The 72,089-nt window shown below is 36.9% G+C and overlaps 2 protein-coding genes and 2 pseudogenes across 2 annotated transcripts; all 4 read right to left on the bottom strand.

Moving 5' to 3' along the window:
* Positions 1–4,858: 4,858 nt before the first annotated feature.
* Positions 4,859–10,607, bottom strand: LOC125820193 (putative late blight resistance protein homolog R1A-3). Its single transcript, XM_049499658.1, has 3 exons — positions 10,557–10,607; positions 9,024–10,215; positions 4,859–7,428 (listed from the first exon to the last, which is right to left on the bottom strand). Exons 1-3 carry the CDS (start codon positions 10,605–10,607, stop codon positions 4,859–4,861), a joined length of 3,813 nt encoding a protein of 1,270 aa, XP_049355615.1.
* A 25,310-nt stretch (positions 10,608–35,917) lies between these two features.
* On the bottom strand, positions 35,918–42,048 carry LOC125819895 (putative late blight resistance protein homolog R1A-3; annotated as a pseudogene).
* On the bottom strand, positions 41,931–45,069 carry LOC125820382 (protein OBERON 3-like; annotated as a pseudogene).
* Positions 45,070–45,939: 870 nt separating this feature from the next.
* LOC125820287 (probable xyloglucan endotransglucosylase/hydrolase protein 28) lies at positions 45,940–48,960 on the bottom strand. Its single transcript, XM_049499758.1, has 4 exons — positions 48,745–48,960; positions 48,037–48,137; positions 47,513–47,721; positions 45,940–46,690 (listed from the first exon to the last, which is right to left on the bottom strand). Exons 1-4 carry the CDS (start codon positions 48,923–48,925, stop codon positions 46,285–46,287), a joined length of 897 nt encoding a protein of 298 aa, XP_049355715.1. The 5' UTR covers positions 48,926–48,960; the 3' UTR covers positions 45,940–46,284.
* Between the last annotated feature and the right edge of the window lie 23,129 nt (positions 48,961–72,089).

Below are 72,089 nucleotides of genomic sequence, written 5' to 3'. Positions count from 1 at the left end.
AACACGCGACACTCATATCAAGAGATTAATAATTAGTGAAAAAGAAAGTAAAAGAACTTAAGAATTAATTATGGTGAATAGGATTCAATTTGAATTAATAAAAAATACTAGTAAATAAATAAGAATGAATGGAAGGGAGAAAAATAAAACCTTCACACATTAATAAAAATGACAAAAAAGAAAAAAAAAAATCTTTCAAAAATTAATAAAAATGACAAAAAAGAAAAAAGAAAAAAACAGAAAGAAAGAAAAAAGCTTTCAAAAATTAATGCTGCAGACGAGGTTCGAAACCTGCGCGCTGCCCGTGAAGCAAATTGCCTGGTTTGCCAATTGGACTGTTCACCATATTGTTTAGTGGGTGGCAAAGAAAATATATATTAATTTTCTTATATATATATATATATATATGTATAAAGTTTTTTCCGAGATCAGCGGGTGTCGTGGCACCCCCACAGGTACCCATAGATCCGCCCATGTGTGTCTATTTGTTCAACCTTATACAAATTTAAATGTCTACTTGTGCACACCAAAAGTTGAAGGGCATAAATGTGATTTGAAGCCAAGTTAAAAGACATATTTATGTATTATGCCAATGAAGAATGAAGTAGGAGGGGGGGGAGGGGGGGGAGAGAGAAAATTGCATTTTTTATTTTTTAATATTATTTATTTTAAAATTTAATTTTTGATGTGTCATTGGAAAAATAATAATAATAATGACCTGTCATTAAAAAATGACGTGGTATTTTATGTGTAAAATGAGTGTATTACACGCACACATATCAGATGAGAAAGAGGTTTAAAATATTGTGTTTGAATGAGTTTGAGGGTCCATTTGGTAAAGTCATAAGTACAAGGGTCTAACTTACAAACAGAGTCAAGTACAAGGGTCTCCAGGTCATTCCGCCTTAATTTAATTTTAAAAGTTAATGAAAAAATATATTTTTATCCCCAATTTTTTTTTTTGTTTTTTGTTTTTTAGCAGTTGTCATTTGAGGAAGAAAGAAGAAGAATCAACAATCTTATTGATGATTTTGTGAATCGCTTGAAGAAAATACAGAATGAAGAAGAAGAATTCATTGTTTCAAAATTGGATGACGTTGAAAAGCTAACAACGGATTTGAGATTCCTAAGAACATTTGTCCTGTTTGGGGATTCGAGTTTGGATGACTTTTATGACAAGATGTCCCTGAATATTTTGATGTTCGAAAGTCTGGCTGGGTCAGTTTTCAATGAAGATGTTGGTTTATTATATATATGTATATGTATCAATGATTGTATTTGTATATCCACTAGAGAATTGTAAAGGAACATTTTTCCGATTTGTGTTACATATATCACATTTACATAATTTGATATACAAGTACAATAAAACTTAAGTTCTAATTAAGGCTATCTTGAGTTTATATGGCTAAAACAACGAGAGAAAAATGACACAAGGTTAAATTGGTCAATAGCTCACTATACCATGTTCTTACAATTTTATATTTATATTTAATTTTTTGAAATAGTCAAATTTTTTTCTATTCAGTTTAAGTGATAATAAGAATTGATTTCTTCATAAATCCCACTTTCTAATAGTTATTTCTATCAAGAAATTTTTAATAAAAATTGGCCACGTTCCTAAGAAGGATCTCTCCATTAGTCAACTAAACAAACAATGGATCTGCAAATAAAATAAAGGATCCATTTAGTAATAAAAAATATTTATTTATTTTGAAATAATATTTTTATTTTATTTAAATATTAATGTAAATCTATGATGAAACGCCTCCTCAATTAACCTGGAAATGTCAACTGACAAATGCTTAATTCACTTGCAAATTTATTTAAATTATTATTTTTTAATTTTTTTTAGTATGTCACTAGGATTTGATCGACTTATCATTAGTTATTTTTAAAACTAGTTATTGGGTGTTAAGCGAGTTGCCATTAATTTTTATTTTTTTTTGTTCAAGGGATTCACAGAGAAAAGAATCTAAATACTTGCCTGCGAGTTGCCATTAATTTTTATTTTTTTTTGTTCAAGGGATTCACAAAGAAAAGAATCTAAATACTTGCCTTTTTAATAATCCCGCCAACATTTTGAAAGATTTTCTGATTAATTAGGTCAAAGAATCATGTGGATTTTATTTTATTTTTCCTGAAAAAGTAAAAAAAAATTCTCTTCTAAATAGTGTTGAGCTAAAAGATACAAGCTGATATAACCAGAGTTAGTTAACTATGGTTAACAATAATAACATACTCAATGAAATTGTTACACTCACTCAGGGAACTCTGTCTGTATCTTATTACTTTTCTAGGATGAGAAATCTCTGGGATGAGTTTGATGTAGTGCCGGCAAAATGAGCCCATATTTTGATAACCCGCCCAATCCGCCCATATTTTAATGGGTTGGGTGAGTGACTTTTTACATGGGTAAAATATGGGTTGATACCCATATTCAATCCATAAAAATATGGGTAGAATATGGGTAAACTATGGGTAAAATATGGATTAGTCAAATGAGTTAAGCTTCTAACTTTTATTCACTCAAAATTCATTATATCACTAAAAAAAATGTTCTTCTATAGAACTAATTATTTTTCTCTATACTTGAAAAGATGAAGTCTTTTGCCCTCCAAAAATATATATTTTAAGTGTACATTTCTTTTGTTAATTATAATTATATTTTTTATTTGTTTAACTTTATATTGGATAATAAATAATAGTGTAAAATAAGCAAATCATGTATTAATATTGACATTGCTTAAAGTGCATTAAGCATGTATTTAGTCCTAAAATGCAACTATTCATTTACTTTGAAATTAAAAATAGTTTCCCCTTGTTATTACATAAATTTTTTATTTTATTTTTTTGACTTTGATGATACAATAAAACTAAATGAAGCTTTTTCAACATTTTTCATCTAAAAAAGGAGTAAAATATTTTCTCCATGTTGAATTTTTAAGTAGAGTACTATTTACTCATGAAAATATGAGTAAATATGGATAAACTAGTATTTTACCCAACCCATTTGTTATCCAATTCATTTTTACCCATGTCAAATATGGGCGGGTTGAATTATGACCCATTTTATGTTGACCTATTTTCAACCCGCCCAAATTTGACCCAATTCGTTAATTTCAATTGTTCATGTGATAATGCTTAAGACCATGGGATTAAGCGACATTTTGGTATATTCTACACATTTTTAGTTAAAAACTTCAAAATTTTAAAATCTTTTTTACTTTCTTGAACTCTTCGTCAAGTCAAAATCAGACAAATAAATTGAAACCAGACTATGACATTATACCAGGTTTACCCTATATTTGTGTATAAGCATGCACCTTTTATATACTAGTATTACACAAGATTGACACATTATGTATAGTACTATAATTTTCTATGATATTGCATATATTAAGTTACATGGTATAATTTTTGTTGTAGTAGGTTGGATTAATAAAATGGTTATAATGGGTTTGGCTTGAAAAAACATTGCCAAGTCAAGTAAGGTGGACAAAAATATCATCTAGTAAACTGCTAATGATCTTTGAAAGGACCATAAAACTGTTTTAACAATAGAGTGATGTACTGATGTCCTAATTTATTAAATAAAAGACTACATTTAACAAAAAAAAAAACCAAAGAGTAAGTGGATATTATCCCAACATCAACTATAACATTGTAGACAAAATAAAAAAGTAAATGAGAAAGAAGAGTGCTCAATCATGCCAAAAGATATAGCTGATAGCAAAAACATAATTTTATTTCTTAACTAACTCCACCAAGCAAGGGCCACTCCAGCCTCTCGTGGCCTTGCCATAAGCAGGATGTTGGCATTGCCCAATAATCTCCTTCGATCTCTAAACCAAGTTCAAATCAGCTACTATATCACCCCGCCTTGCGTACCGTCTCACTGTCCTACTAGCAATCTGCATTGTCTAAATTTCCAAGGCTTTACTGCAAATAAAGGGATAATACATATATTTGACCTTAAACTTGGCTTCAAATTTTAACTTTGACCTCCAATTTTCATAGTGCACAAACAAGCACTTTAACTATCCAACCTTTTAATAAATAAACACGCGATTTTTGGAGCCAAGAGCGTGAAGTGCAACGCGGCCACGTGTATTAGTGAGCCACTCAATGGCTGCCAACTAATTAAACACTTTACACGTCCATTTTAGAACTAAAAATAAAATAAAATTAATTAAGGGTAGAGTTGTCATTTCAGCATTTTTTTCACTGTTGTGTGCCTAAAAATTACTTCTCACTCGCGCAAAATGCGTGCACGTCATGCATTTTGCCAGGTAAGACACGCGTGTTTATTTATTAAAAGGTTGGATAGTTAAAGTGTTTATTTGTGCACTTTGAAAGTTGGAGGTCAAAGTTAAAATTTGAAGCCAAGTTTAAGGTCCAATATATGTATTATGCCGCAAATAAAACAAATTACTAATGAGGGGCGAAGCAATACACAGTTTACATGAAAGAAAACACTCAAAATATTAATTTAAAACATCTCCAGAACCACAAAATGAGAAAAACTAGTAATCAGATGAACTGAGACTGCAAATGCATTAATACTCACATCTATGCCATGTAGACACCACAAATGATGCAACATAGAAAACACGTGTCTACTTGTTCAATCAAAGTTGGAGGGCATAGATGCCAATTGAGGCCCTTTTTCTATTTCAGAAAACAGAGGCTACGACAGGCTTGTATTGCCATCCAACAGAAAGTGCTTATACCGTTTAGTTAAAATTGAACTCAAAGATGTATACATGATGATGATATGAAAACAAACACATGATTAAATAAATTAAATGAACTAGGCAGGGGTGAAGATGTATGAAATTAATTACGTAAAAATGCACTATGATATATGGACATGAAGTCTGTCCTCTCCTGTGTAAGCTGCCACATCTTTCTTAATTTCCATGGCTGAATCTCCAACCTCACGCTTACTTTGAACCACTTGAATAGACTTTAAAGTGTCCATATCCCCAAATACAGAAGGGATCTCTGTAAGCATATAACAACGTTCTAGTATTAATTCCTCAAGCTTGGGAAAAGTTTCCTTATCAGCTTCCCATTCTGAAAGATTGACCATTCGCAATGTCAAAGTCTTAAGACTTTGATACATGTCCTCACTTGCATCCCACTTATACTCCAAGAAATCAGAAGCGGCAATCTCCCGAATTATAAGCTGAGGCAATTCCGTGATTGCTGACAACAAAGCAGTTGTCAGGGAAAAACCAAGCAACCGTAACTCTTTCAAGCTGCTAGGGAAGTGATATTCATTGGGATAAACATAACCTTTCCATGGGTATTCTACAATGAGTGATTCAAGTTTGTTAAGGACATCAAACTTGGGAAACCAATCGCCATGTGTAGGAGGATCCTCGGGTATCCTGATGGTGCACTCAAGGTGTTGAAGATTTGGGAACTTCTTCAGAGCATCATTCGTGCCTTCAGAATATGAGATATCAACATGGGATAAAGTTGTCAGCTTTGAATTCTCACCTTCCAATATTCTACATGGATCCGCGTCCTCTTTAAAGAAAGAACTCTGGTCAATGCTCACATGTTTCAGCTTTGACAGTTTCAATATTCTGGGCAGTAATACCATGGTGGAATATTGCGTATTGATCAACAGAGTTTCCAGATTCTGGAGGTTCAACCACGGCACTGGGATAGCTTTTATATATAGAATCCAAATGCTTAAGAACCTCAAATGAAATAGGGAGCCTATTTCTTCCATTAAAGGATCGGCAAGAGGAATGCCATCCAGTTGCAACACTCTAACAAGTCTCAAGTGTCTTGTGTGACTGATATACCTCGAGTCATCATGATAACCGCTCACTGTCAAAGATATGAGATGCTTACTACCAAATGAACATTTATTAAAATTTAACAAAACACATCTTTTGTGGAGTTGGCTGTAGTCGTCAGTATGAACGGCTAGACGACGGTGTAGGTAATCAGAAGCATGAAGTGGATCACCTGAATTGATTAACTTGAAAAGTTTTTCCTTTTTCGCTTTTACTAAACAAAAATCGTGCACAACATCATGCACATAGCAAACCTTGATCTTTTTAGAGATCCAACTACTCCCGGTGGTGATATGATCCATCATTATCAGACTACTGGAAATTAAAGCATCCAAGTAACTTTGAATTACTTCCTCTAAACTATCATGATCCACCAACCCTTCGGCCAGCCACAACCGCATCAATGGAGAGACTGGGGTTCGTTCGCTCTTTTGAGATCTTGCAAAGTAAAGCAGCAACGGCTTCAGGTGGCATGGTAAATGGTCATAACTTAATTGCATAACCTTCATCATCTGCAAATTGATGTTGGTAGAAATAAAGGAATCCAGATTATGTTGAATCTTAAGCCACAAATCCTTTTCCTTTTTCTTTCCTCTAACAATTACTCCAGCAATCAAAACAATAGCCAAAGGAAGCCCTTGACATTTCTCAACTATTTGGTGTCCAACTTCTGACAGTTCAGCAGGGAAGCTTCCTTCATCTCCAAATACCTTTTTTACAAATAAATCCCAACTTTTTTCAGGTGTTAAAAGTTGAAGGTGGAGAGGATCACTATGGCATTTGACTTGCAAACCTACCTTACTACTTCGGCTAGTTAAGATAATTCTATTTCCTCTCTTAACCTTTGGAAAACATGCTATTAACATCTCCCCTGTTGCAGTATCCCACACATCATCCAAAACGATGAGGTACCTTTTATCAAGCAGTGCTCTTCGTAGTTTATCAGCAGGGTCATCCTCACTTTCGTTTCCTCCAGAGACATGAGGAACTTGCTGAAGAATCTCCTGCAATACCTTTGACTTGTTATACTTTTGGGAAACAGTGCACTTAGCACGAACATTGAAATGACTAGCAACTAATGTATTGTTATACACTTTATTGGCAAGAGTAGTTTTACCGAGTCCTGGCATTCCGACAATGGAAATGACATCAAGCTCGGATTCATATTCATCAAGGAGCTGGCCAATGATCCAGGCTTCGTCTTCCTCATGACCTACTGTTTCCTCAACAAAAGATGATGAGGTTGACTCAATTGGCTCGTCGGAAGACTTTGCATCAAGGGGGTCATCCCCATTCTTATCCTCCAGCTGTAAACCGGTGACTTGTGCCACAATAAGCTTGATCTTATCAGTGACATTCGGAAGTGAGAAGATTAAATGCGAGAGAGCTTTATCTCTGACAAGAATGGAATTGATGACATGCTCTGCCTCATATGCCACATCTAAAGCATGCAACCAACAATCTTTAACTACTCCACTAGTACTGTCATCCAACGTTTTCCTGACTTTCCCGAAAGATGATGTTAGGAATTCAAGGCTTTGTTTTACCATCCCAATTTCTTTCTTTATCAGAGTAACTGAATAGACATTGGAAATGAGCAAATCATTTAAATGTCTGAGTAGAAGATTCATGAAGAGGAAACCATCATCCATAGGAAAACGAAGTTGAGATGACTCCGGGGCTTTTAAAAAAATCTGTCTGATATCTCCCTTCATTTGTTCAATTTCTTGAAAAAAGTCTGGAGCTGAAAAGTCCGCTTCATTGATATTATACTCAGAGCTCTCCTCCAACAGAATAGATATCTTCCTTGTAAGTAGTCCAACATGTGCCAACATATCATTCAATTTGTCATGATGGATAAATCGCTTTGGTATATCAGTGAGAAAGATCAATAGGAACTCCATCATGACATAAATGCTTTGAGTTGGAGCGTAATTTACAGCTACTGCACCTTCCATGCGTCGTTGGAGATGAACGAGATAATTTTGAAGAATCCTTGGAGATGCTTTTAGGATTTGCTTAACAAATCCTTCTAGTTCAGTTGACCTTGATTCTTTGATGAGCTTAGAAGTAGAAATGTATAGAACCTCCAGCTTGAGAGGGATTATGTCGATGAGTAGAGAAGTGATCTTGGAAGAGCATTGAGAGACGGCATACTCATCGTCATAGTGTTTATTATTTCCAGTCCAAAGATCAAAACAGAATTGTGTTACTCTATCAACTGTCATTTGATACGGAGCATAGAAAAATTCTGTTGTTGTACTTTTGTTGCATTCCAACTCATTGAAATCTCTGAGATGTGTGCATACTTGCCGAAGAATCTTGTATTCACTCATGAGGGGTAGAAGCAAATCAGAACGATACTTTGGTAGATCATGGAGGTGCTTGAGGAGGCTGTCCCTATATTCAAACATAAGATAATTCTATTTCCTCTCTTAACCTTTGGAAAACATGCTATTAACATCTCCCCTGTTGCAGTATCCCACACATCATCCAAAACGATGAGGTACCTTTTATCAAGCAGTGCTCTTCGTAGTTTATCAGCAGGGTCATCCTCACTTTCGTTTCCTCCAGAGACATGAGGAACTTGCTGAAGAATCTCCTGCAATACCTTTGACTTGTTATACTTTTGGGAAACAGTGCACTTAGCACGAACATTGAAATGACTAGCAACTAATGTATTGTTATACACTTTATTGGCAAGAGTAGTTTTACCGAGTCCTGGCATTCCGACAATGGAAATGACATCAAGCTCGGATTCATGTTCATCAAGGAGCTGGCCAATGATCCGGGCTTCATCTTCCTCATGACCTACTGTTACCTCAACAAAAGATGATGAGGTTAACTCAATTGGCTCGTTGGAAGACTTTGCATCAAGGGGTTCATCCCCATTCTTATCCTCCAGCTGTAAACCGGTGACTTGTGCCACAATAAGCTTGATCTTATCAGTGACATTCAGAAGTGGGAAGATTAAATGCGAGAGAGCTTTATCTCTGACAAGAATGGAATTAATGACATGTTCTGCCTCATATGCCACCTCTAAAGCATGCAACCAACAATCTTTAACTACTCCACTAGTGTCATCCAACGTTTTCGTGACTTTCCCGAAAGATGATGTTAGGAATTCAAGGCTTTCTTTCACCATCCCAATTTCTTTCTTTATCAGAGTAACTTAATAGACATTGGAAATGAGCAAATCATTTAAATGTCTGAGTAGAAGATTCATGAAGAGGAAACCATCATCCATAGGAAAACGAAGTTGAGATGACTCAGGGGCTTTTAAAAATATCTGTCTGATATCTCCCTTCATTTGTTCAATTTCTTGCAAAAAGTCTGGAGCTGAAAAGTCCGCTTCGTTGATATATTTCTCAGAGATCTCCTCCAACAGCTTGCTCACCAGAATAGATATTTTTCTTGTAAGCACTCCAGCATGTGCCAACATATCGTTCAATTTTTCACGATGGATAAACCGCTTTGGTATATCAGTGAGAAAGATCAATAGGAACTCCATCATGACATAAATGCTTTGAGTTGGAGCGTAATTTACAGCTACTGCACCTTCCATGCGTCGTTGGAGATGAATGAGATAATTTTGAAGGATCCTTGGAGATGCTTTTACGATTTGCTTAATAAATCCTTCTAGTTGAGTTGACCTTGATTCTTTGATGAGCTTAGAAGTAGAAATGTATAGAACCTCCAGCTCGAGAGGGATTATGTCGATGAGTAGAGAAGTGATCTTGGAAGAGCATTGAGAGACGTCATAATCATCGCCATATTTAGTATATTCTTTATACTTTCCAGTCCAAAGATCTAAACAGAATTGTGTTATTCTCTGAACTGTCATTTGGTACCGAGGATAGAGATATTCAGTACTTGTTCTGTTGGCCGTGAGGATAGGATAAAAATCCATCAGATGTCTGCATACTTGCCGAAGAATCTTGTAGTCACTCATCAGGGGAAGAAGGAATTTAGCACAGTACTTCGGTAGATCATGGAGGTGTCTGAAGAGATATTCAAACATTTTTTCAATCTCTGTCATCATCCCTATATTCTTCAAACTCAAATAACTCGTCATTTCATCCACCAAGAAATGCGTAAGACGAACCATGTTGTATTTGGTCATACTTTTACTCTGTATAAATTCATCTTCATAGAAAAGTGACCAAGCCAGTTCTTCGAACATGAAAATATTCAGCGACATCTTGTCATAAAAGTCATCCAAACTCGAATCCCCAAACAGGACAAATGTTCTTAGGAATCTCAAATCCATTCTTAGCTTTTCAACGATATCCAATTTTGAAGCAATGAATTCTTCTTCTTCATTCTGTATTTTCTTCAAGCGATTCAAGAAATCATCAATAAGATTCCTGATTCTCCGTCTTTCTTCCTCAAATGGCAGCTGCTAAAAAACAGAAAAAAACATCACTTACTAGACTAACATTTTAGCCCAAGATAATTCGAAAAATCTTCTGCTAGCCCAAGATCATTAACTAGGATCGGAAGATTCAACTAAAGAAAAAGAAGCTAGAAAGGAGGAGTATGGAAAGGAAATTTTTTATAGAAGAAAACTTATTGAATTACTTTGTCTTGAGTTTTGGTTGTTATGATTTTGACTATGTTAGTTGCTTCTATTGATTTGATCTGTACATTATTGTTTCATTCCGCTATTTCATATGTACTTACGTCCCTTTTGTTGGGGGCGCTGCATATCTTTTTATTGATGCAGAGGTATGTAGATACGTGATCAGGCCGCTTGTTAGTTTCCATATCTTCTGCTATTAGTGAACCCATCGCTGCTTCTAGGACTTAGTCTACATATTTTAGGAAGTTTTGTTTCTTGTCCCGATTGACACTATTCAGTTATGTTTCGAGGCTTCATAGACAGATGAATAGTTATGTTATGTTTGGACCTTAATAATATTGTTACAAAATATTTAAAACTAATAATTGCTAGAAAAATTGATAGACATACTGATGACTTGCTTGTTCCTGATTCTCCTGTTTCCATTTATGCCGAATTTAATCTCCAACCTTCAACCAGCCTTCAATGAATCATGTGCATATTTAATAAGGATAAATATGTTCTCTAATATTTTTAATCAATCAAATATGAAAAAATTGAAAAAAACAGTTTATAGTGGAAAGAAGAAAAAAGGATCAGAGGACGATCTTGATGCCTGGAAATAAATTCTTTCAACTTCTATGTATTGAAGCATACTAATCAACAAGAGAGAGTTGCTCGTATCATTATGTATATCCAACATAGTCAAAACTATAAACATTTTTCTAGTTCTTATAATTATGTATATAATCCACAAATAAACAAAAAAATAAAAACAAAAAGGAGATATTACTCTACTTAATTCCTTTGAGTCCAAATATATCTATCAAATCACTAAAATACATGTAAAATGAAATAAGAAAGTAAACTAGAGAAATATTACAGTACCTTTTTTCTTTACTTCCAAGCTAATCTCTATTCTGCTCAAATGTTTCTGAGAATAAAACTTAAAAAGCTAATAAAAGCCAGTTGATATTTTATGGCTTATCATATTTTATGAAGACTAATGGAATTAAGGTCTCGTATTATAAAACTCCCTCTCCGTCCCCTTTTAGTTGTCATGTTGCGTTTTTCGAAAGTCAATTTGATTAATTTTCAAAGTTAAATTAGATTACATTAATTCGATATTTTAAACTAAAAATTTTGATATTCAAAACTATATGAAAAGTACTATAAATTGTAATTTTTTGCATATCAATATGATGAAAAAATACATTTTAAAATGTCCGTCAAAGTTCTTATCGTTTTAACTCTAAAAACGAAAACTATGACAATTCCCCCAATACAATGTGCTATTTCATCAGTATTTATTAAAGATGAATTATGTTAAGATTCCATTAATTTTATCATTTTAAATATCAAATAACCAAAAATAAAATAATGATATCAACAGCTTGATGAAGTTAACAATTGCATTATATTAGAGTACGAATTATTCATCGATTTACGCAACCATTTAATATCAATTTCTTCAGTTGACTATTGATTATTTTGGCTTGTCATATTTTATGAAAGACTAATGGAATTGAGGTCTCGTTTTATAATTTTTAAATACCAACTCACCATAAGAAAAGCTATATAAAATTATTTCGATAGTTGGATGCAGTTCACACTTCAAAGTTGTATTATATTATTTTTGGATAAGACACAAATATTTGAAGACTAAAATCGAAATCGCAAAGACACATCTATTAAAAAGTGAAGTTTCAATTGGTTTATCAAAGTCTAGATCTGAAATAGACTAGTTTAATACATTTTTATACTCTATGTCAGGTAGGGCTATTCAAAATCGAACCGAAACCGATAATTTGAATCAAAAAAAGATATTGATTTATCGGTAATGGGCTATTGATTTAACGGCGGTTTGATAACGGTTTTAATTTATTTTATTATCCGGTTATCATTCTTAACAGTTTGAGGTTTTCTCTTAACAGGTTAAATGTTAACACGATAGTAAATTATATTTATATCATTCAGTATATAAACTTCTTGACTTAGGATTTAGTTTCATATTTTTATTTCTGGCAGTCTCAAATTTTTGGTTATTAATTCTACAATGTGTTAGTGTTGTTTTTTAGCAAGATATAATCTATCAACTCATGTGCATGATTTATTTGGTTTGTCACCATGTTTCTAAGTGATTTTAAATTATTTATTTTTTCTATCAAATCTTAACGGTTAAAGCGATAACCAAACCAATAACGATCAATAACCGATAAATCGATAAGTTAATATTTTAATGATTTTTAATGATTACAAGCTGATAACCGATAAGTCAAACCAATAAACTTTAAAATCAAACCGACCGATATGCTGCCTCGGTGAATAATAAGAATAATTCTGTCAAAAATACTTTAATCAAATTGGCCACCTTCCTAAGAATCTCTCCGTTAAATAAAGGAACTGGTAATAAAAATTATTTATTTATTTTAACATAACTTTTATTTTAATTAAATATTAGTGTTGGATAATGAAAATTTTAAATTTAATTATATTTTTAATTTGGAAAATAATGTTTTTCAATTTATTCTTCACTTTTGAAATCGTATTTAGATATATTTAAGTATGAACATTATTCCTATTATTATATGCAAAAAAAATATATAATGAAATATAACTCCATCTTTCACTCAATTCCATAAAATTTAGATAAAGAAAATATTTTAAATCTATTATTAATCGCCTCTTAAATTAACCCGGAAATATCAACTGACAAATGCTTAGCCATTTGCAAATATATTTGTCATTTCGAGTAGAAAAACTTTGGTTTTAATAATTCAAAATACTTGTAAGCTTAAACTAATAAATTTCGAATCTAGACTTTGATCAGACTAGCTAGTTGAATGTTCACATTAAGGCAGGTATATGTGATTTGCAAATTATACAAATTTGTCTTAGGTTTACCAAAAGAAATATTAATTGTCATAATCGGTTGGCCATTTCAATTCAACTTATCAAAACTCACAACAATGGTGAGTGTTTAGTTGAATCAAAACAGAGAAGCCATTAATGGCAATCGAGAGAAAACAGTTGAGAGAATTGTATTTGAGAGAGAATGAAAAACTTACATTTCAACTCATGAGTACATCATTATATACATGTGACTAAGATGATTCTAGAAGATGAAAAAATCCTAACTAACTAACTGTTATATCAACAAACTAGTTAAGAACTGAACTAGTGTTAGTTAACTAACTAACTGTAGTTAAGACTTGTATTTTACAAGATAATTAGTTGTTAATACCCCACCTCAAGTTGGTGGTGAGGATCTCACAGCCAATTTGCTCAGGACTGCATCATGTTTGACACCAGTGAGGGCCTTAGTGAGAATGTCTGCTAATTGTTCAGTGGTAGCCACATGGTGAAGGGAAATAAGACCCTCCTGAAGCTTATTCTGTACAAAGTGACAATCAACTTCAATATGTTTGGTTCTCTCATGGAAGACAGGGTTGCGAGCTATATGTATTGCAGCTTGACTATCACAATATACATCAATTGGGGAGGAATCATATATAGTTAACTCAGTGATCAACCTGTGCAGCCAAACCAATTCCCCTACTACTTTCCTGAGTGACCTGTATTCTGCCTCTGCAGAAGATAAAGATATTGTTTCTTGTTTCTTAGACTTCCAACTGATAGGGCTGTTTCCAAGTAGAACTAAATACCCACTCACTGACTTCCTGGAATCTGGACATGTAGCCCAGTCAGAATCACAGTATGCTTTTATAGTGCAATCAGGATCACTTGATAAATGAATTCCCAAAGTAGGATCCTGTTTTAAGTATCTAAGTAGATGAAAAACAGCTTGTAAGTGAGGAGCTCTGGGATCCTGCATAAACTGACTTAGTTGTTGGACACTGAAAGCAATGTCCAACCTAGTGTTGGTGAGAAAGTTTAACTTGCCAATAAGTTTCCTGTAATAAGTGGGATCAGACAATGGGACTCCTTCTTTGGCTCTGAGTTTAACATTGGGATCAAGAGGAGATGACAAATGAGTGTAATTAAAACAATCATATTCTTTCAGCAGATCCAACACAAACTTCCTTTGTGAAATAAGTACCCCTTCAGTAGTATTAAGGATTTCCATCCCTAAGAAGTAATGCAGTTTCCCAAGGTCTTTGATTTTGAAGGATTTGTCCAGGTAGGCTTTCAACTGTGTAATCTCATCTGTATTTGTGCCTGTTAGGACAATGTCATCAACATAAACTGCCACAAAAACCACCAAAGAACCAGATTTCTTGTAAAATAGTGAATAATCATGGTGTGAATGTGTATATCCTCTCAGTGATAATGCTTCAGTTAACTTAGCATACCATTGTCTGCTGGCCTGTTTAAGTCCATATAGAGATTTTTTAAGTTTACACACTAATCCTGGTTCACTCACATCAAGTCCTTGAGGTATTTTCATATACACTTCTTCATGAAGTTCACCATGTAGGAAGGCATTATTGACATCAAGTTGAAACATTTCCCAACCCTTCTTCACAGCACATGCCACCAAGGTTCTCACAGTTGTCATCTTGACAATAGGTGAATAAGTCTCAGTGTAATCTATTCCAGCCTGCTGAGTATAACCTTTCACCACTAGCCTGGCTTTGAACCTTTCTATACTACCATCAGCTTTGTGTTTTACACCCACCTACACCCAATAGCTTGTTTACCTTTAGGCAACTCTACCAGATCCCAAGTTCCATTTGCATACAAGGCATCAAACTCTTGGGTCATGGCCTTCTGCCAAGCAGGACTTAGTGCTGCTTCCTCATAAGAGGATGGTTCACTGTCATGACATATACTTTCAACCAATACTTGACTATTAGAAGCAATGACATCAGGAGAAATGTAATGGTGTTTATTGAACAATGCATGCAGTGACAGGTTAGTATGGGTGGTATTGGGATTGTGATTAATGAGAGTAGAAGGTTTGAGTGTAGGGAGAGATAGAACATAGTCTTTTAAATGGTGAGGTGTCTTGATCTCCCTACGAGATCTTCTTTGTGGTACAGGAACATGTAACTCAGTTTGGATATATGGTAAAGGTGGTGAGTGTTGTGAATGTATCTATGGGGACTGAGGATCAGATGACAAATTAGTGTGTGTATCATTTACATCTAAGTGTTTGTTTAACAATGAATCACATGGTTCAGTATAATCAGAAGAATTAGTAGACAGTATTGACTTAAGAACAGAAGGAAAAGAACATGTTTCTAAGGACACAACAAATGGAAAAACATCTTCATGAAAAACTACATCTCTAGAAATGTGTATTCTCTTTGTGGCAAGACTCATTACCTTGTATCCCTTTGTCCCAGATGGATATCCTATGAAGATATGAGGTGTGGTTCTAGGTTCTAGTTTGTCCCTATGGACTTTTGGTACTGTGGGATAACAAAGGCATCCAAAAGATCTAAGTTGATTGTATTTTCGTTTCTCTTTGTACAGCATTTCAAAAGGGCATTTGTTCATGAGAAAAGTGGAAGGAAGTCTATTTATAAGATGTGTGGCTGTAAGAATGCACTCACCACAGTATTTTATAGGCAGTTTGGATTGGAACAGAAGAGCTCTTGCTGTTTCAAGTAAGTATTTATGTTTTCTTTCCACTATACTGTTTTGTTGTGGTGTGTATGGGCAACTTTTTTGATGTGTGATACCTTTGCTCTGAAAGAATTTGGTTGTTTCAGTGTTGCTGAATTCCAATCCATTATCTGATCTAATGCATTTGATGGTGGTCTGGAACTGATTTTCTACCATGTTTATAATTTTGGAGGACTTGAAAGGCATTACTTTTGGTGCTTAGTAGGTGTGTCCATGTGGCCCTACTATAGTCATCCACAAGGGTGATAAAGTACTTGTAATTATCATATGTGGGCACATGGTATGGGCCCCATAAATCAATATGCAAGAGATCAAAAATTGCCTTAGAGTGAGTAGTGCTTTGGCTAAATAGTAATCTGGCTTGTCTTGCCATAGGACATATAGTGCACAGAAAAGGTTGTTTAGGGGAAAACTTGACTGGAATAGTGGATATATTATTCTTTACAAAAGGCACATGGCCAAGTCTATTATGCCACAGTAAGTCCACATTATTTCTAGGAGATTTAGCAGATGTAACATCAGACAACACATTTGTATTATTAGCAGAGGAACATACATGAGTATCAGGAATTTGATTAGAAGAAAAGTGAACATTTCTGGTATTGAGTACACCAGATTTTGCAATACATGGTTTATCATCAACAAAGTGATTCTTAACATTGGAATGGAAATTGTGACTACAAAATGAAGTTGAAAAGGAAAAACTCCTATGAGTCAGACAACTACACATGACAGCTGCATTAGCACCAGCAGTGTTCCTCAAGTATTTTCCACACATATAGTAGATCCCCTCTTTGCTATTACCAATTACCTGAGGCCTCTTCACTGAAGGGGCCTGTAAAATATAGGTTGCATCAGTGAACAATACCATGCATTTCATTGAACAAGACAAAGAATGAACTGAAATGAGATTATACTTGAAAGAAGGAACATGTAACACTTTGTTTAAAACAATTTTAGATGTAATAGGCACATCACCACATTCTGTCACCTTGACTCTATATCCATTAGGAAGTGAAACAAGTATGGGGTAAGATAAGGTTTGGATGTTGATTAGGGAATTTCTATTAAAGGTCATATGATTTGATGCTCCTGAGTCAATGATCCATAAGTCAGCATTTGATTTAAAGCATTTGCATGAAGCATTACCAAAATCAATAGAAGAAGTGCATACTACTGTACCTGCAAAGTTGCCAGAATCAGCATTGGCATTGGCCTTGGAATCCTATCCTGGACCATCAAGTTGAAACTGCTGCAGGAGGTTCATAATTTGACCATATTGTTCTTGTGTGATGACAGAGTTTGGATTGTTGTTACCACGTGAGCATTCTTCCCCATGAGTATCAACTGATGTACCATGTACATCGGCAACAATTCTTTTGCCCTTGAAGTTTTGATGATTGGTTTGTCTTGACTGTCCATTGTTTGGTTTGTAATTGAGAATGTTGTTCCCTGGTGGGTATCCATGCAACTTCTAACACTTCTCTTTGGTGTGTCCTTGTTTCTTACAATACTCACAAGTTATAGCATTTCTATTATTGCCATTTCCTGAGTATGAACCATTTCCTCCATAATTGTTGTTGTTGTTACCTGAGTTGCTATTTGAAAAGTTTATTCTATAGGATCTGCCTGTAGATCCCCTACCAGTGTTAATAGAATTCACATTCAAAGAGGTTGAGTCCATAGGCATACGACTAGCAGGCCTAAATTCCCTCTGCTTTTCTTCATGAATCAGTAAAGAGAAAGCTTGTGCTATAGAGGGAAGTGGACTCATCATGAGTATATTACCTCTAATCACAGTGTACACTTCATTAAGCCCCATGAGAAACTGTATCAATCGTCTGTCCTGCTCAGCTTTGTGGATGTTGTCCTTAGCACCACATATGCATATGCAAGTGCACAAGCTTTTGGTATTCAAAGTACTCAGTTCCTCCCACAACTTCTTCATCCTTGTATAGTAAACAATTATGTCTAGCACACCTTGTGTTAAGTCGTCAATTTCCTTTTGTATCTGATACAGCTTTGCACCATTGGTTTGATCATAACGATCTTCCAGTTCCTTCCAAAGTTCAGTAGAATTATTAACATACTCCACACTATCAGAGATTTCCTTACTCAGAGAATTCAGTATCCATGATGTCACCATATCATCACATCTCTGCCATTGTCGAAGCTGTAGAGAATTCTCAGCTGTCTTTGTACAACTTCCATCGATGAAACATGACTTATTCTTTACAGATAGAGCACGCAGAACACCTCTTCTCCATGATCTGTATCCAGCTCCATCAAATTGAACTGGAACAAGAAGCATACCTGGACTATCCGACGGATGAACATAGAGAGGACTGCTGGTGTCAATTCCAGCATTAACTCCGACAGTAGGGGGAATTTCAACATCTACCATGATGGAATTTTTGATTGAATTGAAGATGGAGAAGGGAACTACAGGAAGTGGAAATCACTTCAAATAAAAGGGAAACAGAGGAGATCGAATCAGATATAGCCTTGCTGGCTTTGATACCATATCAAAACTCACAACAATGGTGAGTGTTTAGTTGAATCAAAACAGAGAAGCCATTAATGGCAATCGAGAGAAAACAGTTGAGAGAATTGTATTTGAGAGAGAATGAAAAACTTACATTTCAACTCATGAGTACATCATTATATACATGTGACTAAGATGATTCTAGAAGATGAAAAAATCCTAACTAACTAACTGTTATATCAACAAACCTGTTAAGAACTGAACTAGTGTTAGTTAACTAACTAACTGTAGTTAAGACTTGTATTTTACAAGATAATTAGTTGTTAATACAACTGTAATGTGGAAATAAGTGATAATTCATATGGTTATATATTAAAGAAATAAAAGATTCTTCAAAAGGTCTCTTGTCTTACTTGTTGTTATGAAAAAATAAATATTATATCAGTTAAGGTAGGTATTGTATCTCTTGATGTTTTGAAATGTATAAAAAGGTGGATATAAACATGTCCATGTGAATTGTTCAATATTTTATGATTTTAATAAATTCATCTATATTATGATGACATGTGCATGTCATCAACTTGCAATTTGATTTCTGAAACTGTTGTTTGCTCAAATTGTTAAATTAAGACTATAATTTTAAATTATAAAATTCTGTTGAAAATGTTGATTGGTTTAACAAAAATTTTATGTCTCCGCCAATTATAGTTAAACTATTGGTTACGAAAACAAAGCTCTCGAATAGATTTTGATATGAGGTGTGTTATCTAAAATATAACAATACTTATACGCATTAAGTCAACAAAGTTTCCTTGTATTGTTGGTTCAAGATTAGAAATCAAATAGTTTTCATTTAAAAATTAAAGTGTGTGGTAGCTGATTCAATTAAGTTTGAAGGTAAACATCAGAAAATGTATTCTAATATTAGGGGAATAGATAATTTGAAGCTAAAAATACGTAGAATATATTATTTAGATCCTACTAAAAATTGTGAACTTTAAGTTCAAGAGATAATTCATTTGTTAAATATTGTAAATCAATTGCAAGATGTATTTACTGACACTATGTTATAATACATTTGCAAATGCTCCAATGAAAAATTCTTGAAGGACAAGGTCTATGTCACGCCTGAAACGTGATAGACCAATCGGTTCCAAAAGTATAACTCCTTGAAGAAGGAGATAGACAAATGATCAAGATAATCATAATATGGAGGCAAATGTTCAGATACTTGAAAATGATGAAAAATGAAGAGATGTCGATAAGTTATGTCACATTGAAATCAATGTCAAATAACCATTGATAGTGTCATTGATATAATGTAGCGCTCAACATCATAAATATTAATGAACTCTTGATTTTAGATCTATCAAATAGTGTGAACTGATAAATGATTGACCAAATGAAATACGCAATTCAAATATATGTGATTTGACTTGAAAAAGTGATATTTTAAATTTATAGTCCAAAGACCAAGATATGATGCCAAATTGCCAATGGGGTACAAATGGGCTACTGTGCAAAAGTAAAATTCTAAAATATAAAGTATGGTTTGTACCTTGGAGCATAACAACAATTTCACTAACCATAAAGAAAGATCAATGTCGATCTCATGAAATTACTTAAAAAGTACTATGTTTTAGTGCAATTGATGCACTTATATATCATGTTAATTACTACCCATTAGAAAATATTTTTTTATTAATGTGCAGACAAAATATAATTTCACCCTTATGTGAAGATATTTGAGTGAAATTACATATTTACATGAATTTATTAAGGCTGGATCTATTCCAAAGTATAGTATATATGTACTTGCTCTTTTCTTAGAGTGGATTAAGGAAGAAGTGAAACTTTCTGTACAATATTGTCAAGGGATTGTTGATTATGCAAATGCATAGAGATAAGTGATCTGCATGTATGCTTAATCGCACATAAGTTATCTATTTACATGTGAGGGATCACCAGACACTCGCTAATGAGTACCGCGTCTTCCCAGTGAAGTAGAGTCGTGTCATAAAAGACATGGGTTTTCTTGCTTCAGCATGTGAGGGAAATTCCCCAGGTACCGAATGCTGCTTGATTGAACGAACATTAGTTGAACCTTTCTAACTGACACCCCAGTCATAATGCCACCCACGTCTTTTTTTTCTTTTGAACAAGCCTTCTAAATCCAAGGAAATGGACGAGCTCAAAGGGGGTAGGGAGGCGAGAACCATGCTTTCGAAGACCTAACCCAACCCGGTCCGAATTTTATCTGAACTGCGAGAATAACTGACTAAGTCCTGCAGAAATCCTTGCTCTTAGGGCTAAGATGCTGACTTTTCCGTGGAAAGAGTAATGAGAGAAAAGCCTTGACCTTCTCTTGTTCTACCTTTCGAACTCGGATATTGTCGTAATATCATATTTGTTGAAAAAGGCTATGTGGCTATCTGTGCAAATGTTTTTTAAGTCAGGTAGTTATTTAATTAGTTGTTATAAGTTAGTTATCTAAGTCTATTAGTAGTATAAATAACTTAGTGATAGTACATGTGTGTATATATATACACCTAATGTGTAGTGAATGAACAACTTTGCATACAAGCTAAATTCATATGAGCAGTTAGGCTTCTCTTCTCTCCTCTTTACATTTCTTATTCTTTAAAGTATTATAAGGTTTATCAATGGTAGACTGATTAAGTTCATTGTATCAAAGCCTAATACGAGTGCCTAACTACATGACTCATTTCTTTCTAGCTTTGTTATCTCGATTTTTGTGATTTCTCTTCGTTTGTTGATAACATCCGCAAAATCAAGGTCACAAAACTCTGCCAATGACATCTAGAAATGCACAAAATGCTACTAGAAGTGTAATCCAGGTGACACAAACAATTGATCTCGATCATCCTCTCCATTTGCATGCTTCTGATTTAAGAGATATATCTCTGATTTCTTACTGGAACAAAGAATTACTCTATTGGAGTAGATCTATGTGCATAGCTTTGTTAGGGAGAAACAAGCTAGGATTCATAGATAGTACATGTAAGAAGTGAAATTTAGGGAAGAGTTATGGGCACAATGGGAGAGGGTTAATGTTATAGTGTTATCTTGGTTGATGAATTTTGTTGCGTTTCAGCTGCAATAGCAGTCCTTTTTAAGTCAAAAACCAGTAGCTATTTTCCCCCAACTTGAAAAATACCCATTTCTCCATTTTTAGACTTTGAGAGCTCGAAAATAGGTGATTTCAAGTGGGTTTTCGCAAGGAATTCATTGGGTAAGTTATTTCCAACTTAGATCTTTGATTTCCATCGATTATTTATGGATTTTAATATCAAAATTTGAGATCTCAACTGTAAAATTTGGGGGTTTTTGCCTAATCCGAATTTAATAGAAAATTTGAGTTTGTGAACTCATTTCAACTCCTTTTTTGAAACGGTTTTCACTATTGGATTCTAAATTTCTTGGGGAACATTTTTCACTAAAAATTTCCAGATTTCGAGAATATTTTCCGGAACGAGATTTTTTGACCATTTTACCCTTTTTCTCCAAATTTCACGATATTGGTGTTGTTAGATTCGTATTGATTGTGGGATTCCATTTATGAATAGATTGTGGTGATTTGGAGCGTGCTCGGAAGGGTAAAACTCAAATTTGAGTTACTAGTTGAAGTGTTTTGAGGCAAGTGACTTCTAAACTTTGTTAAACTCTTAGACTACACATGACTACTTTCCTAATTGTGTTGGGGAGTAATGGGGATTGAGGATGGGTTTTATTTTTTGATTGAAATTGTTGCAAATGAAAGATGGGGAATAAAACGAGCTAAGCGTGTTATATGTGACTTGAATTTGTTGAATAAGTCATGTGATAACCGATATTGAGGGGATAGAAGAGCATGAGTAAGCTATGATTGATACAGACATTGATGTTGAGACAGATGATGTGTAATACTATGATGTGGTCGTGATATGGTTGTGATTGAGACAGACGATGTGTAATACTATGATGTGGTCGTGATATGGTTGTGATTGAGACAGACGATGTGTAATACTATGATGTGGTCGTGATATGGTTGTGATTGAGACAGACGATGTGTAATACTATGATGTGGTCGTGATATGGTTGTGATTGAGACAGATAATGTGTAATACTATGATGTGATCGTGATATGATTGTGATTGATGACATGTGCATATTCATTATTCATCCCATGTGTGAACTATCTGTTGCATGAGATCTGAGACTGATATGAGGATGGATGGATATGAGACACAGTTGAGACTAGCTCCGGCTAGAGATATATGAGATGGACTAGCTCCAGCTAGCGATTTGGATGCCGATGGGATCTGGTTCCGGCGGTGATACATAGTCCATGTGTGGCCCCCATGGGTTCTGATTTGAGTATTCAGCGCGGACTGATTACGTCAACAGATGTGTATCGTAGGACAGATATGCATCATGACTACATGACATTATTATTGCAATTGCATCGCATTTGACTTCATCTTTGTCTGTGGTGTGTGGATTTTACCTATTTGCCCCTCTTCATGTGATATATGATCTATTTGCTCTTACATGAGGATATGAGGTTGATGTTGAGACACTGTTGGATATATCTGTTGATTATGAATTGTGTAGTATAGGTTGTTGGTTCGCTGTTAGAATGAAGTTTCGGTGGTTCGGTTGGGATTGAAAGAAGTTGTTTGTAGCTGCTAGTTTAGCTTAGTTTAGTGTTACTTGCGAGTACCTGTTGCTTTTGGTACTCACCATTGCTTCTACACAGTTGTGTAGGTTGACAGCTCTATCAGATCCGACTTATTACTCATCTTCAGATTAGAGCTTCCAGACTTACTTGAGAGGTAGCGGTTCATTCCAGACGTGCCCTCAAGTTATCTATATTTATTGTTTTGTTCTATTCTAGAACTTTACTATGAGACTTGTATATTTTATTCAGATTCCGTATTAGAGGTTTGTACATGTGACAACCAATTCTGGGGTTATGTTGAGTTTATTTAAAGACTTCCGCTTATCTTTCTATCTTATTCTTGTTTTATTAATTCCGTATCGTCGGGTTTTTGGATGTTAGGCTGACGTGTCCGGTGGGGTTTGGACACGTGCCATCACATCCGGTTTTGGGGTGTGGCAATGACAACTCAAAGGGAAATACCAAATCACCACTAATTACCCATTAAAAGGTTAAGTTGGTCAATAGCTCACGATACCATGTTCTTATAATTTTATGTTTATTTTATAAAGGTTTTTTAATATTTTTTGAAAGAGTCGTTTTTTCTGTTCAGTTCAAGTATAAGAATAATTTCTTCAAAAAATTCCCACTTACTAATAGTTAGTTATTTTTAAATTAAAAAAATAAAAATACTAATCTTAGTTCTGTCAACGAAAATTTAATCAAATCAGTCAATTAAACAGACAAAAACAGGCGGAAAATGTGGATCTGCCAATAAATAAAGGACCCAGTTGGTAATAAAAATTACTTATTTATTTTGAAATAATTTTTTTATTTTATTTAAATATTAATGTTTAATCATGGAAATTTTAAATTCAATTGTATTTTGAAACGTCAACTGACAAAAAAAAAAAAAACATCAACTGACAAATGCTTATTCACTTGCAAATATATTTATGGATACTTGGTTTTAATAATTCAAAATAATTATAAACTTAAACCTTTTTGCACTTTCTAAAAAATGAAAATGCCCTTTCCAATATCCAACCCGCGTTTGTTATTTTCTAGTGATTTTTCAGTTATAAAACAAACAAACAAAAAAAATAATATTTTGTGCATAATTTTCATTAGTTGAATGACAGTATAAGCAATCAACGCAAGAGTTTAGGAAACAGTCAAGAATTAACATCTCCCCTATTGCAATATCCCACAAATCATCCAACACGATAAGATACCTTTTATCATACAATGCTCTTCGTAGATTTTCAGCAAGATCATCCTCTCTACCTTCTTTTTTTTCTTCTAAGCCAGTAACTTGCTGAAGAATTTCCCGTAACACCTTTGACTTATTATACTTATGGAAACAGTGCACCAAGCACGAACATTGAAATGACTAGCAACTAATGTATTGTTAAAAACTTTGTTTGCCAAAGTAGTTTTACTGAGTCTTGGCATTCTGACAATCGAAATGACATCAAGCTCGGATTCATGTTCATCAAGGAGCTGGTCGATGATCCAGGTGTCATCTTTCTCATGACCTATCGAACTTAACACGATAGAAAGCTTAGTAATCAACACAGAAATAACAGGGAAATAAAGGAAGAAACAGAAATTGAAAACAGTTTCCATAGAAAAGTTGCTTAATATTTTATTTAATACGTTCAGTGGCCTAATATAGGCTTACAAATTTGTGGAATCATAATCTCACTTAACTATTTGCCCGAAACTCTAGGAAAACAAATCTGCACTAACTATAACTAGGAAAATATCAGGAACTAATTAAATAACAAAGTGACAACTAACAACTAGAAAATAGCTACTGCATTTATTGCGATATAATAACCCCCTAATCTCATATAACTTTGGATTTCCATCAACAGGTCTTGCCTAAGACTACCCATGCCATATATAGCTTGGATTACTTCATATTTATCTTGATCAAAAAGTGACTTTTTTTATATTGAGGGACATCCTGGTATTAAAGTCATCCAAAGTCAATATTATATTTTTTTAATTTTAATTTGTTTGTTTTTTTTCCTTTTTAATTTGTTTTTAAAATAATTTTTTTTGACAATTCTTTAATTTAAATTGTTCACGTGATAATTGTAACATCCGGCAATGTGAAATAATTGAAGAGGCTTAGAATTGGAAATTTTCATTTTTGGAAAGGATTTGAAAATCTGGAAATTTTTTGGCTAAGTATGGAAAAGGTGAGTTTTTGGCCAACTTTGATCAGTCGTAACTTCTAGCTCATGATGAGTTAGAAGTATTTCCAGTTATGGTTGCATATCCCTCGGAACGATCTTTCCAACGCCGCCGAGTTTGCTCAATTCCGAGTTCGTATGAGCGAGTTATGGCCTTTGAAAGTTGGGCAGTTGACAAGGAATTCCGTCCGGGAATTTTTAAGGGCATTTTGGTCTTTTCCCTAGCTATTTCTTTTGAAGATATATTGTTGTGTTAGGCTGATATTTGGGTCATTTCTTTCCATTTTAAGAGAGTGAAGGCTAGGGCTTGAGAGTGAAGAAGAGAGGAAGAAGAGAAGAAGGAGAAGAAGAAGGGAAGAAAGAGGAAAATCAAGCAAGTTCCGTCAAGATCATCGTGGATTTTCGTCGGGGGTGATCCCTATCAAGGTATGTGAGCTTTTAGTGGTGGGTGATCCTTTCCCCCACACACCTAGCCCCTTTTATTCATTAAGAAAGGTTTGGTTATGTTGTTAAAGTTGTTAGTTGTTGTTGTTGGAATTATTGTTGGTTGTGGGACATGATTGGATTGTGTTTTTGAGTGGTATTCTATTGAATGTTGAGGGATTTTATGTTTCTAAGTGATTGGGGCTGGAACCTTTGAGGTTAGAGGATTTAGAGTTGGAGACGCGAAGGAGAAAGTCGGGCAGCTTGCGAGGAGCACGTCCGCGTCGCGGACTTGTTCCCTCTGTGAACAAAAAATCTGCTCCGCGTCGCGGACAGGACGCGGACTCCACTGTTTTCAGAATTTATGTTCGAAGATTTTCTTTAGTTTGGCTGTCCCAAATCATTCCCAAATCATTCCTAAACACCATGAGGTCCTTCCAAATATCAATCAAGTCCTTGAATCCATAATTAAATTCAAGAAAATTAGGATCAAGTCAAGTGAAGTTAGAAGTCAAGTGGAGTTAGAGCCAAGCTTAGAAGTTAAGCAAGCCAAAGCAAGTCTTTAAAGCTTTTCAAGAGTCGTTATTGAACGTCATAACATCGTTTCAAGTCCCAAGTTGAGTTAAGAGTATCAAGTTTCAAGTTGAGTTAAGAGTTTCAAGTCAAGTCAAAAGTAAAGAGTTTAAGTAAAGTAAGGAGTAAAGAGTCGAGTCCATTTCTCCAAAGTTATTAGGGAACTATGTACTTCCCAAAGAAGTTCTAAATGTTTTTACATTTAAGTAAGAAAGGAGCCATGTTTTCCAAAAGAGCCTTTGGGCTAAGTTTTGAGTAATCGTCTCAATCAAAGAAAGAAGTTATTTTAAAAGCATGAGCCAAAGTATTTTTGGGAGTAGTATTGAGCACCGAATTGGGGACACGAGTTCATATTAACTCAACTCTCCATAAGAACCATGCGCCAACATGGGACTTGACGTATCATTCTTTTTAGATGATCACGTAAGATTAGGCTAGTGGATCCACTAAGCAAAAGTAAGGTCCTATATCGATGGCAAGGTATAGGATGGTCCTTTGGCAACGTGAGGTAAAACGTTGTATCATCACTAAGGCTCGTAGTGGTGGTTGTCGGTTAAAGAACCTCCCACAAAAGCTGTATTATGTTTATAAAAGAAAAGTTGAGTTGTTATCATTTTATCCTTAACGATCTAAGTTGTTTACATTCTTTTACAAGCTTTATATGTATGGCTTGTGTCTTATTGCTTTACTTTGAGTCCAGTTATTTATATGAGTTGCTCAGAGTCAAGGTAAGTGATCTCTTGTTCTCCTTTCAAGCTTAAGTTGTGGTTCAGCTTTTCCAGCTCACATATTCGTACATTCCATGTACTGATGCCAGTTGGCCTGCATCGTCTTATGATGCAGATACAGGTACCCCGGATCAGCATCCTGCACGTCGTTGATCCAGCTGAGCACTCCAGAGTCTGTGGTGAGCCTCCTTGCATTCCGGAGGACTCAATTATTTTGTGTACTTAGTTTTGGTTCTATTAGGATGTTGCGGGGTCTGTCCCCACATCCATCTCAGTATATTAGAGGCTTCAATAGACAGTCAGACAGTCAGTCAGTCAGTTAGTTTTGAGTCTCTCATCCATGTATATGTATATATAAGTAAATATTCTATTTTGAGACTCGAGTTGCCCCTTTGGGCCATATTTTTATTAGTTAAGTTGTTTATGTCCTTGCATGACATTGAGTTATTCTGTTGAGTTGGGTTTCTGCTGAGTTAAGAAAGCCAGGCCAAGGGTTCGCCTGGGGACAGCAATGGTCTCCAGGTGCCGGTCCCGGCCAGGGTGTAGGCTCGGGGCGTGATAAACTTGGTATCAGAGCACAGAGTTCAAGAGTCCTAGGGTGTCTATGAAGCCGTGTCTGTAGAGTCCTAGTTATCGGTGTGAAGCGCGCCACATCTATAATTGGGAGGCTACAACATTTAGGAAGGTTTCCCATTTTTTTCATACTCATCTCGTGCGCTAAAGTTGATCTCTAAAGAGTTTCTTTTTTTTATCCGTGCTTGCGCGTGTTTTCAGATAGTCATGCCTCCACGAAGAGTTGGTAGAGGGCGTCTTCCTAGATGCTATGTTGATGAGCAAGAGTTACCCTATGCACCGGAAGTGCAAGATCAAGGGGAAGTTTCTAATGCCGAGTTCAGAGAGGCAATTAGGATGTTGAGTCAAGCTGTAGCCAATCAGATGGGTCAGCAAAGGGGAGTTCGACATGAAGGAGCTGACACTTCAAGGATCCGTGAGTTCTTGGGGATGAATCCTCCGAGTTTCATGGGATTAAGCACTACTGAGGATCCAGAGAACTTCATTGAGGAGTTGAAGAGGATTCTTGATGTAATGCATGTAGTAGACACTGAGCGGGTTGAACTAGCTGCGTATCAGCTGAAGGATGTTGCTAGAACATGGTTTGACTAGTGGAAAGGGGGCAGAGCTGAGAATGCACCATCGGCGAGTTGGGCCGATTTTGAGGAAGCTTTCTTGGGGCATTTCTTTCCTCGAGAATTGAGAGAGGCCAAGGTACGTGAGTTCCTTACCCTTAAGCAGGAGTCCTTGAGTGTTTGCGAGTACAGTCTGAAGTTCACCCAACTTTCCCGCTACGCTCCGGAGATGGTTGCGGACATGAGGAATAGAATGAGCTTGTTTGTTGCTGGGCTGTCTCGGTTGTCGAGTAAGGAAGGTAGGGCTGCAATGCTTATCGAGGACATGGACATATCCAGATTAATGGTCTATGTACAGCAGGTTGAGGAAGAGAAGCTGAGGGATAAGGAAGAGTTCAGGAGTAAGAGAGCCAAGACCGGTAATGAGCCTGGGCAGCAGAAAGGTAATGTGAATCGTCCGTCCTTCCAAGAAAGGCAAAAGGGACCTGCTCCATCATCTGTTAGCGCACCCACACCAAGATACAGAGGTGGTCATAATGGCCAGAATTCGAAGGACTTCAAGGCTAGACCAGTACAGTCCTCAGGTAGTGTGGCACAAAGAAGCAGTTTGTTTCCTACATGTGCTAGGTGTGGTAGAACCCACCCGGGCAAATGTCGTGATGGCCAGACAGGATGTTTTAAGTGTGGGCAAGAGGGTCACTTCGTGAAGGAGTGCCCTAAGAATAATCAAGGTGGTGGAAGTTCGGGTAGTAGGACCCAATCTTCATCAATTGCTCCCCCAGACAGGATGGCACCTAGAGGAGCTACTTCTAGTACCGGTGGAGGAGCAAATCACCTTTATGCTATCACCAGTCGCCATGAGCAAGAGAACTCTCCGAATGTTGTCACTGGTATGATCAAAGTCTTTGCTTTTGATGTATATGCTTTGTTAGATCCAGGAGCAAGTTTATCTTTTGTAACTCCTTATGTTGCGAATAAGTTTGATGTTCTTCCTGAAAGACTTTGTGAACCCTTTTGTGTCTCTACACCTGTTGGGGAATCTATTCTAGCTGAAAGAGTTTATCGTGATTGTCCTGTTTCTATCAATCACAAGAGCACCATGGTTGATTTGATTGAGTTAGACATGGTAGATTTCGATGTCATTTTAGGTATGAATTGGCTTCATGCTTGTTATGCATCGATAGATTGTAGAACTCGAGTGGTCAAGTTTCAGTTTCCGAGTGAGCCAATCTTAGAGTGGAGTAGTAGTTCAGCAGTGCCCAAGGGTCGTTTTATTTCGTACCTTAAGGCAAGAAAGTTAGTTTCAAAGGGTTGTATCTATCACTTAGTCCGAGTTCATGACTCTAGTGTTGAGATACCTTATTTTCAGTCGGTTCCTATAGTAAGAGAGTTTCCAGAAGTTTTTCCTGATGATCTACCCAGAATTCCTCCCGAGAGAGAAATAGATTTCGGCATAGATCTCATTCCAGATACTCGTCCTATCTCTATTCCGCCTTATAGAATGGCACCAGCAGAGTTGAAAGAGTTGAAAGAGCAGTTGAAAGATCTTCTAGAGAAGGGTTTCATTAGACCGAGTGTCTCACCTTGGGGTGCTCCGGTTTTGTTTGTGAGAAAGAAAGATGGTTCCCTTAGGATGTGTATAGATTACCGCCAGTTGAATAAGGTTACCATCAAGAATAAGTACCCTCTTCGAGGATTGATGATCTTTTCGATCAGCTTCAGGGTGCCACTTGTTTTTCGAAGATTGACCTCAGATCAGGTTATCACCAGTTAAGAGTAAGGGAACGTGATATTCCAAAGACAGCTTTCAGAACCAGATACGGTAATTATGAGTTTTTAGTCATGTCTTTTGGTTTGACCAATGCGTCGGCAGCTTTCATGGACCTGATGAATAGAGTCTTCAAAGCTTATTTAGATATGTTTGTTATTATCTTTATCGATGACATACTAATCTATTCAAGGAATGAAGAAGAGCATGCTAACCATCTCAGAATAGTTCTTCAGACTTTGAAAACAAGGAGTTGTATGCCAAGTTCTCTAAGTGTGAGTTTTGGCTTAAGTCTGTGGCGTTCCTAGGCCATATTGTGTCCGGTGATGGAATTAAAGTTGATACTCAGAAAATTGAGGCAGTGCAGAATTGGCCTAGACCCACATCTCCAACTGAAATTAGAAGTTTCTTGGGTTTAGCTGGTTATTATAGAAGGTTTGTTGAGGGGTTCTCGTCTATTGCATCTCCTTTGACAAAGTTGACTCAGAAGGCTGCGAAATTTCAATGGTCTGAAGCTTGTGAGAAAAGCTTTCAGGAATTGAAGAAGAGATTGATTACAACTCCAGTTTTGACGCTACCAGAAGGTACTCAAGGTTTTGTGGTGTATTGTGATGCATCTAGAGTTGGTTTGGGTTGTGTCTTAATGCAGAATGACAAAGTTATCGCTTATGCCTCCAGACAGTTGAAGGTTCATGAGAAGAATTACCCAACCCATGATTTAGAGCTAGCTGTTGTAGTATTTGCTTTGAAGTTATGGCGTCACTACTTGTATGGTGTGCATGTCGACATATTCACTGATCACAAGAGCCTTCAATATGTGCTTACCAGAAAGAGCTTAATCTCAGACAGAGGAGGTGGTTAGAGTTACTTAAGGATTATGACCTGAGTATTCTTTACCACCCAGGTAAGGCTAATGTTGTTGCTGATTCTTTGAGCAGGTTGTCTATGGGTAGCACCGCCCATATTGAAGAAGGAAGGAGAGAGTTGGCAAAAGATGTGCACAGACTGGCATGTCTGGGAGTCAGATTTACAGATCCGCAGAAGGAGGAATTGCGGTGACGAGCAAGGCCGAGTCATCATTGATGTCAGAAGTGAAAGAGAAGCAAGATCAAGATCCCATTTTCTTGAGTTGAAGGCAAATGTTCAAAAGCAAAGAGTATTAGCATTTGAACAAGGGGGAGATGGCGATATCAAAGTAGATTGTGTGTACCTATGGTAGATGGACTCCAAGAAAGGGTTATGGAGGAAGCTCATAGCTCCAGATATTCCGTTCATCCGGGTTCCACGAAGATGTACCGTGACTTGAGAGAATTTTATTGGTGGAATGGCATGAAGAAGGGCATTGCAGAGTTCGTTGCTAAGTGTCCAAATTGCCAACAAGTGAAAGTTGAACACCAAAGGCCCTGGTGGTTTGGCTCAGAATATAGAGCTTCCTGAATGGAAGTGGGAGATGATCAATATGGATTTCATCAAGGGTTGCCAAGGTCTCGCAGACAGCATGATTCTATTTGGGTGATTGTCGACAGAATGACAAAGTCAGCCCATTTTCTACCGGTAAAGACTACCTATTCGGCAGAAGATTATGCCAAGTTGTATATTCAAGAGATAGTGAGACTTCATGGAGTGCCAATCTCCATTATTTCAGATAGAGGTGCACAGTTTACTGCACAGTTCTGGAAATCTTTTCAGAAGGGTTTGGGTTCAAAGGTGAGCTTAAGTACTGCATTTCATCCTCAGACTGATGGGCAAGCAGAGCGCACTATTCAGACCTTAGAAGATATGTTGAGAGCTTGTGTGATCGATTTCAAAGGCAACTGGGATGATCACCTACCTCTCATTGAGTTTGCCTACAACAACAATTATCATTCTAGCATCCAGATGGCTCCATACGAAGCTCTATATGGGAGAAGATGTAGATCTCCTATTGGATGGTTCGAAGTTGGTGAAGCACGGTTGATAGGACCAGATTTAGTTCACCAAGCTATGGAGAAGGTGAAAGAGATTCAAGAGAGGTTGAAAACGGCACAGAGTCGCCAGAAATCCTACACTGATGTTAGGAGAAGGGCGTTAGAGTTTGAAGTAGATGATTGGGTATATTTGAAGGTTTCACCCATGAAGGGGGTTATGAGGTTTGGTAAGAAGGGGAAACTTAGTCCCCGGTATATCGAACCTTATCGCATAGTCCAGAGGGTCGGCAGTGTGGCTTACGAGTTAGAGCTACCACAAGAGCTAGTAGCGGTCCATCCGGTATTTCACATCTCTATGTTGAAAAAGTGCATAGGTGATCCTTCATTGATCCTACCGACTGAAAGTGTTAAGATCAAGGATAACTTATCTTATGAGGAGGTGCCGGTTCAGATTTTAGATCGCCAAGTTCATAGGTTGAGAACGAAAGATGTGGCATCAGTCAAGGTCCTTTGGAGGAACCAATTTGTTGAGGAAGCCACTTGGGAAGCCGAAGAAGACATGAAGAAGAGATATCCCATCTTTTTGAATCCGGAGGGAATGCGGATTGAGGTATTAATTTCCTTCTTAGTGCTCTTTAATATATAATGGGCATGTTGTCGTTGTTGTTGTTGTTGTTGTTGTTTGCATGATTGCTTGTTGGGTGTTTGAGTTTGATGTTACACCCTTAGTTTTGTAAAAGTAACCTCATTCGAGGACGAATGTTCCCAAGGGGGAGATATTGTAACATCCGGCAATGTGAAATAATTGAAGAGGCTTAGAATTGGAAATTTTCATTTTTGGAAAGGATTTGAAAATCTGGAAAATTTTGGCCAAGTATGGAAAAGGTGAGTTTTTGGCCAACTTTGATCAGTCGTAACTTCTAACTCATGATGATTAGAAGTATTTCCAGTTATGGTTGCATAGCCCTCAGAACGATCTTTCCAACGCCGCCGAGTTTGCTCAATTCCGAGTTCGTATGAGCGAGTTATGGCCTTTGAAAGTTGGGCAGTTGACAAGGAAATCCGTCCGGGAATCATTAAGGGCATTTTGGTCTTTTCCCTAGCCATTTCTTTTGGGATATATTGTTGTGTTAGGGCTGATATTTGGATCATTTTTTCCATTTTAAGAGAGTGAAGGCTAGGGCTTGAGAGTGAAGAAGAGAGGAAGAAGAGAAGAAGAGAAGAAGAAGGAAGAAAGAGGAAATCAAGCAAGTTCCGTCAAGATCATCGTGGATTTTCGTCGGGGGTGATCCCTATCAAGGTATGTGAGCTTTTAGTGGTGGGTGATCCTTTCCCCCACACACCTAGCCCCTTTTATTCATTAAGAAAGGTTTGGTTATGTTGTTAAAGTTGTTAGTTGTTGTTGTTGGAATTATTGTTGGTTGTGGGACATGATTGGATTGTGTTTTTGAGTGGTATTCTATTGAATGTTGAGGGATTTTATGTTTCTAAGTGATTGGGGCTGGAACCTTTGAGGTTAGAGGATTTAGAGTTGGAGACGTGAAGGAGAAAGTCGGGCAGCTTGCGAGGAGCACGTCCGCGTCGCGGACTTGTTCCCTCTGTGAACAAAAATCTGCTCCGCGTCGCGGACAGGACGCGGACTCCACTGTTTTCAGAATTTATGTTCGAAGATTTTCTTTAGTTTGGCTGTCCCAAATCATTCCCAAATCATTCCTAAACACCATGAGGTCCTTCCAAATATCAATCAAGTCCTTGAATCCATAATTAAATTCAAGAAATTAGGATCAAGTCAAGTGAAGTTAGAAGTCAAGTGGAGTTAGAGCCAAGCTTAGAAGTTAAGCAAGCCAAAGCAAGTCTTTAAAGCTTTTCAAGAGTCGTTATTGAACGTCTTAACGTCGTTTCAAGTCCAAGTTGAGTTAAGAGTATCAAGTTCAAGTTGAGTTAAGAGTTTCAAGTCAAGTCAAAAGTAAAGAGTTTAAGTAAAGTAAGGAGTAAAGAGTCGAGTCCATTTCTCCAAAGTTATTAGGGAACTATGTACTTCCCAAAGAAGTTCTAAATGTTTTTACATTTAAGTAAGAAAGGAGCCATGTTTTCCAAAAGAGCCTTTGGGCTAAGTTTTGAGTAATCGTCTCAATCAAAGAAAGAAGTTATTTTAAAAGCATGAGCCAAAGTATTTTTGGGAGTAGTATTGAGCACCGAATTGGGGACACGAGTTCATATTAACTCAACTCTCCATAAGAACCATGCGCCAACATGGGACTTGACGTATCATTCTTTTTAGATGATCACGTAAGATTAGGCTAGTGGATCCACTAAGCAAAAGTAAGGTCCTATATCGATGGCAAGGTATAGGATGGTCCTTTGGCAACGTGAGGTAAAACGTTGTATCATCACTAAGGCTCGTAGTGGTGGTTGTCGGTTAAAGAACCTCCCACAAAAGCTGTATTATGTTTATAAAAGAAAAGTTGAGTTTGTTATCATTTTATCCTTAACGATCTAAGTTGTTTACATTCTTTTACAAGCTTTATATGTATGGCTTGTGTCTTATTGCTTTACTTTGAGTCCAGTTATTTATATGAGTTGTCAGAGTCAAGGTAAGTGATCTCTTGTTCTCCTTTCAAGCTTAAGTTGTGGTTCAGCTTTTCCAGCTCACATATTCGTACATTCCATGTACTGATGCCAGTTGGCCTGCATCGTCTTATGATGCAGATACAGGTACCCCGGATCAGCATCCTGCACGTCGTTGATCCAGCTGAGCACTCCAGAGTCTGTGGTGAGCCTCCTTGCATTCCGGAGGACTCAATTATTTTGTGTACTTAGTTTTGTTCTATTAGGATGTTGCGGGGTCTGTCCCCACATCCATCTCAGTATATTAGAGGCTTCAATAGACAGTCAGACAGTCAGTCAGTAGTTAGTTTTGAGTCTCTCATCCATGTATATGTATATATATGTAAATATTCTATTTTGAGACTCGAGTTGCCCTTTGGGCCATATTTTTATTAGTTAAGTTGTTTATGTCCTTGCATGACATTGAGTTATTCTGTTGAGTTGGGTTTCCGCTGAGTTAAGAAAGCCAGGCCAAGGGTTCGCCTGGGGCCAACAATGGTCTCCAGGTGCCGGTCCCGCCCAGGGTGTAGGCTCGGGGCGTGACAATAATGTTTAAGACCACAAGATTAAGCGACATTTTGGTATATTCTACACATTTTTAGTTTAAAACTACAAAATTCTAAAATCTTTTTTGCTTTCTGAAACTCCTTGTCAAGTCAAAATCAGACAAATAAATTGAAACCATATAGAGAGACTATGACACTATACCAGGTTTAGCCTATATTTGTGTATAAGCATTCACCTTTTATATACTAGTATGATACAAGATTGACACATTATGTATAGTACTATAGTTTTGTATGATATTGCATATTAGGTTACATGGTATAATTTTTGTTGTAGTAGGTTGGATAATAAAATGGTTATAATGGGTTTGGCTTCAAAAAATGTTGTCATGTCAAGTAAGGTGGACAAAAATATCATCTAGTAAACTGCTAATGATCTTTGAAAGGACCATAAAACTGTTTTAACAATGAAAAAACAAAGAGTTATCCCAACATCAACTATAACATTGTAGACAAAATAAAAAAGCAAATGAGAAAGAAGAGTTGCTCTATCATGCCAAAAGATATAGCTGATAGCAAAGACATAACTTTATTTCTTAACTAACTCCACCAAGCAAGGGCCACTCCAGCCTCTCGTGGCCTTTCCATAAGCAGGATGTTGGCATAATGGCATCACCTCGCCTTGCGTATCGTCTCACTGTCCTATTAGCAATAATCTGCAATGTCTAAATTTCCAAGGCTTAACTGCAAATAAAACAAATTACTAATGAGGCGAAGCAATACACAGTTTACATAAAAGAAAATTAAACACTTAAAATATTAATTTAAAACATCTCCAGAACCTCGAAGGGAAAAAAACTAGTAATCAGATGAACTGAGACTGCAAATGCATTAATACTCGCATCTATGCCCTGTAGATGTAAGAAATTAATTACCTCTTTTCCGTAACCTAAAAATGCACTATGGTATATGGACATGAAGTCTGTCCTCTCCTGTGTAAGCTGCCACATCTTTCTTAATCTCCATGGCTGAATCTCCAAGCTCATGCCTACTTTGAAGCACGCGAATGGACTTTAAAGTGTCTATATCTCCAAATGCAGAAGGGATCTCCGTAAGCATGAAACAATATTCTAGTATTAATTCCTCAAGCTTTGGAAAAGTTTCCCTATCAACTTACCATTCTGATAATTTGGCAAATACCAAACGCAAAGTCTTAAGACTTTGATAGATGTCCTCACTTGCATCCCACTTATCCTCCGCGAAATTAGAGTCAATAATCTCCAGAATTTCAAGTTGAGGCAATGCCGCAATTGCTGACAACAAAGCAGGTCTCACGGGAATATTAAACAACCGCAACTCTTTCAAGCTGGTAGGGAAGTGATATTCAATGGGATAACCATAATAATCCCATAAGTTGTAGTATACTGCAATGAGTGATTCAAGTTTATTAAGGACATCAAACTTGGGAAACCAACCTCCGTGTGTAGGAGGATTCTTCGGTACCATGATGCTGCAATGAAGGTACTGAAGATTTGGGAACTTTGCCAGAGCATCATTCGTGCCTTCGGAATATGAGATATCAACTTGGGATAAAGTTGTCATCTTTGAATTCTCAGCTTCCAATTTTCTAATATTGTTCGCATCCTCTTCAAAGAAAGAACTCATGTCAATGGTCACATGTTTCAGCATTGACAGTTTCAATATTTTGGGCACTAGTACCATGCTGGTATATTCCGTTTTGATCAACAGAGTTTCCAGACTCTGGAGGTTCACCCACGACATTGGGATGGCTTTTATATTAGCCCGAATGCTTAAGAACCTCAAATGAAATAGGGAGCCTATTTCTTACATTAAAGAAACTTCCAGAACAATGTCATCCAGTTGCAACACTCTAACAAGTCTCAAGTGTTTTGTGTGAAAGATATATCTCGAGTTATCTAGCGAACTGCTCACTGTCAAAGATATGAGATGCTTACTACCAGTTGAAGATTTATTAGACTTGAACAAAACACATTTTTTGTGGAGTTGGCTGTCATCAGTATGAATGGTTAGACGACGGTGTAGGAAATCTGAAGCATGAAATGTATCACTTGAAATGATTAACTTGAAAAACTTTTCCTTTTTCGCTTTTACTGAACAAAAATCGTGCACAGCATCATGCACGTAGCAAACCTTGATCGTTACAGACAAAGCCCAACTACTCTTGGACTGGCTATGCTCCACCATTATCAGGCTACTGGAAATTAAATCATCCAAGTAACCTTGAGTTACTTCCTCTAAACTATCATGATCCACCAACCCTTCTGCCATCCACAACTGCATCAATGTAGAGACTGGGGTTCGTTTGCTCTTTTGAGATCTTGCGAAGTAAAGCAACAATGGCTTCAGGTGATATGGTAAATGGTCATAACTCAATTGCATAACCTTCATCATCTGTAAATTGTTGTTAGCAGAAATAAAGGAATCCAGATTACGTTGTATCTTAAACCACAAATCCTTTTCCTTTCCTCTAACAATTACTCCAGCAATCAAAACAACAGCCAAAGGAAGCCCTTTACATTTGTCAACTATTTGGTGTCCAACTTCTGACAGTTCAGCAGGGCAGCTTCCTTTTCCAAATACCCTTTTTTCGAACAACTCCCAACTTTTTTCAGGGGTTAAAAGTTGAAGGTGGAGAGGATCACTACGACATTTAACTTTCAAACCTACCTCACTACTTCGGCTAGTTAAGATGATTCTATTTCCTCTCTTAACCTTTGGAAAACATCCTATTAACATCTCCCCTGTTGCAATATCCCACACATCATCCAAGACGATGAGGTACCTTTTATCAAGTAGTGCTCTTCGCAGTTTATCAGCAGGGTCATCCTCACTATCTTTTACTTCCGAGCCAGTAACTTGCTGAAGGATCTCCCGCAACACATTTAACTTGTTATACTTTTGGGAAACAGTGCACTTAGCACGAACATTGAAATGAGTAGCAACTAATGTATTTTTATACACTTTGTTGGCCAGAGTAGTTTTACCGAGTCCTGGCATTCCGACAATCGAAATGACATCAAGCTCAGACTCATGTTCATGAAGGAGTTGGTCAATGATCCAGGCTTCTTCTTCCTCATGACCTACTATTAACTCAATTGGTGTAACATCCGACAATTTGAAATAACTATGAAGAAGCTTGAATTGGAAATAGTCATTTTTTTGGAAGGAATTCAAATCTGGAAATTTGGTTGAGTATGAGAAAGAATGAGTTTTTGGTCAACTTTGAACAGTCATAACTCCTAGCTCAGTATGATTTGGGTGTAGTTCCAGTCATTTTTGCAAAGCTCGTGGAATGATCTTTCCAATGCCACCGAGTTTGCTCGATTCCGAGTTCGTATGAGTGAGTTATGCCCTTTGGAAGTTGGGAAGTTGGCAGGGAAGTCAGTCCGAAAATTGTAAGGGTATTTTGGTCTTTTCCCTAACCAACTCTTTTGGTTATATTGAGGTGTTAGACTGATTTTAAATCAGTTTTTCCCTTTTAAAAGTGAGAGTTAGGGCTTTTGAGAGAAGAGAGAAAGAAGAGGAGAAAAAGAAGAAGAAGCAAGGTTTTCGTCAAGATCGTCGTGGTTTTCGTCAGGGGTGATCCCTATTAAGGTATGTGAGATCATAGTATTGGGTTGGTTCTTTCCCCACACGCCAAACTCGTTTTAAATTCCAAGAAAAGATTGATTGTGGTTGTTGAATTCTTGTGGTTGTGTTGTTGAAGTTCTTGTTGGTTTGGTACATGTTTCCGGTTGTGTTTTGAGTTGAATCTATTGTATGTTGAGGGGTTTTATGATTCTAAGTGTTTGGGGATGAAACCTTTGAAGTTAAGGTGGTTTAGAGTTGGAAAAATGAAGGAGAAAAGTCGAATTTTTTTTGGGAAAAGGGCTGGGGCGTCGCGCCAACCAACGCGCCCCAAAAGGGACTCTGAAGTCCAGCCCTTGGGGCGGCGCGCCTAGCAGAGCGCCCAGCAGGTCCCTCTGAAGTTTGAGGGCTGGTGCCCCGCACCTCTCAGAGCGCCAAGGACGCCAACCTTTCCCATTCATTCCCCACTTTCGCATGCATGTTCCTTGGTAATGTACCTATGTTTCATAGTTGTTTCCAACACTCCAAGGTACGTCTAAACGTCAAAAACTCAACCATAATCATGAGATTATTACAACTTGAATCCATAATCCAATTCGAGAAAAGTTGGGATCAAAGTCAAGTGAAGTTAAGAGTCAAGCTTAGAAGTTAAGAAGCAAGTCTTTAAAGTTGTTCAAGAGTTTTTATTGAACGTTTTAACTTCATTTTAAGGCTCAAGTTTTAAGTTAAGTAAAAGAGTATAGAGTTTCAAGTTAAGCCAAGAGTATAAAGTTGAGTTCATTTCTCAAGAGTTATTAGGGAACTAAGTATTCCCAAAGAAGTTTTAAAGAAATGTTTTCACATTTAAAACAAGATTGGAAACTGAGATTTCCAAAGAGCCTTCGGGCTAGTTTTTAGAAAAGAGTAATAGCTTTCTAAATGAAGCAAGAAGGGAAACTGAGATTTCCAAGATAGCCTTTGAGCTAAGTTTTTGAGTAATTATCTCAAATCAGCAGGAAGAAATATGTTTTAAAAACATAAGAGCCAGTACATTTTTGGGAGTAGTATTGAGCACCAAATTGGGGGAGCGTTCAAAGAACCCACCGCCCCCATAAAACCATGTAGCCACCATGGGTAGAAGAGGTTCATACTTTTTAGATGAGTCCTTTTCAAATTAGACTAGTGGATCCATTAGACAGTTCAGGTCCTATACCTTTGGCCGGGTATAGGATGCTCTGGCAGCGTGAGGTCGATCGTTGTATCATTACTATAACTCTTATGTGATGGTTGTCGGTTAGAGAAACTCCCACAACAATTATTGTATTTTTATATACATCAGTTCATTTGTATTTCTATATATATCTCAGACTTATTGTATCTTTGTATACACACAGAGTTTATAGCATGTTTTAACAGCTTTTCTTTGTATTGCACTTGTTTTAAATTGCCTTATATTGAAATGAGTCAGTCAGGTTGAGTTGAGTTGAGCCAGGTAAGCTATTCAGTTTCTTCCAGACTTCCTTCTAGCCTATGTTGCTTAGCTTTCCAGCTCGCATACTCGTACATTCAATGTACTGATGCCAGTTGGCTTGCATTTTATTATGATGCAGACGCAGGTACCCAGGATCAGCATTCAGCACGTCGTTGATCCAACTGAGCACTCCAGAGTCAGTGGTGAGCCTCCTTGCTTTCCGGAGGACTCGAATATTTTGTGTTCGTAGTTTTGTTTTATTAGGATGTTGCGGGTTCTGTCCCAACATCCATCTCAGTATTTTAGAGGCTTTATAGATAGTCAGTCAGTTAGTATTGAGTCTCTCATCTGTGTATATATGTATAAATATTCTATTTTGAGACTCGAGTTGCCTTTTTGGCCAGAGTTTATCAGTTGGGTTGTTTTAAGACCTTTCATTGCATTGAGTTTTTCCGTTGAGGTAAGAAAGCCAGGCCAAGGGTTCGCTTGGGGGCCAGCAATGGTCTTCGAGTGTCGGCCACGTCCAGGGTGTAGGCTCGGGGCGTGACAATTGGCTTGTCGGAAGACTTTGCATCAAGAACGTCATCCCCATTCTCATCCTTCAGCTGTAAACTAGTGGCTTCTTCCTCATGACCTACTGTTAGCTCAATTGTCTTGTCGGAAGACTTTGCATCAAGAACGTCATACCCATTCTCATCTTTCAGCTGTAAACTAGTGACTTCTTCCAGGTTAAGCTTGACCTTATCAGTGACCCTCGGAAGTGAGAAGATGAGATGCGAGAGAGATTTATCTCTGACAAGAATGGAATTAATGACATGTTCTGCCTCATATGCTACATCTAAAGCACGCACCCAACAATCTTTAACTACTCCACTAGTGTCATCCAATGTTTGCCTGACTTTCCCGAAAGATGATTTTAGGGATTCGAGGCTTTCTTTCACCATCCCAATTTCTTTCTTTATCAGAGCAACTGAACAAACATTGGAAATGAGCAAATCATTTAAATGTCTGAATAGAAGATTCATGAAGAGGAAACCATCATCCATAGGAAAGCGAAGTTGAGATGACTCCGGGGCTTTTAAAAAAATCTGTCTGATATCTCCATTCATTTGTTCAAAATCTTGCAAAAAGTCTGGATCTAAAAAATCCTCTTTGTTGATATTATTCTCGGAGCTCTCCTCCAACCGCTTGCTGACCAGAATAATTATCATTCTTGTAAGTAGTCCGACATGTGCCAGCATATCGTTCAATTTGTCAAGATGGATAAAGCGCTTTGGTATATCGGTGAGAAAGATCAATAGGAACTCGATCATGACATTAATGTTTTGAGTTGGAGCGTAATTGACAGCTACTGTTAACAGAATGCAGGTTGGGACTTTGATAGTCAATAAGGGAGGAAACACATCAGGTTATTTCCCCTTTTAGAAGTCATTGGCAATGAACATGAACAAAAACATCAAATTCAAATCTTAATGTCTTCAATGAGGGAAAAAGTAGCTAGAATTATCACAACCACAATGCTAGCAGCAACAACAACATAGCCCGTGTAATCCCACAAATGAGGTCTGGGGAGGGTAGAGTATACGCAAACTTTACCCCTTACCTTGGGAGGTAGAGGTTGTTTTCGATAGGCCCTCGGCTCAAGGAAAAGCATATCAAATCAGATACTAAAGAAAGCATGACAAATCATTCCGAAAAAAAGGAATAGTAACTACAACAAGATAGTGCAGCAATCGAAGTACAAGAGATTGTATATACTAAAAGAAATCAAAGGACAAGAATCTACATGAGAAATACTACCACAACAACAATGCTAGCGTTTGACAAAAAAAAAAAAAATCCTCAATAGAGCTAAGAATTGGGGATCACAAAAATAAAATTCAAATTAATTAGAAAATCAGACTTGAGAGGGATCCTCACAATGCTTTACAAACTATCATATGTTTTCTTTCCCTTGAAGAGTTCATCTTTCTTTTATGGTTGAACAATCATCCTCGATCATTTTATCAGACTTAAGAGGGCTCCTTGGCATCGTTTTGATGATGATCATCAGTAATCATACCTTTTTTCCATTTGAAGAGCTCACTATGTTGAAGGAAATTCATCAGCATGAGGGATGGATGCAGGAAAACTGGATGAAAGAAACTGCAACAAGCCATCCGTGTCTGTTAATAACAGAAAATCAGAATTAGTGGAAATGTGCCACAGAGACGTGAAGGTTAGCAATCAATGGCTCACTTCGGATGACTCATATCGTAATTGATAAATGTCAAATGGTATAACACTGGGATAAGCCGTAAACTGAAAATGCAACATATACTACAACTGGTTTTGTCTTACTCAAATTTAAAATCGTAAGGTAAATGACTGGATTTGATGCACTTGAGCCGAGAGTCTTTCGGAAACAGCCTCTCTACCTCCATGAGGTAGTAGTAAGGTCTGCGTATGCTCTACCCTCCTAGACACCACTTCATGGGATTTCACTGGGTCTGTTGTTATTGTTGTTGTTGGAGCGATAATGTTATAGCTTGTTGATCATCAATCTGTATATTCAAAAGCTAACTCTTCATACTGCACATGGAACTTATCATCTGCCTTCTAAATGGAAAACCGTGCATTTTAGTCGCTGAAAATCTCAAAAAATGTCATCTTCGGTGCCTCGATTTTTAGCTGTCGTATATAGAAATAACTTTTGAAGCAAACAAAAAGAGGAGGATAACTAAGGTTTCTGTCATCCAAGCAGTTATTTCCCAAATCCTTTAGAGGGTCTTTGCAGTTGAAGTTATGTTTGTTGACGTTAAACCAATTCCACTTCAAATACTTCTCTGATAACAACTTAATGATCATTATTCTTCTTATTACAAATGCAAGCAGCACTCTTCCTTCCCCAAGAGTAACAATCAAAATTTTAATTTCTTGTTTATTTCAAGAAGCAGACCTCTATTGTCGCAGCTAATGCCTTATTAAATTAAGCTTATTTACGTATATAATCAATCGTTATAATTTATAAAGACTAGACATACTCAATCACATAAATACTGAACTACAGAAGCAAATGCACAATCATATAAAAGGAAAAACTAACAAAAATACATAGAGAGAGACAGAGTGATAGTTAAGCTTTAATGTAGAGATATGTTCCATTATCTGTAAGGCCAAATAACGTTTCATTTTCCTCCATTTTGAACTCTTCCGTTTCCCATTCACAGCAATCCAAATTCAACAGAAATTGCAAAAGATAAGGTTTGGTTTGATACTCACATTTAAAAAAATGAAAGATGAAATCGCAGGCGTCTGAAGGAGAGATCATCTTTTTCTCGAGCTTGTTATGCAACTCATAAGTTATAGCATGCAACTCCTTGCCTTGACTCAGATATTTTGTGTTCCTAGTTTTGTTTTATTAGTTACTAAAAAAAATTGAAGTGAATTGTGGCTGGCTGGGATTGAACTCGAGACCTTGGTGTTAAAATCTGACTGTCAAACCAATGAACCATCCAGCAACTTTAAGAACGGTTTCCACAAGTGTTTATTTAATATGTTCTTTAATAATTATACAAGTAATATATCGAGTTTAGTAGGATGACCACGGGTTCCGGTGACCCATTTTTTACACATAAAAACGCCCCTGACCACAACCAAGACAGTGAAATTGCATCTCAGTTGTTCCAGATGGCCCATTGATACTTGGACCTGGCTTTATAAGATTTCTCTGAACAGCGCAAACAGCATGACACCAGTGTGAACATCGGTCACAGCCTACCCAACGACAAGTATTAGTGGCATAATCGAAGTTAGAACATACTATACACATGCATACAGAGCAGAATCCGTTGTTTCTCGAACAAATTTTGCATTTACAATCATCAGCAGGTAACACACTTTTGCATCGTATGTTCTGACACCTTTCAAGTGAAAAAATCTCAATCAATTCAGTAACTTGAAGGTGATTTTCCAAAGATAAGAAACTTCTATGACCCGTTTTTATGGCAACAAAAATTTGTAGTTGAGTCGTATTACACTCTAAGAGAGTCTCAACAGTAAGATCAGATCTCCGATGATGCATATTCTGAAGGCTGACCAAAAGGTCCTTCTTCTCAGGAATTGCAATTAGGCTTCTCAAGTAATCCTTTGTTGATTCAACAATTTTGTCAGGAAGCTCCTGCACAATATGAGCCATAAGAGGAACAGACTCTGAAACTATCTCCGCAAGGATTCTCTCAGGCCGAGAAAATTGGAGCAATCCTCCTACTTCTATACTCCCTCTAACTCTCGAATCACCTGTTGGTCTTGCAGGAAACTCGAATGAGAAATACGAATTGCTATCCGAGCTACTGATCCTATCAACATCACTATCCTTATTGACCTGCAGTCTACAACTTAAAGCTAAACTACTTCCACCAGGATGACCTGGCAATGTACAATCCCTTACTTCAACTGGCCTAAACTTGCTAAAAACCGACCAGTTAACTCCCTCCCCGGAATACTCACTATCCTCTTTTGAACTCAGGGTAAGTGAGTAGCTAAGGTTATGGGAAAACGGATGGGAATAGCACGACGACAAGGACCCATTCCTGAAATACCCAATCCTTGTGTTGTTATTTGATGGTTCCACTGATTGTAAACTCCTACTAATGCTAGGGCAAGATAACGAAAGATCAAAGATTCCATCTTTTAGCTTCTTTTCTCTAATTTCTGCCTGAATCTCCTCATTCTCAGCTACCCTTTTAGAGGAAAGATCAAAGATTCCATCTTTTGATATCTTTTCAGTAATTTCTGTCTGAATTTCCTCATTTTCAGCTACCCTTTTAGAGGAATTCCCTTTATACTCATTTAACTGAAGAAAATTCCTATCTACCCATATGTTGTTATCCTCATTCTGATCATCAAAAACAATTTTTTCTTTACCCTTATAACTAACCATATTTCCCCTCAAAATAATTCAAGAAATTCTTGTCAAAAACTTGTTTACCTGGAAAACCCAGTTTGGAATTTTCAAAACAACAAGTCCCTAGCAGCCATTTTGCATTTGATATGCCAAGAAATTGAACACCCTTTTCCTGGAAATCTCCCAAATTGAAAAATTCGGAGCTAAAAGTTTATTCAGTTCATACCTGTCCCGCGTCTTCACACGCACACTCTCTCTCTCTCGGACGAAGCTAGAAAGGATTACGTAATTTATATATAATTAGATTATTTTTTTTGATATATACGGTAGATATTGAATTTATATTAGCTGTTTATTTTGTGTGTTTATCTTTTATATCTCGCATCCTTATCGAAATTTTTGACTTCATAAGTCATAAAGTTGTTTGTTATTGATTTTCTATTAAAATTAATTTTTATGTTTATTTTTTTTATTTTTGTATGATAATATTAACTTTTGTGTAATAATATTTATAAGAAATATATTATGTATAATTAAAGTTTAAAATATTTATGATAACCATCATTAATGTCATCTGTAGTAACTTTTGAGTAAGAATATTTAAAAGAAAAAATATTGTGTTTAAATAGTGTTCATCATCTATGATGGTCACTTTACGAGGAAAGACTATTGATATTTGCCTTTTTTTTTACATTCACATTCCTTTTGTTTATATTTTCCATGTTCCTATTTATATGTTACTCTTCTTAAAAATAAATAATCTTTAATATTTGTCATTTCATAAAATCAATGTATTAATGACAATATTCTTCCTATTTAATCCTTCTTCAACCTCAAAAAATAATGTATTTTTAAAAGATCCAACACAGATGCGGCGACATTTTTAGTTACTAGGAAGCAACTTAGTCAATAGAAATATTACTAACATTTTACTCATTTGGAAATCGAAGACCCTTGCCTCCTCTGCAAATGCAACAATGTTGTAAATATGTAACATCTAACACTATGTAATTATTAACCAAAGTTCACAAAAAAATCATCACCAAATAGAATATATAATAGAATCCCAAATAGTGCTAAACATCAACAAAACAAGCTAGAAATATATATACATACATACCCCATCATGATTCATGAAAAATCTATAATAGTACACTAAATAGTAAATACTAAATCCCATTTACCTCTCTTTTCTCTTTTGTATTCTCTATTCACTGTGAAAAATCACCATATCTTCAATCAAACTGGACACAAAATATCAACAAGAAACTACAATATCCTTCTTTCTTATTTTGCGGACCTATCTTCCCTCCTCGATTGCCTCTGGTGGTGTCGTTTGTTGTGATGACGGGGGACACCACCAAAGGTCACGGGGTCAAATCTTCAGAGACGATCAGCTTCCTTAGGATCAACTACACATTCAGATAGAGGGACCTTGTATCGTGTCCTGTCATAGCAGTATGAATATTGCAAGTGCTTTTTTCGAAACCTCTCCATTTTTCGTCTTTGATCAGGGGATATTTCAGTTGGAATGGATGCAGAATTCTGGACAATGTCACATTTGGGAGACAATTCAATTGGATCAACTGCACATCCGTGGAGGACGAAATCGGAGAACTTGGCGACGTAAGGGGCATATTTGTAATTGACTTTGTATTTTCCCCCATTGGTAGACCAACTAGAACCATCCCATATTGTAGCATATAAAGACATTGGCTTAGAAGGGAAGTCCCCACACATTGCTTGTGTCCTCTTGATCTCTCTTATAGGTACATTATCTACATAAAAGCTGCAAAAAAATGCACAAAAACAAACAAAATATAATCAATTGTTGGATAACAACAACATATCCAGCGTAGTTCCACAAAATGGGGATTGGGGAGGGTAGAATGTACACAGACTTGACCTCTACGTACATATTAAGAGGGTGTTATGTCATTTTAATAAGATGTATAAGGTTAGAGTTTATGTTGATCAAACTAAAAGGAAAAGACTCTGGCTTTAGTACCTCTTGAACAAGGGATGACACTTTCATAGAGGCGGATTGAGAATTTGATCAATTTGATATGTTCGGTCTTTAAGGTTCTTAGTAATGACCTTATTGTACTTTTGAAATTACGAGTTCAGATTATAATATTTATTTGTTAATTTATTTTTTCCACATGTATATTGTGTTGAAAATACTGGATTCAGTTGAACGTGTAGCTACGAAGCTACATCTGTCACTAACACTGAATAAAGAACAAGACACATCTATTAGGAAATTACTATATTTTTCATCATAACAAATAGCATAAAACAAGCCCAAAAAACAGGACAAATCATTTCCTGCAAAGCACTTAACCAAAATCAAGAAAAGCAATAAACGGTATGGTCTAGTGGTCAATGAACTAAAAAAAGGTTACAAGAGACTTCGATTTCAATCTCAATATAGATACTAAAGATGTTAGGTAAATTTCCCTCATCCACTTAAGTTTTGGGCAAACTTATCCGAAGTACTTATACTGGTGGGAGGTAACATGTATTTCATGATTAATGACAGACTGACGATGTGTGAAAGCTGGCCCGAATCCGTTATCTTTTAAAAGGGGAGGTTGAATTAGGTACTTACATGATGTGGCTGTCAGTCCAAAGAATTGTGTATGTATGAAAATCTTCAGTTGGATCAAACCAAAGTCCATATCTTTCTTCTCTACCAACATTTGTGCTACCATTTCCATAAATATTAGTTTGAATTCTCCAATTTTTTGCTCTAATATTTCCCAAGAACTCAAAGTCAATTTCATCATGATTCTTCTCAAACATGTCTCCATTTGACATCTGTCAATAGTAACAAAAAAAATTAACAACAATAACATATTCAGTGTAATACACAAGTAGGGCCTGAGATCTGAAGAAGATAGAATATACGTGAACTACCATATAAATTAATTAAGCCATAATCTTAAACTAATTAAGATTAACTATATATATTATCTTATTATAATTATTTTAACTATTTTTATTTGGTTGTGAACTTACTATAACCCTCCTCCTTTATCAAAACTTATAGTCTATCGTTATACATTGATTGAAGGGTCAGTTAAACATATTCATCGAAAATATACATAAATAAATTATTTGTTTTCAACTTACATAAAATGCAACAACCACTCCAGCAGTGTAATCTTCTGGTAATTTAATAGAAGCACTGAACAAGCCATGAAGGTACAAGTCTTGTGATACAAATCCAGCTCCTGCAAATTAATCTATTAATTTCCAAAGAAATAAATTCCCTCAAAATAAAATAACTAGTAGTACTACTCATCTGTTTCAATTTGTTTGACATATTTTGACTCAACATAATATTTTAAAATTTATAATCTTAAATATATCGTAACAATCATGTAAAACTAAAACAATTTTAAAACATGTGATCTTAAATATACATCAATATATCCCTCAATATAAAAAGTTCTATTCCATATTAATTGAATTTGTGAAGCAATACACACATTTTAAGAAAAACATTCAAGAACATCATTTAAACCATAATTTCCACTATTGCCCTTGGTGAAATCATAAATATAACTTTATAAGTTATATAATTTATCTCGTAGAAAATATAAAACTTCAATAAATGAAAGGGCAAATATGAGACAAAAAAAATCAAACATCCATCTTGAACTTTAAACAATTCAATTATTTTAAACAATAAAAAAAATAATCAAAAATACATTAAATATAGAATTCAGTAACTAAACCGAGTTATGAATTCGATGACTAACTCATAAACTTCAACTCCTGGCTCCGCCCCGAACATAAATAGTGTCAAACAAGTGAAAAATAAAATAAAATATGAACCTGTTCTTTCATCTAGAGAGATATGAACTGATTTTCCATCTTGAAGGACCATAAGATTATCATGACCAAAAAGTTGTGAATATCCTTCATGAAACGGCAATGTTTCGAGCTTTTCTGAAAATCCAGAAACTAATACAAGAACATAGCAAAATATAAAAATTTCCAGAAGAAAATTCACCATTTTTTGTAAAAAAATTTAAAAGGGAAGTTGAAGCTTATTATTATAGAGTTTTGTGGGTATTTATTTAATTTTTTGTAGAGTCGTAAAATATAAATAAAAGAGAGAGGGAAAAAAGTGTTTTTATGAGCTGTACATTGTTCATATAATATGGACAAATAAATCAGTTGGAATTTGGGAAAAGAGAAACGACAAAAAATATATATAAAAAAAAAGGAGTTGTTATTATTTGTTTTTTTCCAAATTAAGTGGCTAGTGAAAAATGAAGAGAAAATATAAGTAAATGGATATAATATACACACGATACATATATACACGAAGATAAAGAAACCAAAAAAATAATAAATTTCCTTTTATGTGGTTTGTTTAATTGGAGAGAAATGGTGGGAAATTTTTTTCTCTTATTTTAATAACTTTTTAATTTTAATATATCATGTCGTAAAATTATTTTTATTTTTTTAATTTCGTGCAAAGTAAAAAGCAGAGAAATAAATTAAAATGGAAGGAGTAAGTGGAAATCATGTTTTGGATTTCGGTTTATGTGCCAATGATTGTTTTAGCAGCGGCAATAGCCACAATAAAAATTGAGAGATTATCAAAAGAAGATTTCGGCCAAAAAACTAGGATATATTTTGAAAAAGTCAAATTTTCATCTAAGAGAAGTCTATAATAGAATAAATAGGTCTACAAATAAATGAATCAGATCAATTTTCTTGAGAAAAGTCACAAATGCCACAAGCAAAAGTGTTAGTAATGAGAAAGGTTAATACTTGCTCTGTTACTCGAGGTTAAAATTTATAAATTATGATACGTGTATAGAATATACTTAATGTGTACAAGTCTATTTTATCGATGTATGAGAAATAATACCTTGAGATGATTGAAGTTGGATAAAATTTTATGTGATTTGGTAAATAAAACAGAAATATCATTATATTATTAGATTACTTTCATACTTAAATAAGTTTTGAATTTTATTTTTGAGAATGAAACTATATTTGTCAGAAAATATTTTATTTTTTAAAATGAAATTTATCGATCCTCATTACAGTTACAGGACATCGGACAAAAAATTTAGAATATATTTATATGATGTAGTAATTTGTTAATAATTATACAAATACTCCTATTATTATTGAATTAATATAAACTGAATATAGACATTTGTAAATCAAGCGCCGAATGCATAATTGAATAATTGATGGTCCAAAAAAGTGTGAAAAGTCAATTTGTTCAAGCCATAGTTTAGCACACAAGTAAAGAATAAAGTTTACCAAAAGAAAATAAATGTAAATGTTGACTTTTCGTTCTTATGAGCATTTTTTTATTATTATTATAAGATGCTAATATTATCACAAACGCAAAGCTAAGGCAGTGTTTCGAAACGAAAAAAAATATTAAATTATTTTCTAAGGAAAAAAAGTAATTTTATTTTTATTTTTTATGTTTGATATATAACTAAAGAAAAATATTTTAAAAATATTTATATATAATTTAGATAAATATTATGAGAGATGAGGTTAACATGATTAATATTCGTTTTGTTTCATTTTGATTTTTCTATTTTGACTTAGCACGTTTTAAAAAAGTAATTAATTTTTAAAATTTTATGATCTTAAATTTAAAATACGTTAAATGTATCAAATGCTTTTTAATTTAGTAATCTTAAACATGTAATGTGAAAATTGAAATTAAAAAATTATTAAAAAAGAAAAAAACATTTTCTTAAAACAAATTTAAAAAAAGTGAGATAAACAAATTAAAACGTAAAGAATATGAAATGTTATTCGTAAAACACATTTTTTCTACTTATATTAATTTTATTTTTTTTGCAAAATTTCCCAAAAATATGGAGATTGACATGTGACACATTACTTGTGAAATACAAATGACGTGGCATTCTGGTTTCCATATCATCACTACACTTGACATCATGGATTTGAAGAATTCGGTTAAAATTCTTTTTTCTTTTTTGAAAAATTCGTTATAAGTTAAAATATTTGAAGACTTTTAACATCATGGATTTGAAGAAAAAGAGAAACAAATTAAACTTTTATTCAATGATTCACATGAAAAATAGTTCTATAACAATCCTCGAGCATAATAATATTTTATTATAACGATTAATTTTCTATTTTCCTTTCATGTTATGTTATTTCTATTGATTTAATTTACTTGTCATATTTTTTAAAAAATTATTAATGAAAAAAATAAGAAATAGGTTGAAATAGTATTGGAGAGAGGTGATTAGATAGGACAAGACACAACTTCATATTATCGAGGACATGACTCTAAATAAAAATGAGTGAAGGTCATATATTAGTGTAAGGGATAAAAGTTGTAGTACTAGTCGTAGTCTTGTAGTTCTTGTCATATGTGGTTTGTTGTGTTTTCAATTATCTAACTATTTTGATGTTTGTTAGTAGTCCTTTCTCGTAGACTTTGCATTATTTTTCTTATACTATGCTTTCTTCATTGTTTTCTTATTTCTCTATTTGAGTTTGATACACTCTAGCAGTGGCGGAGTCATGCTATAGCCAGGGGGTTTTGAACCTTCTTCGGCGGAAAATTACATTATTTATATATGGTTAAAATGGTTTTTTAGGTATATATAATAGATGTCGAACTCCCTTCGACTACTTCATGTGTCTATTTCTTCAGATTTTGAATCCCTTTATCGAAAATCCTGATTACGCCACTACACTTGAGTACTCTTAAACATGAGATCTTTTGAAAATAATTTCTCTTTCTCTACGGGCTAGTGATAAAACTTGTGAACACTGCTATATCCTGTCCAGGCCTCACAGAGTAAAATTTCAATGAATATATTATTGTTATTGTTAATTAACACTATTATCTTTTTCATTATATTAATCTCAAATCGCATTTATTAGGTAAAAATAAATATAAACTAATACTTATAAAAAAAAAATATGAATCAAGTATGAGATTGCCACCGAAAGTGCAATGAAACCAAAATTATAAAAGAAGAATATAAAATATTTGCAATATGGTAGGGTTCTATCTACACATTCATTTCACCTACTCCATTTTAATTTCTTCTTATTCTAAAACCAAAGTACTTTTGTTGCTTTTTTGTAGGCCCTTTTAGTTACCTTTTCCAAGACAACTATAAATCACAAAAGCCATTATTTAAATAATTTAAAGATGGTTTTATATTGATTGTATTCCCCTATCTGCTTTTAATTATAGATTTCGATTCAAGCTTTAGAAATAATGAACTTACTCATAAGAGAGTGCTTTCTCTCTATATTTATGAGCTAGATATATATGATACAAATTTTAATTAATTGAATCACTGAATTTTAAATATCAAATACCATAATAAAATACTCAATCGTATAATTCAAGCTTTTTTAAAAAAAATAATCTAAAAGACAGTGAGGGAAACCTACATGAAACAAAACATTTTCCAAAGAAATCATGCACAAATTCATATTATATATGAGGTAAAATTGCAATATATATATTTCAAAATATCTAATGTTTCAAGAGTATGATTTTTTTAAACTTAATTACATCTTGAGAGTGTAAATTATTTTACATTATCAATATAATTTAAGTGATTGCAACAATTACCTAATCACCATATTGACGTCCATTTTAGACATTTAAGTAATTTGTTTCGAAATAATTTAATAGAGTAAATTATTTCCACTATTAAAATAGTATTATATTATTTTAAAAAGTAAATATTAAAAGTGTCAACGTCTCTCAACAAAAATTTTTGACAAAAAATGAAAGCAAACGAAAAAAGAGCTAGTGATAGAGAGTTGCACGAGTGCCAACTTATCATTGATTGTTACATTTTTTTGGATAAGAATAGAAATATTGAATTGCCAAAAGCCAACTTGTCACTAATTAATGAAAATGAAATTATCACAAGTTTCGAGGCTTATTAGGAGTCAAACTAAATTCAAATTCGCACCTCATAGAGGTGGGGTTGGTAAAACGTTCTTCCTAATAAAAACGATTTTATATTTAAGGAGACTTGAACTCAGACATTTGATTAAGAATGAAGGAGTATTTACTACTCTATCACAACTCTTGTTGACCAATGCTTCTCTTTTAAATGATCTTTACATGACTTACATTTGAATTATTTGATACCGTAATATGAATACTGAATAGGGAATGAGAAAACAGAAAAATGAAAAATTAAGAGATGTTGAGATCTCTTGTACAGTTGGGGGCCAGCTAACTTCATGTTGTATTTATTAGGATTTTTATAGATATAAGAAGAAACTTCCATAAATAAGCAAAAAGAAATGGGATTTTTTTGAAATGTGACATTTCATTACCAAAGTGTCTACTTCAAACTAATAATGAAAATTTAACAAAGAAGCATTTACTCCATGGGAGGGACCCAATTGAAAATAATCAAAGTTTACGTGTTGAGTTGGTAACATTTGACATTTTGAAGGGTCCCCACATAAATTAGTGATTTTGAGGATTAACATGATCATGATCTATAGTGAACTTATATATTAATATATAGGGAAAAGGCATAAATTGCCTTCTAAACTTGTACCCAAAAGTCACTTACACACTTTAATTAATGGGGCGACCTATTACACACCTTAAGTACATAAAAATGTATTTAATTCCCCCTTCCGTCACCCAACCCTGGACATTATGCATCGAGTGAGAGCCACTCGCCTCCTAGTGAAGCCACGTAGTAAAAGACCCCAACCCCATTCATTTGACCCAAACCCATTTCTTTTCACCCAAATTCATTTTATTTTACCCTAGTCCATTTATTTCACCCACCCTAATCGTAAATTTCGTCTGTAAATCCTAATTTTAGCTAAATATTTCTTCGATTCTGTAGTATTTTTAAAGCATCCTTGTAGTTTTAATCATCTAATCAAGTTTTCACTGTCATATTTGAAGAATGTTGGTGTGTTGTCGATCGAGGTGTTCATCGTTTGGTGGAAGCAAATCGGTGGTTACTAGGGTTTGGTGGGTACAATCAAGGTGTTCATCGTTCATAGTGTGTTGTCGTCTCCATATCTGAAAGGTCAGTCAGACATCTCTAGGGTTACTTCATAGTTCATACTTTTTAACTTAAGGTTATTTCGTCTTTAATTGTTTTTTCAAGTTTACTGTATGTCGTCTTTCATTCACATGATTCTCCTTTATTGTTGTATGAATTTTGTTGTTGTATGTGTTTTGTCGTGTTGTTGAGGGTCAACTATTAACATTATTTTCAGGTTAAAATGTCTTTTGAAATTGATTACTTTGAGATTTTACCACGGTGGTGTTATGAAGATTGGAAAAAAGGGATACAAGGGGAAACCATATCATGGTGGAAGAGTTTATGAGTTTTTAGATGTTGATATAGATAGGTTATCTTATTTTGAATTGAGGGATTGTCTGAAAGAGTTGGGGTATGAACCTGGACAATGTGTGTTGTATATGAAACTTCCTAGAAGTACTGCTATGTTAGAAATCAAATCTGACTATGATACTACTTTAATTGTTGAGTGTTTGAGTCATGGAGATATTTTGGACTATTTTGTGTGTCACTTTGTTGCTGATCCAGTTTTGGTCCCACCTTTATTGGAGTATGGGAAAAGTGGAGTAGGTGATGAAGCATCTCAAAACACTGGCCCTAATGCATCTTTTGATGCTGAATTAGAACCAACACATCAGGCCCAAGAAAATGCCTCAAACCTTGCCCCTGCCCCTGCCTCTGCCCCTGCCCATGCCAATTCAAATATATCTTCTCCTGTACACTTATTCATTGCTCCAAATACTCTTCCTCCTGCTTATCAAACTCCAACTCCTATCCATCCTTCTACTGATCCTACTTTCCACCCTTCCTCTGATCCAATTCCTGACCCTGTCTATCCTTCTAATGAACAAGATTCAGATAGAGAATATTTGAATGAGGGGGGGGGGATTTAATGAGAGTGATGTCGATGATGAGTTAAGAAGTATTAGGGAGGAAATGAGTAAAAAAAGGGAAGGAAAATGGGAGAAAAAGCTCAATTGCCTGATCATGTCAAGCTAGGAACAGAAAAAAGGCCAAATGCTGGGTATGATGAATCTACACGTGGTAATAGAAACAACTTAGAAGGCAAGCTAGCTGGTGATGAGCCTTATTATCCCTCAGATGAAGCTGCTAGTTTTGAAACAGATCCAGATGCTTTCAGTGATGATGAATGAGAAGAGGTTCAACAAAAAAAGAGAGAGAGAGAGAGTTAAGCCAAGAAGGAGAAAGAAGGTGAATACAGTTGTATTTGATGCATCTTCACAAAAATAATGTGGGAATTGGGTCTTGTATTTGAAAGTGTTAATGAGTTTAAATCTGTTGTGGCCATATATGTTGTTGCTGAACATGTTGCAATTGAAATGCATATTAATGAACCAACAAGGGTAAGGGTTAGGTGTACAATTGGTGGCCCTTGGGTTTTATTTGCTAGCTTTGATTCTAGGACAAATAATTTTGTTGTAAAGACATACAATCCAGTTCACAAATGTGATCCTACTAATAGGAACAAGCTTTGTAACAACAAGTTCTTATCTAGTCACTACAGTGAAAAGATAAAGGAACAACCTGACATTAGAATCTTTGAGATTCAAGGGCTTATTAAAAAAATTGGATTTATATGTTGGAAGAACAGTGTGTAGGAGAGCAAGAAACAAAGTATTACAAGAGCTAATGGGTGACTATGTTCTTGAGTTTGGGAGGATTTTGGACTACAAAGATGAGTTGCTAAGAACTAATCCAGGTAGTACATGTGTAGTCAAACTTCATAAGGGAACATTTGAAAATGGTAAGAAAATGTTTCAAGGCTTCTACATATGTTTTGATGCAATGAAGAAGTCTTTCTTGGCTGGTTGTAGGAAGTGCATTGGTTTGGATTGTTGTTTTCTAAAGGGAGTATCTAAAGGTCAATTATTGGTTGTTGTTTGTAAGGATGAGAACAATCAAATGTTGCCACTGGCTTGGGCAGTAGTTGAAGTAGAAAATAAGTTTACTTGGGCTTGGTTTGTCAAACTTTTAAAGGAAGATCTTCAGTTGGGAGATGGTACACACATCACAATCATATCAGCTATGCAAAAGGTTAGAATATTTATTGGTTTTTTGATTTATGAATGTCTTAGTTTCTTAGTTTCTTAATTTCATGTCTTGAATTTTCTTATAGGGTCTTGAAATTTCCATAACTGATCATTTGCCAAATGTTGAACATAGAATGTGTGCTAGACACATTCTTGCTAACTGGTCAAAGAGTTGGAGAGGTATTGAGAGAAAGAAATGTTTCTGGAGGTGTGCAAGGTCTACTTTTGAGGATGAGTTAAAGGATAACATTAGTTATATGAAAAGGTTGGGCCATAAGATAGTTTATCACTTGTTGTATTATAATCCTGAAAGATGGAGCAAGTTTTACTTCAATTTTACCTCAAAATGTGATGTTATAGAAATAACATGGCTGAATATTTCAATTCATGGATATTAGCAGCAAGGCATAAGACTATAATTACAATGCTTGAAGAAATTAGGGTGAAAATGATGAAAAAAATAGGGCAGATGAGAGAGTTTTGTAATACTTGGATCTGTGACATTTTTCCAATGGCAATGAAGGTTCTACAAGAAAACACAGCTAAGTCTATGAAATGCAACATTGAATGGAATTCAGATACAGGGTATGAGGTACTTCATGGACCATACATATATGTTGTAGATATTCAAAGGCAAACATGTAGTTGCAGAGCATGGATGTTGAAAGGCATACCATAACCTCATGCAATAGCTGCTCTTCACCATAGAAAATTGGACCCAATCAACTACATTTCTCATTGGTATAACAGAGAAACATACATGAAGACATACAACTACTTTATTCAGCAGTTATGAATCTGAAAATGTGGCCAGAATCACAAAACATCTCTGTGATACCACCTCATGTTAGGAAGATGCCAGGAAGGCTTGGCAAGAAAAGGAAGAAAGAGCAAGGTGAAACTAGTAAAACAGAAAAATTATCCAAAAGAGGGATTGAGATGTCATGCAACACTTGTCATAACAAGGATCACAATAAAAGAAAGTGTCATCTTGGTGCACCTGCATATGGCACAAGCTTTACTGCTGGACCAAGTTTAAGACCTGCTGCTGGACCAAGTTCAAGACCTCCTTCTGGACTTGCTGCTGCACCAACATCAACACAAACTGCTGGCCTAAAAGCAACACTTGTTGTTGCACCAACATCAACTGATGGCCCAAGAGCAACACCTAATGCTCCAACTGGAAGAGGAAGGGGTAGAACAAAGGGTTCAACAGAAAATGTGATATAGTTTCCTTTATTTACTTCATGTATAAGTTTTAAATAAATTGCTTTACTGAATATTTTGTTATTTTTTTAGGATAGTGTTGCTAGCAGAACAAGAATGGTTGGAATGGGTGTACTGCACACACAAAGTGGTACTACTATTATTAATGTAAGTTTCCTATTTCTATTCTTAAATATCATTTGTTACTTTTTCTTTAATCGCAAATTAAGACTATTTATATTCATTTGAACAACCTGGAATGCCTAGTGAAAGATTTAGAAATGTGAAGTCTTCAGCAATTGTCACTGGAGATCTTGGGCATAAACCAACATGTGGTGTGAAATGGAAGGGTAAACAACCTATGACCTGTAACACCCCGTATCCGAAAATAGAGATTTAAGATTTCTGGTGTTACAGGTGGCACTCACGAACACCATCCATGGACTGTAGATGGACTCACGGTCCATCCTGCAGGTCCGTGGTTCGTGACAAAAAAGTTCCCCAGAACTCAGTCAGAAAAATTGGCTAAGTCTCAACCCACGGACAAACCCACGGTCCGTAGATCAGACCACGGTCCGTGGTCTGTGTCCATGGATCAAGACCTCCTTTACCCAGCTTTAGTCCCGAACTACGGTTGACCAGCATGGACCGTCATTCGATCCACGGTCCGTAGGTCTGACCGTAGATCGAAGGTTAGCAGCCAGTTAGCTGAAAATTCTGATGGGTCAACTTCAGATGGTCATAACTTTTAGCACAAAATGAATTATGTGTCCCATGACCTATGGTTAGATAGATAATTGAATTATCTTTCCAAGTCCACTGAGTTTGCTAAATGCCGACCTCCGAGTAAAAAGTTATTCCCGTTTTAGTGAAGACTTGTCGGGCAGACTCGACCTACGGACCCAATCGACGGACCGTCGATTGATTGACGGACCGTCAGTCAGGTCCGTCAGTCACTCTGACAACAGCTAATTTAAGGGTCTTTTGGTCTTTTCCTATTTCGTTTAACCCCTAAGATACGTTGTTTAGACCCTAAATCATGAGGTTTTAATTAGTTTAAGCTTAGAAACATAACTAGAACTTACCCAAGTCAAATCATTAATCAAACTTAGAAGAATTAGAACGCTAAAAGGAGAAAAGAAGTCAAGAACCCTAGTTCAAGAACGCAGCAAGTTTCCTTCAGTTCCAGCCCCGAAATCGAAAGATTTCTCCGTGGAATTCGTCACCAGGTATGTGGGATTTCACTAGTGGGTTCCTTTCGCCCATTAGGTCCCTAGAATTCAGTCAGATTCTTGATTCCATGATTATGAACAGACCTAGGGTTTCTAGAATTATAGCAGATCATCATGAATTAGTTATTTAAATGTTCCAAATCAGATTATCATGTTATTGCTCAGTTTATCGCATGAATTTCAGAACCCTAGCTATGTATTTCTTTAGTTCTTGAATTACACATGCTAGGTCAGATATTTCAGTATTCAGTTTTACATGCCTCAGTTTATGAATGCATCATTATCAGATTAATTGTTGCATTCTCAGTTTGCATGTTCAGTTCGAGCTATCCAGTATTTACAGAAATTCAGTCATAACCAGTTAACTACTTAATTCATTGGGAGTAGCATAATACCGAGTTGGACTAGGGTTTCAGCGTACCCATATAGTCCAAGAACTACGAGCCACGTAGGTGTAAGTCCCCTTTGTGGGCAACATCAGTTTAGTGATCACGCCAGCATGCCTCTATACCTCTGGCAGGGTATATTGGGTCCTCTCGATGGGGCGTATACATCGGACTCCACATTTAGCTCATGTGGTTTTATGTCGCTTATTAGTAGCTCCCACAGTTCAGTCAGACTCTATTGCATTGACCATATTTCAGTACAGTCAGTATTCAGTCTCAGCATGTTATAAATTTGGTCATTGCATCAGTCAGCTCAGTATTCAGTATTTCAGTATCTATATCATGTTCAGATTATTTCATTGCTTTATTGCTTTGTTCAGTTATATGTTCTTTCAGCTTTACTCTATCCTGCCTGCTCAGTACCTTTCAAGTACTGACGCATACGTGCGCTACATCTTCTCGTGATGTAGGTTCAGGTTCTCAGTATCCAGATCACGCTTAGATCGGTTCCCGATCTTCAGTTCAGCAGCATCAGTGGTGAGTCTTCATTTTTCGAGGACTAGTGACATGTTTATGTTTATCGCTTTTTAGTCTTTAGTTTCAGTTTTGCTAGATCTAGTTGGGGCATGTCCCAGCATTTTTAGTCAGTTTAGAGGCTTATTTCAGACATAGTTAGATTCAGCTTAGTATTTGAGTTTGATATTTCTTTTGTATTAAACTCTCAGATTTGATATATTCAGTTATAGTATATGGGTATTCCCCATCTTTTCAGATTTAATTATGAATTAGCTTCCGCATCAGTTTATTTTCTTTAGTATGCTCATGATCATGCCAGCAGGGTTAGCTTGGGATCACTTGTGGTCCTAGGTCCCGTGTCCGCGTCTTGGGGGTAGCTCGGGGCGTGACAAACTTGGTATCAGAGCATTAGGTTTAAGTGTCATAGGATGTCTGAAAAGCCGCACTAGGTAGAGTCCTTTTCATTGGTGTGTAGTGCGCACCACATCTAATGAGAGGGAGGCTACAAAGTGTCTTTAGGAAAAATCTTCATTTTCTTGTTACTCTTATCGTGCGTAAGGTATGATCTAATGCCATTCTAACTCGACGTTCTACGTTTCAGTGATCATGCCTCCTCGTAGAGCTTATGCTAGGAATGCGAATGCTAGGAACGCAAACGCAACTCCTCCAGTTCCGGATCAAGAAGTGTCAAATGCTGAATTCAGGAATGCCATTCAGATGTTGGCTCAGAGTGTCGCTAACCAGAACAATCAGCGGGTTCAAGCTCCTGTGAATGCAAATGGTGGATCAGCAGTAGCAAGGGTCCGTGACTTTGTTAGGATGAATCCTCCAGAGTTCTTAGGATCACAGACCGGTGAAGATCCCCAGAATTTCTTGGATGAGATCAAGAAGATCTTTGAGGTGATGCAGGTCACTGGGAATGATCGGGTTGAGTTAGCATCTTACCAACTTAAGGATGTGGCTCATATCTGGTATACTCAGTGGAAGGAGAACAGGGGTACATATGCCGTTCCTATTACTTGGGGAATGTTTCAGCGAAACCTTTCTAGACAGGTTTTTCCCTATAGAGTTGAGAGAAGCAAGGGCTCAGGAATTTATGAACTTGAGGCAGGGTAACATGACTGTCCAAGAGTATGGGCTCAAGTTTAACCAACTCTCCAGGTATGCTCCTCACATGGTTGCTGATTCCAGGGCTCAGATGAATAAGTTTCTTTATGGAGTGTCAGACTTAGTGAAAACAGAGTGCAGGAATGCTATGTTGTTGGGAGACATGAACATCTCTAGGCTTATGACTCATGCTCAGCAGGTTGAGGGTGATAAGCTTAGGGAACAGGCTAAGGAGACTAAGAAAGCAAGAACAGGTAACTACGAGTATTCCCACCAGAAATCGGGTGGTGGAAACCGCTCGCATTTTCAGCAGAAGGCTTCTACTCTAGCCCTTCATCAGCTAGTGTTCCATCCCCCAGGTTCCGTAATGATCAGAAAGGTAGGGCGTCGGGCTCTAAGTCTCAAGGTAGTGTTTCAGGCACCAAAACCTACCCAACCTGCCCGAAATGTAGTAGGAACCATCTGGGCGAGTGCCTTGCAGGTAAGGATGGATGCTTTGGGTGTGGCCAGTCTGGTCATAGATTGAAGGATTGCCCTTCAAGACAAGGTCAAGGAGGAAATAATGGTAGAGCTCAGTCTACAACTTCAGCAGCACCAGCAGGTCGCCCGACTCAGCAGGGTAACTCTTCTGGTACTGGTGGCGGACAACGCTAAAACAGGCTTTATGCTCTTCAGGCTCGTCAAGATCAGGAAGATTCTCCTGATGTAGTCACTGGTACGTTACAAGTCTTTGATCTTGATGTTTATGCATTGTTAGATCCAGGGGCTACTTTGTCTTTTGTAACTCCTTACATAGCAGTCCAATTTAGTGTTAGTCCAGAAACTCTTTCAGAACCCTTCTCAGTTTCTACTCCAGTCGGTGACCCAGTTATAGCTAGACGGGTATACAGAAATTGCCCTGTCACAGTCTCTCAGAAAGTCACCTCAGCAGATCTTGTAGAGTTAGAAATGGTAGACTTCGATGTCATTCTAGGCATGGATTGGTTACATTCATGTTATGCCTCAGTTGATTGTAGAACTAGGATTGTTCGTTTCCAGTTTCCAGACGAACCAATCTTAGAATGGAAGGGTAGTAGCTTAGCGCCTATGGGTCGATTCATTTCTTACCTTAAGGCCAGAAATATGATCTCTAAGGGTTATCTCTATCATCTAGTTCGGGTTAAGGATTCTAGTTCTGAAACCCCAACTCTTGAGTCAGTTCCAGTGGTTAATGAGTTTCCAGAAGTGTTCCCAGAAGATCTTCCTGGAGTTCCTCCCGAAAGGGAAATAGACTTTGGAATTGATCTCCTTCCAGATACCCAGCCTATCTCTATCCCTCCATACAGAATGGCTCCAGCTGAGCTTAAGGAATTGAAAGAGCAGTTGAAAGACCTTCTAGATAAGGGCTTCATCAGACCCAGTATTTCGCCATGGGGTGCACCAGTGTTGTTCGTGAAGAAGAAAGATGGTTCTCTCAGAATGTGCATTGACTATAGGCAGTTGAACAAGGTCACAATCAAGAATAAGTATCCTATCCCCAGGATTGATGACTTGTTTGACCAACTTCAGGGTGCTAGTCATTTCTCAAAGATAGACCTCAGATTAGGTTATCATCAGCTTAGAGTCAGAGATAGTGACATTCCGAAGACAGCTTTCAGAACTCGGTATGGTCATTATGAATTTGTAGTTATGTCATTTGGACTAACCAATGCTCCTGCAGCTTTCATGGATTTGATGAACAGAGTGTTCAAGCAGTACTTAGAATTGTTCGTTATCGTCTTTATTGATGATATCCTCATTTACTCTAGGAATGAGGAAGAACATGCGAGTCATTTGAGAGTTGTTCTGCACACTCTCAAAGATCGTCAGTTGTTTGCAAAATTTAGTAAGTGTGAGTTTTGGTTACAATCAGTTGCCTTCCTTGGGCATATTGTGTCTAGTGAGGGAATTCAAGTAGATTCCCAGAAGATAGAAGCAGTGAAACAATGGCCCAGACCTACCTCTGCTACAGATATCAAAAGTTTCTTGGGTCTAGCGGGCTATTACAGACGGTTTGTGGAAGGATTTTCATCCATAGCCTCTCCATTGACTAAGTTAACTCAGAAAAAGGTTAAGTTCCAATGGTCAGATGATTGTGAAAAAAGCTTCGCAGAATTGAAAACTAGGTTGACTACAGCTCCTGTCTTGACTCTACCAGAGGGTTCAGATGGTTATGTGATCTATTGTGATGCATCCAGAGTCGGCCTAGGTTGTGTGTTGATGCAGCGAGGTAAGGTTATAGCTTATGCTTCTAGACAACTTAAGGTACATGAGAAGAATTATCCAACTCGAACAAATGTAGTAGCAGATGCCCTTAGCAGACTATCTATGGGTAGTGTAGCACATGTTGAGGAAGAAAGAAAAGAGCTAGCAAAGGATGTTCACAGACTTGCTCGCCTAGGAGTTCGTCTTATGAGCATATCAGATGGTGGTGTAACGGTTCAGAATGGGGCAGAATCTTCTTTGGTAGTAGAGGTTAAGGAAAAGCAAGATAGTGATCCAATCTTGCTTGAACTTAAGAGTGCAGTCCACAATCAGAGAGTGGAGGTTTTCTCCCAAGGGGGAGATGGTGTACTTCGCTATCAAGGTAGATTGTGTGTTCTTGATGTGGGTGAATTGAGGCAACATATTCTCGCAGAAGGCCACAATTCCAGATATTCTATTCATCCAGGCGCCACTAAGATGTACCGTGATCTGCGGGAAGTCTATTGGTGGACTGGTATGAAAAGAGATATAGCAGACTTTGTGGCTAAGTGCCCCAATTGCCAACAAGTAAAGGTAGAACATCAGAAACCAGGGGGTATGACTCAAGAGATTGACATTCCTACTTGGAAGTGGGAAGTGATCAACATGGACTTCATCACAGGTTTACCTCGTACTCGCAGACAACATGACTCCATTTGGGTGATTGTTGATAGGGTTACTAAATCTTCTCGCTTTTTGGCGGTCAAGACTACAGATTCGGCGGAGGATTACGCCAAGCTTTACATTAATGAGATTGTGAGGTTGCATGGGGTTCCTTTGTCTATCATCTCAGATAGAGGTCCTCAGTTTACATCTCATTTCTGGAAGTCATTTCAGAAAGGTCTTGGTACTCAGGTTAATCTTAGCACAGCATTTCATCCGCAGACGGATGGTCAGGCAGAGCGTACCATTCAGACCTTAGAGGACATGTTGAGAGCTTGTGTGATCGACTTCAAGGGTAGTTGGGACGATCACCTTCCTCTTATTGAGTTCGCCTACAACAATAGTTACCATTCCAGCATTCAGATGGCCCCTTATGAGGCATTATATGGGCGTAGATGTAGATCTCCAGTTGGTTGGTTTGAAGTAGGTGAAGCAGCCTTGATAGGACCAGATTCAGTCCTTGATGCTATGGAGAAAGTGCAACTCATTAGAGATAGACTCAAGACTGCTCAGAGTCGCTAGAAGTCTTATGCAGATGTGAGAAGAAGGGAACTAGAGTTCCAAGTTGATGATTGGGTTTTCTTGAAAGTGTCACCTATGAAGGGGGTGATGAGATTTGGCAAGAAAGGGAAGCTCAGTCCCAGATATGTAGGCCCTTACCGGATCTTGAAAAGGATTGGTAAAGTGGCTTATGAGTTAGAGTTGCCAGCAGACTTAGCAGCAGTGCATCCAGTCTTTCACATTTCTCTTTTGAAGAAGTATGTGGGTGATCCAGCATCCATAGTGCCATTAGAGAGTGTGGCCGTGAAAGATAGTCTTTCTTATGAAGATGTACCAGTTGAGATTCTCGATCGTCAGGTTAGAAGGTTGAGAAATAAAGAAGTCGCTTCAGTCAAGGTTTTGTGGAGGAGTCAGTCAGTAGAGGGAGCTACTTGGGAAGCAGAAGCAGCCATGAAGTCCAAGTATCCTCACCTCTTTCCTTCCGATTCCATTCCAGCTTGAGGTAATAGTTCCTCTTCAGTTTTTCAGTCATTCATGCGAAAATTCAATCTTAGAATCATGTTCCTTCAGTTTGTACTTGCATTTTCAGCGTATTTGCATGTTCTTGGAACTCAGTTCAGTCAGAAATTCAGTTCTCAGTGTTTAGTGGTAGGGATTGCAGCCCTCTCCCTCTATTTCAGCTAGATTAGTCTTCATTCGAGGACGAATGGTCCCAAGGGGGAGATAATGTAACACCCCGTATCCGAAAATAGAGATTTCAGATTTCTGGTGTTACAGGTGGCACTCACGAACACCATCCACGGACCGTAGATGGACTCACGGTCCGTCCTGTAGGTCCGTGGTTCGTGACAGAAAAGTTCCCCAGAACTCAGTCAGAAAAATTGGCTAAGTCTCGACCCACGGACAGACCCACGGTCCGTAGATCAGACCACGGTCCGTGGATCAAGACCTCCTTTACCCAGCTTCAGTCCCGAACTACGGTTGACCAGCACGGACCGTCATTCGATCCACGGTCCGTATGTCTGACCGTAGATCGAAGGTTAGCAGCCAGTTAGCTGAAAATTCTGATGGGTCAACTTCAGATGGTCATAACTTTTAGCACAAAATGAATTATGTGTTCCATGACCTATGGTTAGATAGATAATTGAATTATCTTTCCAACTCCACTGAGTTTGCTAAATTCCGACCTCCAAGTAAAAAGTTATTCTCGTTTTAGTGAAGACCTGTCGGGCAGACTCGACCTACGGACCCAATCGACGGACCGTCGATTGATTGACGGACCGTCAGTCAGGTCCGTCAGTCACTCCGACAACAGCTAATTTAAGGGTCTTTTGGTCTTTTCCTATTTCGTTTAACCCCTAAGATACGTCGTTTAGACCCTAAATCATGAGGTTTTAATTAGTTTAAGCTTAGAAACATAACTAGAACTTACCCAAGTCAAATCATTAATCAAACTTAGAAGAATTAGAACGCTAAAAGGAGAAAAGAAGTCAAGAACCCTAGTTCAAGAACGCAGCTAGTTTCCTTCAGTTCCAGCCCCGAAATCGAAAGATTTCTCCGTGGAATTCGTCACCAGGTATGTGGGATTTCACTAGTGGGTTCCTTTCGCCCATTAGGTCCCTAGAATTCAGTCAGATTCTTGATTCCATGATTATGAACAGACCTAGGGTTTCTAGAATTATAGCAGATCATCATGAATTAGTTATTTAAATGTTCCAAATCAGATTATCATGTTATTGCTCAGTTTATCGCATGAATTTCAGAACCCTAGCTATGTATTTCTTTAGTTCTTGAATTACACATGCTAGGTCAGATATTTCAGTATTCAGTTTTACATGCCTCAGTTTATGAATGCATCATTATCAGATTAATTGTTGCATTCTCAGTTTGCATGTTCAATTCGAGCTATCCAGTATTTACAGAAATTCAGTCATAACCAGTTAACTACTTAATTCATTGGGAGTAGCATAATACCGAGTTGGACTAGGGTTTCAGCGTACCCATATAGTCCAAGAACTACGAGCCACGTAGGTGTAAGTCCCCTCTGTGGGCAACATCAGTTTAGTGATCACGCCAGCATGCCTCTATACCTCTGGCAGGGTATATTGGGTCCTCTCGATGGGGCGTATACATCGGACTCCACATTTAGCTCATGTGGTTTTATGTCGGTTATTAGTAGCTCCCACAGTTCAGTCAGACTCTATTGCATTGACTATATTTCAGTACAGTCAGTATTCCGTCTCAGCATGTTATAAATTTGGTCATTGCATCAGTCAGCTCAGTATTCAGTATTTCAGTATCTATATCATGTTCAGATTATTTCATTGCTTTATTGCTTTGTTCAGTTATATGTTCTTTCAGCTTTACTCTATCCTGCCTGCTCAGTACCTTTCAAGTACTGACGCATACGTGCGCTACATCTTCTCGTGATGTAGGTTCAGGTTCTCAGTATCCAGATCACGCTTAGATCGGTTCCTGATCTTCAGTTCAGCAGCATCAGTGGTGAGTCCTCATTCTTCGAGGACTAGTGACATGTTTATCTTTATCGCTTTTTAGTCTTTAGTTTCAGTTTTGCTAGATCTAGTTGGGGCATGTCCCAGCATTTCTAGTCAGTTTAGAGGCTTATTTCAGACATAGTTAGATTCAACTTAGTATTTGAGTTTGATATTTCTTTTTTATTAAACTCTCAGATTTGATATATTCAGTTATAGTATATGGGTATTCCCCATCTTTTCAGATTTAATTATGAATTAGCTTCCGCATCAGTTTATTTTCTTAAGTATGCTCATGATCATGCCAGCAGGGTTAGCTTGGGATCACTTGTGGTCCTAGGTCCCGTGTCCGCGTATTGGGGGTAGCTCGGGGCGTGACATGACCTGAAGCCAACTTGAATAGATGAGGGGAAGAAAACAAATGAAGACTAGGTCTAAGGCTGTACATTTGACCCAAGAGAGTTCTAATGCAATCTAGCTTGTTTTGGTATATTTTTGTTGGTAATGCAATGTAGACATTATATTTGTTTGGTTGATAGACAATGCAATGAGTAACATCCGACAATTTGAAATAACTTTGAAAAAGCTTGAAATTGAAATAACTTTGAAAAAGCTTGAAGTTGATAGACAATGCAATGAGTTTTTGGCCAACTTTGAACAGTTATAACTCCTAGCTCAGGATGAGCTAGGTGTAGTTGCAGTTATGTTTGCAAAGTTTGTGGATTGGTCTTTCCAACGCCATTGAGTTTGCTCGTTTCCGAGTTCGTATGAGCGAGTTATGCCCTTTGAAAGTTGGGCAGTTGGCAGGGAATCCATCCGGAAATTGTAAGGGTATTTTGGTCTTTTCCCTAGCCCTGTCTTTGGATATATATTAAGTGGTAAGACTGATTTGTGATCAGTTTTTCCCTTTTTAAAAGTGTAAGAGTTAGGGTTCTTGAGAGAAAAGGAGAGAAAGGAGAAGAAGAAGCGAGTTTTCATCAAAGATCGTCGTGGATATCGTCGGGGGTGATCCCTATTAGGTATGTGAGTTCATAGTGTTGGGTTGGTTCTTTCCTCCACACGCCAAGCTCGTTTAATTTCGAGAAAAGATTGATTATGTTTGATTGAAGTTGTTGGTTGGAATTGTTGAAGTTGTAGTTGTGTTTTGTTGAAGTTCTTGTTGGTTTGGTGTATGTTTCGGGTGGTGTCTTTGAGTTGAATCTATTGTATGTTGAGAGGTTTATTATTTTAAGTGTTTGGGGCTGCAAACTTTGATGTGTAGAAGGTTTAGAGTTGGAGAAAACTAAGGAGAAAAGTTGGTTTTCGGGGAAAAAGGGTGGGGCGTCGCGCCTGTCAGCGCTCCCCAAGAGGGGTTATGAACTTTCCCCCTTGGGGTGGCGTGCCCCTCAGTGCGCCAGTAGGTCCCCTCTGAAGTTTTTGGTTTGGCGCTCCGCGCTTCTCAGAGCGCCAAGTTTTCCCATTCTTTCCCCACTTTCTTATGCATGTTCCTAGGTATTGTACCTATGTTCCCAAGTTGTTTCCAACACCCCTAGGTACATTTAAACGTCAAGCACCTGTCCATAACACGTGATCAAACACCTTGAATTCATGATTCCAATTCAAGGAAAGTTAGTTTCCAAGTCAAGTGAAGTTAGAAGTTAAGTGAAGTTAGAAGTCAAGTGAAGTTAAGAAGCAAGTCAAGCAAGTTTTTAAAGTTATTCAAGAGTCTTTATTGAATGTTTTAACTTCATTTTAAGGCTCAAGTTTCAAGTTAAGTAAGAGTTTCAAGTCAAGTAAGAGTTTCAAGTTAAGTCAAGAGTTTCAAGTTGAGTAAAGAGTTTAAAGTTGAGTTCATTTCTCAAAAGTATTAGGGAACTATGTATTCCCAAAGAAGTTTCTAAATGTTTTTACATTTGAGTAAGAAAGGAACTATGTTTCCAACAGAGCCTTTGGGCTAGTTTTCAAGAAAAAGGAACATCGTTTCCAAGTGAGCCTTCGGGCAAAGTTTTGAGTAATTATCTCGAATAAAGAAAGATGTGTTTGAAACACTTATGAGCTAAGTATTTTTGGGAGTAGTCTTGAGCACCGATTTGGGGACACGAGTTCATATAAACTCAACTCTCCATAAGAATCATGCGCCAACATGGGAGTTAACGGGTCATACTTTTTAGATGATCACGTAAGTTAAGCTAGTGGATTCACTTAGTAAAGTTAGCTTCCTATATCACGACAAGGTATAGGATGGTCCTTAGGCAACGTGAGGTAAAACGTTGTATCGCCACTAGTGCTCATGGTGGTGATTGTCGGTTAAAGAATCTCCCACTAAAGTTATATTACTTTTATATAAGTAAAGTTGAGCTGTTATTGTTTTATCTTTAACAAGCTAAGTTATTTACACTGTTTTACAAGCTTTATATATTGCATGTGTTGTATTGCTTTATATATTGAGTTCAGTTATTCAAGAGTTAAACAAAGCCAAGGTAAGAGTTCCTTTGCACTCCTTTCAAGCTTGAGTTGTGGTTTAGCTTTCCAGCTCGCATACTCGTACATTCAATGTGCTGATGCCAATTGGCCTGCATCTTATGATGATGCAGATACAGGTACCCAGGGCCAGCATCCAGTACGCCGTTGATCCAGCTGAGTACTCCAGAGTTAGTGGTGAGCCTCTTTGCAATCCGAAGGACTCAGTTATTTTGGTCTCTTAGTTTTGTTTTATTAGGATGTTGTGGGGTCTATCCCAACATCCATCTCAGTATTTTAGAGGCTTCATAGACAGTCAGTCAGTTGATTTTGAGTCTCTCATCTATGTATATATGTAAATATTCTATTTTGTGACTCGAGTTGCCTTTTTGGCTAGATTTTTATCAACTAGGTTGTTTTATAACCTTGCATTGCATTGAGTTATGCTGTTGAGTTAAGTTTCCGTTGAGTTAAGAAAGCCAGGCCAAGGGTTCGCTTGGGGGCCAGCAATGGTCTTTGAGTGCCGGCCACGTCCAGGGTGTAGGCTCGGGGCGTGACAAACTTGGTATTAGAGCAAGTTCAAGAGTCCTAGGGAGTCTATGAAGCCGTGTCTGTAGAGTCCTAGTTATCGGTGTGAAGCGCGCCACATCTATAATTAGGAGGCTGAAACATTTATGAAGATTTCTCATTTCTTTCACACTCATCTCGTGCGTTAGACTTGATCTCTAAAAAGTTTCTGTCTAATCTGTGCTTACGCATGTTTCAGATAGTGATGCCTCCACGAAGAGTTGGCAAAGGGTGTCTTCCTAGACGTTATGTGGATGAGCAAGAGTTACCATATGCCCTGGGAGTGTAACCAGAAGGGGAAGTTTCTAATGTCGAGTTCAGAGAAGCAATTAGAATACTGAGTCAAGCTGTAACAAATCAGATTGGTCAGCAAAGGGGAGTTCGACAAGAAAGAGCTGACACTTCTAGGATTCGTGAGTTCTTGGGGATGAATCCTCCGAGTTTCATGAGTTCAAGCGCTACTGAGGATCCAGAGAACGTCATTGAGGAGCTGAAAAAGATTTTTGATGTGGTGCATGTGGCAGATACTGAGCGGGTTGAACTAGCTGCGTATCAATTGAAAGATGTTGCTAGAACTTGGTTCGACCAATGGAAAGGGGGCAGAGTTGAGAATGCACCACCTGCGAGTTGGGCCTGTTTTAAGGAAGCTTTCTTGGGGCGTTTCTTTCCTCAAGAATTGAAAGAGGCCAAGGTATGTGAGTTCCTCACACTTAAGCAGGAGTCTTTGAGTGTTAATGAGTACAGTCTGAAGTTCACACAACTCTCCCGTTATGCTCCGAAGATGGTTGCGGACACGAGGAGTAGAATGAGTTTGTTTGTTGCGGGATTGTCTCGATTGTCGAGTAAAGAAGGTAGGGCTGCAATGCTTATCGGGGACATGAACATATCAAGGTTGATGGTCTATGTGCAGCAAGTTGAGGAAGAAAAGCTAAGGGACAGAGAAGAGTTCAGAAATAAGAGAGCTAAGACCGGTAATGAGTCCGGGCAGCAGAAAGGTAATGCGAACCGTCCGTCCTTTCAACAAAGGCAAAGGGGACCTGTTCCATCATCTGCTAGTGCACCTATACCCAGAAATAAAAGTGAGTACACTGGACAAAGTTCGCAGAATTTCAGAGCTGGACCTGCGCAGTCCCATAATAGTATGGCACAAGGAGGTAACTAGGTCCTTGCACGTGCTAGATGTGGTAGAGTCCATCCCGGGAAGTGTCGTCAAGGTCAGATAGGTTGCTTTAAGTGTGGACAAGAGGGTCACTTCATGAAGGAGTGCCCAAAGAATAAACAAGGTAGTGGAAATCTGGGCAGTAGGGCCCAATCTTCTTCAGTTGTCCCACCAGACAGGACGGCACCTAGAGGAGCTATGTCTAGTACCGGTGGAGGAGCAAATCGCCTCTATGCTATCACCAGTCACCACGAGCAAGAGAACTCTCCGAATGTTGTCACTGGTATGATCAAAGTCTTTGCTTTTGATGTGTATGCTTTGCTAGACCCAGGAGCAAGTTTATATTTTGTAAATCTTTATGTTGCAAATAAGTTTGATGTTCTTCCTGAAAGACTTTGTGAACCCTTTTGTGTTTCTACACCTGTTGGGGAGTCTATTTTAGCAGAAAGAGTTTGTTGTGATTGTCCTGTTTCCATCAATCACAAGAGCACCATGGCTGATTTGGTTGAGTTAGACATGGTAAATTTCGATGTCATTCTAGGTATGGATTGGCTTCATGCTTGTTATGCGTCGATAAATTGTAGAACTCGAGCAGTCAAGTTTCAGTTTCCGAATGAGCCAGTCATAGAATGGAGTAGTAGTTCAGCAGTGCCTAAGGGTCGTTTTATTTCATACCTTAAGGCGAGAAAGTTAGTCTCAAAGGGTTGTATCTATCACTTAGTCCAAGTTATTGACTCTAGTGTTGAGATACCTCATTTTCAGTTAGTTCCTATAGTAGGAGAGTTTCCAAAAGTGTTTCCCAATGATCTACCCGGAATTCCTCCTGAGAGAGAGATAAAGTTCGGCATAGATCTCATTCCAGATACTCGTCCTATCTCTATTCGGCCATATAGAATGCACCAGCAGAGTTGAAATAGTTGAAGGAGCAGTTGAAAGATCTCCTAGAAAAGGGTTTCATTCGACCGAGTGTCTCACCTTGGGGCGCTTCGGTCTTGTTTGTGAGAAAGAAAGATGGTTCCCATAGGATGTGTATAGATTACTGCCAGTTAAACAAGGTTACCATCCAGAATAAGTATTCTCTTCCGAGGATTGATGATCTTTTTGATCAGCTTCAGGGTGCCACTTGTTTTTCGAAGATTGACCTCAGGTCAGGCTATCACCAGTTAAGAGTATGGGAATGTGATATTCCAAAGACAACATTCAGGACCAAATATGGTCATTTTGAGTTTTTAGTTATGTCATTTGGGTTGACCAATGCACCGGCAGCTTTCATGGACCTTATGAATAGAGTCTTCAAGCCTTATTTAGATGTGTTTGTTATCGTTTTCATTGATGACATACTAATCTATTCAAGGAATGAAGAAGATCATGCTAATCATCTCAGACTAGTCCTTCAGACTTTGAAAGATAAGGAGATGTATGCTAAGTTCTCTAAATGTGAGTTTTGGCTTAAGTTTGTGGCGTTCCTAGGCCACATTGTGTCCGGTGATGGTATTCAAAGTTGATACTCGAAAAATTGAGGCAATGCATAATTGGCCTCGACCCACA

Source organism: Solanum verrucosum, unplaced genomic scaffold (genome assembly GCF_900185275.1).
Source record: "Solanum verrucosum unplaced genomic scaffold, falcon-dt-bn FXZP01001196.1, whole genome shotgun sequence".
Classification (NCBI taxonomy): Eukaryota; Viridiplantae; Streptophyta; class Magnoliopsida; order Solanales; family Solanaceae; genus Solanum; species Solanum verrucosum.
The sequence above is the reverse complement of the archived record's forward strand: the minus strand, read 5'-3'. Positions and strand labels throughout refer to the sequence as shown.

Bases quoted from the DNA above. Each gene is read 5' to 3' on its own strand.
- LOC125820193 (XM_049499658.1), bottom strand. From the start codon at position 10,607: ATGGGTTCACTAATAGCAGAAGATATGGAAACTAACAAGCGGCCTGAT. The intron at 10,216-10,556 runs GTATCTACATAC...GTTTTTTAGCAG, and splicing joins CTAACAAGCGGCCTGATCAC to CTGCCATTTGAGGAAGAAAG. The intron at 7,429-9,023 runs ATTTAAATGATT...TTCTACTCAGAC, and splicing joins CATGAATCTTCTACTCAGAC to ATTTAAATGATTTGCTCATT.
- LOC125820287 (XM_049499758.1), bottom strand. From the start codon at position 48,925: ATGGTGAATTTTCTTCTGGAAATTTTTATATTTTGCTATGTTCTTGTA. The intron at 47,722-48,036 runs GTAAGTTGAAAA...TACTATTGACAG, and splicing joins GAGTGGTTGTTGCATTTTAT to ATGTCAAATGGAGACATGTT. The intron at 46,691-47,512 runs GTAAGTACCTAA...ATTTTTTTGCAG, and splicing joins TGGACTGACAGCCACATCAT to CTTTTATGTAGATAATGTAC.